The 72,089-nt window shown below is 39.7% G+C and overlaps 1 protein-coding gene, 1 long non-coding RNA gene and 1 pseudogene across 4 annotated transcripts; 2 read left to right on the forward strand and 1 right to left on the reverse strand.

Moving 5' to 3' along the window:
• Window positions 1-6,568: 6,568 nt before the first annotated feature.
• LOC110803728 (uncharacterized) lies at window positions 6,569-42,462 on the reverse strand. 2 transcript variants are annotated; one of them, XM_056826986.1, is made up of 8 exons: window positions 42,324-42,462; window positions 20,998-21,055; window positions 8,343-9,001; window positions 8,108-8,257; window positions 7,710-8,037; window positions 7,489-7,638; window positions 7,318-7,416; window positions 6,569-7,237 (listed from the first exon to the last, which is right to left on the reverse strand). In XM_056826986.1, the coding sequence occupies exons 5-8, from the start codon at window positions 7,854-7,856 to the stop codon at window positions 6,818-6,820; spliced, it is 816 nt and encodes a 271-aa protein (XP_056682964.1). In that variant the 5' UTR covers window positions 7,857-8,037; window positions 8,108-8,257; window positions 8,343-9,001; window positions 20,998-21,055; window positions 42,324-42,462; the 3' UTR covers window positions 6,569-6,817. The 2 variants fall into 2 exon arrangements, with proteins under 2 accessions (XP_056682964.1, XP_056682965.1); XM_056826987.1 differs by lacking the exons at window positions 20,998-21,055; window positions 42,324-42,462 and having other exon boundaries at window positions 8,343-15,896.
• LOC130471642 (peptidyl-prolyl cis-trans isomerase FKBP62-like) lies at window positions 34,006-34,776 on the forward strand (annotated as a pseudogene).
• On the forward strand, window positions 35,549-38,997 carry LOC130459540 (uncharacterized). 2 transcript variants are annotated; one of them, XR_008918999.1, is made up of 3 exons: window positions 35,549-35,930; window positions 36,443-38,051; window positions 38,501-38,997. It is a non-coding gene; the product is annotated as an uncharacterized lncRNA (long non-coding RNA). The 2 variants fall into 2 exon arrangements; XR_008918998.1 differs by having other exon boundaries at window positions 35,558-35,930; window positions 36,443-36,497.
• Window positions 42,463-72,089: the final 29,627 nt, after the last annotated feature.

The raw sequence follows: 72,089 nt of genomic DNA on the forward strand, positions 1-72,089 counted from the left end.
GAACAATCAACAAGAGAATTAAGGATCAAAGTAACTAAAGTAAAATCAAGAAGAATTCAAGAATTGAAGGAATTATAGAACAATCAACAATCACAACAAAAGCAAGAATTAAGAAATTGAATTGAATTGCACAATATTAGAAGAAGAGTTTAGAGAATTACAAATTGATGCTTCAATGGAGGAGAGTTTCTCTCTCTAAAAATGCTGAAAAACTAACTTTGAGAATCTAAAATTGTCAACTAAAATTATTCCCTTACAAAATAAACGTAAAATCTATTTATAAGTTACCCCAAATAGAAGCCAAAATTCGAATAAGAGCATCCCGCGCAGCCATTTGGTTGCACAGACCCTCTGTGCGACCAAACGTAAACTAATCATTCGAGCAAACACTGGGACCTGTGCGAGCGAAGGCAGCGAAGAACACTTCCTTCGTCATGTGCGACCGAACGAGGAACCCTGTTCGGTCGAATGGGGTTTCTTTGGCTCATATCTCCTCTGCAGTATGATTCGCTCGAACAAAAGGGCTTGTGTGGGCGCACAACTCTTGTGCGATCGAGTAGAGAACCTTGTGCGGTCGCATCCCAAATTAGAGACATTCTTCCTCCAAAAATCAATCTTGTGCGACCGACCAACAGAGCACGTTCGATCGCACAAAACCTGTGCTGTCGAGTAGAAGACCTGTGCGGTCGCTTTCCAAATTTGAGACATTCTGCCTCCAAAAATCAATCCTGTGCGACCGAACAACAGAGCACGTTCGACCGCACAGAACTGGATATTCCTTGATGCCCATTTACACTCCTCTGTTTGGGCGCACAAACCATCACTCGATCGCACAAGCCCTGTTTTGGCTTGATTCTACTTGTTTTCCATCACTTTTCATCATAATCACCTATAAAGCACAAGATGGAACGAAACTTATAAAATTCACACAAAAATCTATAAAAACTATTAAAAAGCGTAAAAACTAACATAAAATCCTAAGCTAAGAGCTACATAAATGTCGCTCATCAATATGCTAGGGGTTGATCCAAGCATCGGTCAGCATACAATTCCCCTCACGCCAGGTTCAAAGCCCATCAAGCAGAAACTCCGTCGCATGAAACCGGACGTTTTCCTCAAAATTCAAGAAGAGATCTCCGAGAAGCTAGAGGTCGGGTTTATTCGAGAAGCAAAATATCCAGAATGGATCGGAAATGTCGTCCCAGTTCCAAAGAAAAACGGCAAAGTACGAATATGTGTGGACTATAGAGATCTTAACAGGGCCAACGCTAAAGACGGTTTTCCATTGCCTCACATCGACATCTTGGTCGACAACACCGCAAATCATGCCTTACTCTCTTTTATGGACAGGTATGCAGGCTACAATCAGATTCCCATGGCAGAGGAGGATATGGAGAAAACAACCTTCATCACTCAGTGGGGTACATATTGTTACACAGTCATGCCGTTCGGACTAAAGAACGCAGGGGCTACCTATCAAAGAATAGCCACATCCATCATGAGCGATATGATTCATAGGGAAATTGAGGTATATGTCGATGACATGATTGTCAAATCCAAAGAGCAACACGAGCATACCTCAGTACTTCGAAAGTTTTTCAACAGGCTCAGGCAATACAACATGAGACTCAATCCTCAAAAGTGTGCATTCGGGGTAACCTCAGGCAAGTTGCTCGGATATGTTATCAGCTCTCGGGGCATCGAGGCTGACCCTTCGAAAATCAAAGCAATTCTAGAGATGCAACCACCAACTAATGAAAAGGAAATTCGGGGTTTTCTCGGCATACTACAATATATCAGTAGGTTCATTTCAAGACTGACAATGATCAGTGAATCGATATTTCGAAAGCTCCGGAAAAGCGAGCCTAAAGTGTAGGATGACGACTGTCAGCATGCGTTCGACACTATCAAAGACTATCTCTCCAATCCACTAGTGCTAAAGCCAGCCATGCCAGGGGTTCCCCTCAAGCTTTACCTTACAACAATAGAATTAGCAGTTGGGGCCATGCTCGCCCAAGAAATTGAAGGTAAGAAGAATGCCGTATATTACATAAGCAAAAAGCTGATCGAGTACGAGACCAAATACACTCAGCTCGAGAAACTCAGCATCGCCTTGGTTTGGGCCACAAAGAAACTACGACACTACATGCTCTCCCATACAGTACATATAATTAGCAAAGCAGATCCTCTCAAATATCTATTCGAAAAACCAGCTCTCAACGGACGGTTGTCCAGATGGTTGGTTATGCTAGCAGAATTCGATCTCAAATACATCCCACAAAAGTCTATCAAGGGTTTAGCAGTCTCAGACTTCCTAGCCGACTGTCCCATCGAGGCAGAAGAGGAGGATTACGACTTACCCGACGAGCAAATCTTAATGACGAGTGATGACAGTTAATGCATTTTGACTATGCTTCAAATCAGAACGGATGTGGTGTTGGAGTAATTCTAGTAGCCCCAGACGACACTCACATTCCTATATCAGCAAAACTACAATGCAACGTCTCAAACAATGCGGCAGAATATGAAGCATGCATCATGGGCCTGGAAGCCGCCTTAGAATTAGGTGTCCGGAAACTTCGAGTATACGGGGATTCTTCCCTAATCATCAATCAAATTTCCGGAAAATGGAAAGTAAGCAGCGAGAGCTTGGCTCCATACCAGTCCTATCTTAAGCAGCTGTCTGAGTAAATAGAAGAGCTTCGCTATACATACCTCCCAAGAGAGGAGAATCAATTCGTCGATGCACTGGCAAAGCTGGCCTTTATGATCAACATTCCAAACGGCTTGGCCGAAATGCCACTTACAATTGAAACGCTTCAAGAAGCAGCATATGTCCATGCTATTGACGACGTCGAGCAAGACAGAGATGAACCTTGGTTTACAGACATTCAAAGGTATCTGCAAAATTCAGAGTATCCCCCACACTTCTCAAGCAAGAATCAAAGGGCTCTGCGACTACAATCAACCAATTTCGTCATAGAAGGCGGCGTTCTATACAAGAGGTCCCTTGGCAGCCCTAACCTCCGATGTGTTGACAAGCACGAAGCTCAAAGAGTCATGGACAACATACATGCTAGAGTCTGTGGCACCCACATGAACGGGAAGATGTTGGCCCTCAAGATCATCGGGGCTCGGTACTACTGGACTACCCTCGAACGGGGTTGCTACTTCTTTGTCAAGAAATGTCCTACCTGTCAAAAGTGTGTGAATCTAAAGCACATTCCTCCATCATTGCTATATTATCAATCATCACCGTGGCCATTCTCAGCCTGGGATATCGACGTCATTGGCAAAGTCACTCCAACGGGCACCGGGGGTCATGAGTTCATAATGGTTGCTATCGACTACTTCACCAAATGGGTCGAGGCCAGGTCATTCAAAGTGTTGGGTTCCAAGCAAGTGGCCCAGTTCATACAAGAAAACATCATATGCAGATATGGAGTTCCTCACGAGTTCATTAGTGACCAGGGAACCCATTTTCAAGGAGAGTATAAAGACCTATTCACCGAGTACAAAATCCAACATCATCGCTCTTCGCCTTATCGCCCACAAACCAATGGGGCAGTCGAAGCAGCCAACAAGAATGTCAAATCCATCATCATGAAAATGACAAACAATTACAAAGACTGGCCCCAAAAGCTGCACTTCGCATTGTGGGGATATCGAACTTCAATTCACACTTCAACTGGTGCAACCCCATTCTCATTGGTCTATGGAATGGAGGCAGTACAACCTATCGAGCTGGAGATACCTTCTCTAAGGATAGTCCTCGAAAGCCAAATCCCAGAAGCTGCATGGGTAGAAGCAAGGTATGATGAGCTAATCATGCTTGATGAGCATCGGCTTCAAGCCGCTCACCACGTACAAGTCTATCAGCGCCGAGTGGCCAGACATTTCAACAAAAGGGTCAGAACCCGAAACATCAAGGAAGGCGAGCTTGTCCTGAAAGCCCTTCGCAAAAGCATCATGGACCCAAGGGGAAAATTCAAACCCAACTGGGCAGGCCCATACATTGTCAAGAAAATCCTCTCCGGGGGATCATTCGAACTAACAGACATCGATGGAACAGAATTCAGATCTCTGAAAAACCTCGATCAACTCAAGAAGTTCTATGTCTAAGTTCCATGTTCAAATTCAAGCATTCAATTCAAAATCCTGTAAGGTCGTTAGAACTGCGTCCGGCCTGATTCCTTAACGGGACACGTAGGCAACCTCATTTCGAGGCCCGGCCACTTTAATACAAAAAAAATTCAAAATTTCCTCAATTAAGGGCATCCTAAAAATCAAATCAAATTCAAAATTTAATTGTTGTTGTCTTTATTCCAAACGTGCCAATTCAAAGCAAAGCATGTTCAAGCGGAATTTAACACAATAACCATTTATTTGGCTCTAAAGCCTTCAAATCTAATACAAGGTCAGGATCAAGTGAAGCAAAGTTCAAAAGCCTTTTCACTTCCTAAACACATTTTCTAAACACATTTTCCAAACACATTCTAAAACACAACTCCTTCCAATACAGCTTCAAACACATTTGCCTACAAAGATCTAGGGTCGGGCGACTATACTCCTGAGTCTTGGCACCTTGAGTACTATCCCCTGGCTCTTCCCGCAATCAATCATCAATCTTCCCCTTGTCCAAGCGGCGGGAGAAGGAACTTGCTAATCTTCAAGACGGGAGGATGACGAACCTCCTTTGGACTCCGAACGGTCAAGCACCGGATGGGCCACACTCCCGTCACCTTCCTTATAGTCAGTTGATGCAGGACGTCTAGCTCTAGAACCTCGGACTCTAGCTGGTCCAGTGAGAGAAATGTCCCTTTGGCTTAGGCCTCTCATCCAAACAATGTATCCCGCAGACAGAGTATCAGGCTCGGGCGGGTATTGAACACTCAAGAATGGTTTAGCGACCCAATACCGCCTCCAAATTTCAAGACGATTTGCATTCAGCGCACAAGGTTTTGGGTTCTCTTCAGTACAGTCCGGGATCTCCTGTCTCAAGCCATATTGTCTCATCACTCAAGCAGGCGAGTAGAAGACCAGCATTGTGAGGCTTGGCACCCTCAAAGCAGTAGAACCAGAGGCATGCCTAATGGTAGCAATTCCCCACCAAGGAACTACCCACCTTATACAAGATCCAATTCCAGAAAGTGCGCTTCGCCACTCGTCCAAAGAAAGCTGGCCATACACCATGGGCCGCACAGTGAACCCCTTTCTATTATAGCTTTCCATGTTCTCCGGTGGTGCCACCAGCATGAGCCTCTCCATAAGCCAGACCTTGGGGATCATACAAGAAAAATAATTCAATATTCAACCTTCAAAATACAAGTACAAATTCAACATACAAGAAAGCTCCAGATCCTTACTTGGAGTAAGATCGGACTTCCCGACGGCAAGGAAGAGGGGTCCGACTTCAGCATGCCAAGGCCCATCAATGTTTCGCCAATTACGGGCGGCATTGGGTCCCGGCCACTAGCAAACTTCTCTACAATCTCTATTAGGGAGGCATCACCACTGCCAAACCCCTGTTTCGAAAAGAGGAAGCGAGCAAAGATACAAAAACTTAAGGCCCTCAAGCTGAAAACCTTGGGAACATCAAGCCCAACAAAGTAGGTGACAAGGAGGGACAAATCCACCCCTCTACCATATACAACAGCACTCAAAAGTGGGGGCTTCAAGCCCAAATATCTTTCAAAGCCCAAGAAAAAGTGTTCTTCAGCACTAGGCATGCATCGCTCCGGCATAATGGGCCACCCCAATATGGCGTTGAATTCCTCAGGGAGGGGACATACCTCATTATTTCCAAAGCGGAAGACATGATGATTTGTATCCCAAGCCTCCAGAGCAGCAAGAAAGAAGTTCACATCAAGCTTTACAAACCGGAAAGAATCGAGCACCCCAAGATGCAGGCCATCGAGCTCCCTCTTCTCCAATTTGCCTAACGAACCAAGCCACGAGTTCAAGGCATTTTCAAAAGACATAGCCATATTCTCTCTTCTTTTTCGTGAGGAAGTAGTATGCAAAGAACAGCAAGGAAGGATTGTTGCACATGAATGAACCGACAAGATCCCTATTTATACAAGAGTCGGCTTGTACGACAGCACGCTGGCGCTAGGCGCCGAGCCCTGCGCCAAACGCAGGGGCCTGCAGCGAAGGACGAGGCTACCGTCCTATTTTATGACTCCGAGTGCACACCCTTTAGTGTTTCGGACAGCAGAGTACAACCTCCATTATTCAAGATTCCAAAGCCGCAAGCCGCGCAATTTCAAGCAGTCCGAGTCAGCGCTTCGGGGAGATTTCGGGTCAATTTATTCAAATTTCAAGCATTCTAGTCCTAAGTCGAGTCTTCATATGCATAGCAAAAGTTAAATATACTTTGACTTGCGCTTTTCCTAACCAAAAAACCTCAGTCAAAGTGGGGGCTTATGGTGTGTATATACATCCGAAAAAATGGGTAAATTTTTTCAAAATTTTTGGAAATTCCTCATGCATGCATATAGCTACAAATTTCAAAGGCACACACAACGCATACAAGGTCAAAATTTCAAGCATACAAAAAACCGAACGTCAAAATTTCAAACCAACTCAAGTTCAAAACCATACAACCATACAAAATTCAAATCACAAACCGTACAAATCAATACAAATACAAACCAATCCATACAAAATCAAACCAAGGCAAGCTGGAACTCGCTACCATGCAGGGTCAGTCCGAGTCATCATCAGCCGTGATGTCAACCACAGGCTCCTTGTCCCTGTTTCGGCTCCAAAAGCGCTCCAGATCCCGATCGAGCTCCGTCCCAGGGATACCAGGATCCTACTCCGAGATACGAAGAGTGCCAGGGGAGGGATAAACTCCCTGCTGAGAGGAAGGGTACTGATAAGGCGGCGACATCGCCATGAACTGGTACGGCGCCCCAAACATCTGAGCCTGACGCATCCTCTCCATCTCCGACCAGTAAGACCAAGCATCCGCACCCCAAGGCTGAGGACCGCTCCCTCCAAAGTAGCAACGAGGAGGAGGAACAAAAGGCCTCGAACTGCTCGCACCCCCAAAAGGATGCCTGGTAGGATCAGCATGTACAAAAGGGGCAGCTCCCCTCTCGGCATCAGAATGCCTCTCGAAAGTACCAGCACTGGACCCCTGTCCCAGATCCAAGCTCGGTCCTTCCTGCCTCAACGAAGTCTCCGCCTGGGGCTCCCTGTCAACGAAACCTCTGCGACCTCGACGACGCTCCTATACGAAGTACAAATTTCAAGAGTCAACATCCAAGTTTCGAGTTTCCAGAATACAAATTTCAAAATCTAGGAGAGCACCTCTCTTTCCCGGCCAGAAAGCTTCTGGGTCAGCTTAGCACAATGCCTCTTCAAGGAATCAATCAAAAGCATCCAGCGACACACTCTCACCCGAGGCGCCTTCATACAAAATTCAAGATAAATTTCTAGATGCAAGATCACAATCAATTTCAAGCAAATACAAGTACATACAGCGGCATAATGCTCAGGTGCAGCATCATACGATCTCCGGTGCGGAGGAGGAGCTACAGGAATGGTCACCTCCACCTGTTCCCCGTCCGAGTTATCATAGCGGATGACCCTATCAGCATGGGGAATGTCCTCAGGATCAACCTCCTCCTCCTACATACAAACATACAATCATACAATCATACAAGAATACGAGATACAAGATTCAAAATTCGAAAGCTCACCGGCAGTATGAAGCGTACTGGTGGAGCAAGCCTCTTCAAGAAATCCTCATAGCGACCCCTCCTATCTACAAAGCTCTCCCAATGGCGACAAACAGCATCACCAGCATTCAAATAGAGCTGGGCGAGTTCATCGTCTGGCGCCAACATGGACTCAGGTGGGTCCTTAGGGACAAGCCTGTCCCCCGTATTGTGCTGAAGGGTCACGCGCTCCCCCAAGTACTACATATGGCGATACACGCCCGGGAGCAAGACCCGCCTCAAAGACAAGAAATGGGACCTGAGCGGCCGAAACAGGTATGGGCGCGTCAGCAAAAGGACGCCAAAACACCTACAGAGCAAACAATTCAGGCAACTATACAAATACAAATACAAGAGAACAAAACAGTACAAGAGTTTACCTCACTGACGGTTAGAATCCGCCAAGCTCTGCGGGAGGCCGGCAGAGGCACCCTCCTGCGCACCGCTCCTATCGAAGAGGCAGCATACGGGTAAGCCGCATTTCCAGTACGATCCGGCGCCAAAGTCGGGAAATGCTCGTACATCCAAATCTTTCAAAAAGAAGACAATGCATCAGTCAAATTCAAGATACAAGCATACAAGTACAAAATACAAAGTACAAGGAGTCCCATATACCTCAAGCACACTCCACAAAGCAGCGATGCTCGGCTCGCTCCCCGGCGCAGTCCGAGAAGCCCACTTCATCTCATACAAGAGATGGCCATAGGTCATGCCACCCCAGTTAAGGGTCGAGACAGCCCTCAAATCCTGCAAAGCTGACAGGAAGCCGATGTGCACCCGGCTGTTCTTGCTCGGGGCCATCACTCTACTCACTAGAGCCAAGAGGAAGAGCCAAACCCTCTGCTCCGCAGATATTCCCACACTACGGATAGCATCCATGATCACCGAGAAGCATGAGTATCATCATCCGCCAAATCAGCAACAGGGCCGAGCAAGTCCCTGGCGGTGTTCGAGAACCACTTCATCCCAGAATCAAGAATCGCGTTCCTCTTAGAAAAGGGAAGGCCCATAATCATGGCAAACTCGAAAGGGGTAATGGTGATCTCCCCCCATGCCATATGAAAAGTGTTGGTGGTATCCCACCACCGCTCCAGCAAAGCCTGTAGCCGGGGTTTGATCCCCGTCCTCCTCAGAGTATCTCCCATGGCACGCCAGAAATCAACCAGGCCCGTCTGCAACCAGATTTCCATAGCCTCCTCGTCAGCACGAATGGCTCGGAAAGCCTTATGAAGCTCCGCCAAGGACCAAAAGGTGCGAAACGGCTCCCCATCGGCCTACAGATGAAAAAATCAGCTCAAAACCTATACAAGTACAAGATACAAATTCAAAGCACAGTACAAGACTCATCAAGCCAGCGCGACGCCGCTGAGACAAATGAAAGTCCGGTCGGAATGCTAGATCGGAAGGACTCCAACCAGTGCCAACGAAAGCGGGTAGACTCCGAGGAATCATGCCCCCCTCCGGCACATTTGTGGCAGCCGCTTCATCATCCGAAACGTCCTCCATAGCATCTCGAACCACCGAGCGTTCGGCGAGCTTTCTTCGAGTGTGACGAGGCATACTAAGTCATGCAAAATACAAAACATCAAGATTCTAAACTGGGGGCTATCCTATACTAGCCTGTACGAAGTCAAAATTCAAAAAATCCCCAATGGCCGTACAAGTTTAAGCCAGGGTCCTCTACTTCAAAAGAGAATTCTACACCAACGCCTAGGTTATCCATGCCGAAGCAGGTATACAAGTTCTACATCAACGCCTAGGCTACCCATGCCGAAGCAAATACAAGTTCAAGGAAAATTTCAAATTTCAAAATTCAAGACTACAGGTTCCAACAGTTCAAGTTTGAATGACTATCAAACAATTTTCTGCAAGATTTAAGAAGCCTAGCATCATATCAACAAGCATTTCAAGTACAAGAAATTCAAAACTACATGCAATCCGAGAGTTATTTCATAAGCAAAACGTGAAATACTTACATGGACAACGCAAGAACAAGACCAAGGGGAGACAATTCGACCTTTGAGAGAGAAAAGAAAGCAAGAGATGGCTCTTCAAATGGCACGGCAAGGGGCGCTTATATAGCGCAGCCCCGCGTCGAACGCCGAGCTCAGCGCCCAGCGCTGCCTGCTGCATGCGCAGGAAAGTTCAGCGCGCGCGGTCTCCCGTGCTGATTGCACGTCCTTTGCTGCTACGGTTTTCTGAACCAGGCATCAAACATCAAATCGTGCTATTTTTCCGAAAATACAGGTATATACCTGTGTCTCCAAGTATAAACAGATGAATATTTAAAGGATACAAAGTCCAAAAAATACAACGATTTAGGCGTTTCACTCCCAACAGACCCAAGCTCCAGGAAAGTCAGCCGAAATTTCAAAATCTCAAGGGCCGGTAAAAATATCTTGTCCCCATTGAAGCACGTCCCCAACGGATTAACTCCGGGTATTCAAAAAATTCAAAGTTCAAAATTCAAGAATTCGAATTTCAAAATTTTCGATGCCAAGCCCCGTCCTAATTCAAAGACGGAAGTGCAGTACAAGTACGAACCGGAGTCGTCACAGCCGAACGGAGGTAGATTCTATCCTTTTTTCTAACGCCTGTTTTGTGCAGGTACCGGCGTACAAAGAGTGGTTTTGATTGCAGAACATCTGGATCATTCTCCGTCCCTTTCGAAGTACTTTGACTTGCGCTTTCCTAACCGAAAGCTCAGTCAAAGCGGGGGCTTCTGTAGACACCTAATTTGTGTCTCCCCATTGGGATGATGACGATACCATTATCCTTGTTAGGTAGTAGGAGTAAATCCGTGCGGAAATTCCAATTGCTAAAAGCATATCAAAAATCCAAGAGCCAAAGTCCAATCCCCGAGTCCGTTCCCATCCCGGAACTTGGTGCAAAATACAAATTCCAAAACCAATTTCAAAATCCAAGTACAATCTCACCTAATGGGATATCCCATTGGTTTTACAAGGCCTTTTCCACTCAAAATCATATAAGGCAAGTCAAATTCGGGCGCCGACCCACAAAACCGAGCAATGTCCAGAAAGAAAGTGTAGGTCGATAGGAGAATTCTTTTTTTAGCTTTACACCCTCCATAAGCTTCGCATAAGAGATTTCATACCAAAAGCATAGATTTAGCGACGTAGTACGTTTTTACTTTTGGGAGGTCCGGGCCCCGTCCCGTGAAATCGGAATTCAAAAACCCGAAACGGCTTGTTTTTAGACGAAAAATAAAGTCTTAAGCCCCAAGCAAACACTACACGCCAAACTTCGTACAAATAGTACGAAGGTACATCAATACAACACAAGGCAAGGATGGAACCCGCGTCCTTGTTTTGGCAGCATCCCTGCCACGTCACCAGAGCCCAGCGCTGCCAACTGTGTGCTGTGCTGGCAATGACTGGCATTTAGCAGGAAATCCCCTATAAATACCCCTAATTCTGAGAAGCTTTAGGGAGGCAAAATCGACACATAACGTCGTAATACAAAAATTGCGCCTCAAAATTCAATACTAAAATCAATACAAAATCCTCCAGAAACACCATACAATCTTCAAGCTTTAAGCAATTGGGAGTTCTAATCGGAAAGCTTGCCTAAACCTAACTAGGTAATTCCGAATCCCAACCCGAATCTATTCAATGTTGTCTTGATTTTCTATTTCAAAATGATTAGTAAGTTGGCATTTTTACTCTTAAAAATGTCACTTGCAACAATCATACATCTTTTCAAAATCCAAACTTTTCAAAATACAAAAATGCAAACTTTCAAGATTCAAGGATGTTCAAAGTTGTTTATAATCACTTCTTTGAACTAGAATCATTCTCAAGTATGGAGTAATCAAAGATGATGCCTTTCTAACTTTTAAAGGTTTATTCTTTGAGATTCAAGACTCCATTTTTCAATATACAAGTTCAAGTTTTCAAATTTCAAGATCCAACAATGTTTAGGGTTGTTCATGACTACTTCCCTAAACTAGGATCCTTTCAAAGCAAGAGCACATCAAAGATCTAACCTTTTCAACATTAAAAGGCCTGATCTTTGAGATTCAAGTCTCTTGATTTCAATATTTCAAGTTCAAGTTCAATATTTAAAGTTCAAGTTCAAGTATTTCAAGTTCAATATTTCAAGATTCAAACTTTCAAGTTCAAATTCTATATGAAAAATCTAGGATACTTTGGGATGAGCAACTTCTCCCAAGTTGAGATTTTTGGCTTTGAATTCCTGTCGAGCGCACTTATTTTTAAGTAGCCGTTTGGCGTTCGGATCTCATGTGCCCAAGTACAAATTTCAATATTTCAATTTTAATTATGCACCTTTTAATTACGCACTTTCAATTCCGCAATTTCAATTCCGCACTTTCAATAACGCATTTCAATTCCGCATTTTCAATTATGCAATTTTACTTGCCTAGTCCTTCTAGGCAATGTTGACCTACTCCCTAGTCCATTTCTAGGGGGTCTTGTATTTACTACTTCCGCACTTATCTACTATTGTGATGTTGCTTTATTTGCTTTATTGCTTTCATCACCGCACATGCTAAATACAACAAAATGCAAGGTTACATCACGCTTAACAAAGATAATTTTTTGGACAAACCGATCTTAGGTTCCCTTAAATTAACTTTAAAGCAAAGTGACCACCATACAAAGTAGGAATTTTTTTTGACCTAAATTCAAACCCACATAGTCTAAACTAGGGTATTTTCGAAAATGTTGTGCCACGTACTTGAATAATTTCTAAAGCTCGCGGAATAAGCATCTCGTTCACGTGCCCGGATCTCACCCATCCGTTTCGAAGATTCAAAGCCTCATCCAATCGAGTCACTCTTGGTCTCTCCAAACGGGACCCTGAAATAATGTTTGGTGGCGACTCCTTCAAGATCCAAAAATACAAAGATTTCTAAAAACCGCCCCTTGTAGGGAAAAAGCAATTTGACACAAAAAAACCCCCTACACTTAGCAATTGGGACTTTCGCATGGAGTTGTACCAACCACCTAGCAAGGGTAATGGTTTCGTCATTATCCCATTAAGGGAGAAACGAATTAGGTGTCTACAGTCAAGTCCATAAGAATTACAAATAACTCACTTTTTATGTTTAAATGGTGTTTGTTTCGTGAGAGTTTAAAGGTGGGAGTAAGAATTTTAATCTAAAACCCTTAACATCTGCATTGTTTGTGTACATACTTTTAGATAAGGTGGACTTATGTTGCTGTCATGTTTTTTCTGACGTCAATATTTTGTCTTTTTTCCAAATATATATACATATAGACGCATACATTTGACCCTCGTCCTGATTAGGAAAGTTCGATGATAAAAATATAACCCACTTGTCAACAATGCACTATGATTAGCCTATAACGGCCCTCGGCTAACGGAACAACTCATCCAAAACATAACCTACTAAAAATAGTAACTACTTAAAATAGAAAATTATCTAAAATGAACTGGAACGCATATATAGTCACAATCGCATCCCAATACGTCTTTGATACAAAGTGAAATTGTGAAGATAGGTAGAAACTCGGAAATAAAACGATAGAAGCCGTGAAAAAAACCCTTGATGCTCCTATTTTTTCTAACGCATCATTCATGCGCTAGAAATATCCCAACGTAGAAAAATATGCGCTAGAAATTTTCTAGCGTAGCTTTTGTTAGCTTCGTGCAGAAACCAACTCAAACTCTAGCGCACATCTGACGATTTCCAGTGCAAAAATCTCACGCTATAAGTTTTCTAGCGCAGGCTAGGTGATTTTAGTTGTTTTAGAGTTCTATTGTACACTCATAGCTTCCTAGTTTACACTATAAATACATCTCTTCTGAACCTCTGAAAAAGACAAATTTCATTCAGTTATACTCAATACACATGATATTATGATATTCTCTTTACTCTCTACAATTCTGTTATTAGGAACACAATCTCGAATACTTGAACTTTTATCTTATTCTTTACTTAGCCCCAAAACACGATCTCCATAACGTTACTCTGGGGAAGCTCTGGTCTAGGGCCCTTGGAATACAGTAAGGGGGTGTTTGGTTTGAAAAAGGGAAAGGAACTGACATCAACAAAGGGAAAGGAGGAGAAAGGAAAGCTAATGTCATTGATTTTATGGGTTCTTTGGTTTAGAAACATTAAAAAATTTCCACCAGCAATATCATTCTCTTTCTAAAGTCACCACCACCACTTATGCAACCTCTTTCCTTCTCCGACACTAGTTTCCTTCCTCATCCCTTCATCGACGCTCCCTTCCTTTGGTCGTTGCGCCCTTCCCCTTCCCTTCGTCACCATCTCCTTTCTCCACCATTGGAGGTAAATATTATTTTCTCTCTCCTCTTTCTCTTAGATCTGGTGGCTAATTATGGTTAGTATAGAGGTGAGTTGGGTTATTTTGAGTGGTGGGGTTGGTGTATAAGTTGGTTGGGGTGGTTTTTGGCTACTGGGGTTGTTTTTTGTGGTTGTTGGATTGGTGTTTGTGGTAGTGGGGTTGGTATTTTAGGTTGTTGGGTTGGTGTTTCAGGTGGTCTTGTTGGTACTTCGGGTGGTTGGTGTTGTTTTTATAGGGTTGGATATTGTGGGTGAGATGATTTTTCGGTTGGCGGTGGGGAGGCGGTGGAGGCACTAGTAAAGATGGTGGTGGTAGGACGGTGGTGACCAGGGTGGTGATAATGGTTGGATGGTGTTGGTGGGACATTTTTGGTGGGAGTGGTGGTGTAGACAAAGGGAATGGAAATACCATGGGGGTGTCGGGAATCAAAATAGTGGACTTTGGGGGCAAGGAATGGGTAAAGAGAATGATTAAAATGACAATACAAACAACATCAATGTAACACCCTAATAATTCCTTGCTTTTTATAAAACATTTTCCAACTTAAAACACATGAATTACCAAGATATTACCGCCACCGTGATAACGGCTAAGGCTATTTACCAGAATTACGCAGCGGAATTTAACTAACTTTCAAAACATATTAAATAGTTAATGGTCATTAAAACAAACTGGAACCATCAAGGCCCAAAACCAAAGTATTAAATATTTCAAAATCCATTGACTATAAATAGTAGTGATAGCCATGACTATAAATAGAGTTTATAGAATACGGAAGGTTAAAAAGTCTCTCAACACAGTTCCTATGATAACTTCTCCCGCAAGTTATCTCTACAAACCTGCTTTATTAAAATTCTACTCCCCAACAACGCAAATGCAATTGATGGATCATCATAGGGTCATTAAGGCAAAGGCCATGACCAGAAGACATGAAGCACGAAGTCGGCAAAAGCTGAGTACGAACAAGCTAGAATAACATTCTATCCTAACATGCTTCACTCAACGAATTAATAATCCACATGCAAAAGCCATTTAATAAACATGGAGACAAGACTCGACAATTGACACGACTCTTGACTCACAGTTTAATAAAGAAAGTAGCTTCGAATGGGTAAAATAAAGTATCCTCAAAAGGAAAGAAAAGGGTGATGGGAGCCCACCATACACCAAACAACAACAAGTCGGACTCCTACCCACAGTCGGACCATACCGACAGAATTCCAATGCACAACGGCCTAAAACAAAAGAATGAAACAACGTCTTGTATCATTCAAGGAGTACAAGTTCTCCGACCAGACTCCCCCCATTGTTCATACTCAAGGTATATACGTTTCGAGAGTTTTGAAGCTCATTCGGGTTACACTTTACGTTAATTAGTATGTTATGATCAAGGCGACTCAAGACTCTACACAAGACATAACATGCAAACAATTAAACGATTAAACAACTCAACAATGACACTTCATTTTAATCCTTTAGGACTTGTGATCAAACATAGACTCAAGTGAAATTACTCCCATTGTTCCTTCTCAAAAGCACTGTTTGAGATAACCCGACATTGCCCATTAACAAGCGGGGTGTGCCCTTAGCACGAATTGTCCTTAGTTCAATTCACATAGACTCTCTAAACATATTCTACCCCTTGGTAGAATAAACAATGCACTCCAGCAATATTTAATAGGCTCAACATATCCTAGACATCCTGTACTATAGCATAATAATAATAATAACTTGCATGTGCAATACTCATACATGTAAACCAACTTGAACAACATGCTTGACATAATTCAACGATTATAAAAGTCCATAACATGATAGTTCAACAGAATCTATAAAGCATAATTCAATTCATAACATGCTCGTTCACATAGATTCAATAATGATTCCTACACTTCTAGGTTTCCCAAAACGGCGATATGATACAACCTTTCCTAGACTAGACTTCAAGTGGATCTTCTGCTTCTCACAGTAAATCTTGGCTTTGAACATTGCCAACCAATCCATTCCCAAAATCACATCTAAATCTCCTAATTCAAACTCAATTAGGCTAGACAAGAATATGGTCTTGGCTATGGTTAAAGGTAAATTTATATGGATCTTAGTGCACTTCACAATCTCACCGGTTGGTATCACTATGGGTACTTCAATCCCTTCGGGTTCTTTCAGCTCTAACTTCTCTAAGATACCCTTTGATATAAACGAATAGGTCGCACCAGAATCAAATAGTACTTTAACTAAAATGGAGTTAATAGAAAAAGTACCAGCTATGACGTCAGACGAGTTTTCGGCTTCTTTCCTAGTGATCACATTCAGCTTCACTTGGGAAACTCCTTTGTTATAGCCACCTCCATTGGCATTTCCATTGGTATTTCGGTTCCCATTATGCTGATAGTTTCCTCCAGGCTTTCCGTTACCCTGGCCATTATTGCCATTGTTACCATTCTGGTAACCCTTTTGGTTCCCACCATTGTTTCCTCCATTCTGGTTCTGGTTATTTCGGTTGTTGTTCTGGCGGTTGCCTTGGTTGGGTTTCCCATTCTTGGCCCAACACTCAAATTCTCTATGGCCTAGTTTCTCACAGAACCTACAGACAACTTGGTTTCCATTACAGTCCCGTTCTGGGTGATTATTATGGCAACGTCTACACTCATAGACTCTCGTTCCATTCCTTGCAACTGATTCTTATCTCCATTGTTATTGTGGAAGTTGTTTCTGTTCCCACCATGATTTCCCCTGAACTGGAAATGATTATTTCCCTTGTTTCTCTTAAAGTTCCCTTGATTATGTTGGCCACCACCTTGGTTTTGGTTACCAACATCCTTCCTCTTTTCACCAATTCCATTCTTCCTTTGCTGCAGACCATACAAATGGGTAGCTTTTCCGTACAGGGTGTCAAGAGATGTAAAGGTCTCTCCATTAAGCATCAGTTGCAAATCCATAGTCAATCCACTCTCAAATATTTGAGCCCTAAGCTCCTCCGTTGCCACCACTTCAGGTGCAAATCTAGATAGCTCCATGAACTTGGAATAGTATTCAGTTACAGACATCCCTTCCATTCTCAACTCGATGAACTCTTGGGCTTTCTGCTTCTTCGGATATGGTGGATAAAACTTGTTTCTCAAGGCTACCTTGAATAATTCCCATCCAAATCCAGGTGTAGCTCTCAAAGAATTATCACACCTTTTCCACCACAAATCAGCTTCTCCCCTAAGGTAATACACAACACTATTAACCCTAAGTTTCTCTGGGCAATTCACAGCTAGGATAAGCTTATCGAACTCCCTTAGCCAGTTCTCATTTACAGTTGGGTCTACTTCCCCTTGATACAAAGGAGGCTTACTCTGGGCCACCTTCTTAAACATCTCACCAGCTGGATCAAGTCCCTGGTTATTCCTATTCTGTGCTAAGTTCTGCACTACTTCAGCTAGTTTCCTAACCACATCGGCAATTCCTTGGGTAGTCATTTCCCTTCTCCTGGATAAAGCAAAAGACTAACTTTAACAACTGGGTTTGGACACTGTCTTGCTAAAGCATTGCACTAACAATTCACACAATTAGCACAACATGCATGAAAATTTCGGACCCTTAGAGCATGATAGGCGCCTATTATTGGGCCACTTTCTCTCTTTAATCCGCATCACAACGTTTAAGTGTTGAAGAATTGAACCACCTTGCAAGTACAATTTCATTGAAGAAATACATGAAATTCTTTTTCGATAATCGCTCAAAGAAGACGTAGACTTAGAATTAGAGGTAAAAGAAAGAACTCTAAACTTTTATTACTTCAATGAGAAAATAATATATCCTTTGGATCGTACTTTATTCGAGAAACCACAAAATGAACTACTAAACCATAAACAGTAGCTTGCTACTTTCATAGTTCACTAAAATTAAGCACTAGCTATTACATTAGAAAAGTCTTTAAAATGCTACTCTACTATCCATCCTCCTCTACAAACTGGTGGAGAGTGCTCATGGCCTTCGAAGTCATCAAAGTCTTCCTCTAGATCAGATTCATACTCCATATCCTCATTATTCTGTTGTAGCTCACTGTTCACTTCATCATTGTTAGTCTCAGGCTCAATTTCTGTGTCACTAGAGATCTCAATAGTAGGTTCAGGAATGATAGGATTAGGGTTTTCAATCTCAACAACATCATCATCACTATCCTTATCCATCTAAGTTTCCTTCTCATTATCTAGTCCTGTAAGATTGATGTTTTCCACTGTTTTACCATCCTCAAACCATTCCTCCGCAAGCTCTATAATAGTGGTCATAATCTCCAAGTCATATCTCCATCTACCATCTGGAGTACCATACTTGTAATAGTTAGGAATATCATTGTCCAAATGCATATCACGAAACCGATTCTTAAGCTCTATGTATGGGTTCCTAGACGGCAAGCAATGAATAACCATCTCGGCCATAACATCCTTTTTCCTTAGTCCGGGCAGATTGTGCACTGTAGCAAAATAGTTGCAAGCAAACTCGATCTTCTTCACATAGATGTGCGGGGTTTCACACTCTAGCTTCTCTAGGTGTCCTAGGTTTGCGTACTTTGAAAGCATCTTAAATCCTGAAAATTAGCTACTACAAAGTCTTACTAAGGTGTTCCGAAAAAAAGGTAAGTTCGTGGAGCCATACAATCTCAATGCACAAGTACATGCTTAATCATGAATCGTGATGCAATTAATCACATAAAGCAACATAAAACATGATCAAACTTTAAATAAAAGATCACATAATCAATACGTAATCACACAAACAGTTGATTAAAATGCATACTTAGATTAAATGCATACTTAGTCTACATATGCCCTTCTTAATATACCCTTTCCTCACTTAGAGTAAATAAAAAACTTCGAAATTAAGTTAAATAAATAACTTCAAATATACACAAAATTATTTAAATTAAAATCTAAAATTCAAATAATTAATCGAATAATTTAATTTATTTATTCGATTATTTTCCGAAAATAAATAAAAAAATAATTAATTAATTCGATTTTTAAAAAAAAAAAAATCGGAAATACCGAAAGAAGAGGAATTTTTTTTTTTCAGAATTTCGAAAAAAAAGTAATTCGAATTCATTCGAATTTAATAAATTCGAACAATTTAAAATAAAATCAATAAATTTTCAAATACTTAAAATTATTGGTATTTGGCTTTTCAAAAAATTGAGTACTTCAAAAATAACATTTTGACTTTAGGAAAAAAAAATTCGAAAATCCTAAAGTTCCGCAAATTCTACTCAAATAGTATGAATTACTATCGAGTAGTTTTCAAAATCGTAGTTTAAGGATTTACCACTTTGCACTATTAATTAATGCAAAGCAGCTCTCAAACTAGAGCTCTGCAAATACCACTTTGTAACACCCTAATAATTCCTTGCTTTTTATAAAACATTTTCCAACTTAAAACACAAGAATTACTTAGATATTACCGCCACCGTGATAACGGCTAAGGCTATTTACCAGAATTACGCAGCGGAATTTAACTAACTTTCAAAACATATTAAATAGTTAATGGTCATTAAAACAAACTGGAACCATCAAGGCCCAAAACCAAAGTATTAAATATTTCAAAATCCATTGACTATAAATAGTAGTGATAGCCATGACTATAAATAGAGTTTATAGAATACGGAAGGTTAAAAAGTCTCTCAACACAGTTCCTATGATAACTTCTCCCGCAAGTTATCTCTACAAACCTGCTTTATTAAAATTCTACTCCCCAACAACGCAAATGCAATTGATGGATCATCATAGGGTCATTAAGGCAAAGGCCAAGACCAGAAGACATGAAGCACGAAGTCGGCAAAAGCTGAGTACGAACAAGCTAGAAAAACATTCTATCCTAACATGCTTCACTCAACGAATTAATAATCCACATGCAAAAGCCATTTAATAAACATGGAGACAAGACTCGACAATTGACACGACTCTTGACTCACAGTTTAATAAAGAAAGTAGCTTCGAATGGGTAAAATAAAGTATCCTCAAAAGGAAAGAAAAGGGTGATGGGAGCCCACCATACACCAAACAACAACAAGTCGGACTCCTACCCACAGTCGGACCATACCGACAGAATTCCAATGCACAACGGCCTAAAACAAAAGAATGAAACAACGTCTTGTATCATTCAAGGAGTACAAGTTCTCCGACCAGACTCCCCCATTGTTCATACTCAAGGTATATACGTTTCGAGAGTTTTGAAGCTCATTCGGGTTACACTTTACGTTAATTAGTATGTTATGATCAAGGTGACTCAAGACTCTACACAAGACATAACATGCAAACAATTAAACGATTAAACAACTCAACAATGACACTTCATTTTAATCCTTTAGGACTTGTGATCAATCATAGACTCAAGTGAAATTACTTCCATAGCTCCTTCTCAAAAACACTGTTTGAGATAACCCGACATTGCCCATTAACAAGCGGGGTGTGCCCTTAGCACGAATTGTCCTTAGTTCAATTCACATAGACTCTCTAAACATATTATAAACAATGCACTCCGGCAATATTCAATAGGCTCAACATATGCTAGACATCCCGTAATATAGCATAATAATAATGATAACTTGCATGTGCAATACTCATACATGGAAACCAACTTGAACAACATGCTTGACATAATTCAACGATTATAAAAGTCCATAACATGATAGTTCAACAGAATCTATAAAGCATAATTCAATTCATAACATGCTTGTTCACATAGATTCAATAATGATTCCCAACATGCATGCTTATTCACACATCAAACATGTTTCCATAATAATAATAATAACATGTTCGTTCCCAATATCAAACATGAATCCAGAATAATAAAAATTTCATTCCCAATCATCAAACATGAATTCTTAACACATAAGTTCACATGATTCGCATTCAATTCACTTCGTAAGGTCCTCAAGGGATGGGTGGTCACCCTAGTCTTGTACGTACCTGGAATACCTAAGTACGGGGGCCATTGTGCGAATCACGACTCACTAGAAATCAACTCCTATAAACACAAAGGAGAAACTTAATTATTAATTGTGTTTACTAAATTTCCAGCAACTATTTAAGAAACTAAAACCCTTAGTTTAATTAGAAATTAATCGTTATTCATTTAATTAATAGTCTCAAATAGTCAACTCAAGTCCTAGTATAAAAACATTGGGTTTTTAGCTTTAAAACCATTAAAAATCAACTTTTTAAAGCTTATAAACAATCTGAAAATTTAAGTTGATTCCCATAATCTAAATCGTCATTAAATTATGTGAATCAATCGCCTAATCAATTGGAATTAAAACCCGAATAATAGGTCATCATAAAAACCATGTTTTGACCTTAAAAATTGACACTTTATTATTTCATTAAATCTGAAAATAATAATTTCAAACATTAAAATCAATCTCATCAATTTAAATGCGACAATAATAAAATACGGTGTTCATAACCGTTCCAATCAATTTAAATAACCCAAAAAATTAAATAATCATAATAATTAAAACAATTTAAAAAAAACTGAAAATTAAAGTTTAAAAGTATACAATTGATTATCACCAAGCAACAACGCACACACACACAACAATTTATGTGTTGTGTGTGTGGGGCGTCGAAGCAACAACAACAACAGCACGCGGCACAACAGCGCACGCAAGCAGCGCGGGCGGCAGCGCAGCGAGGGGCGAGGTCGAGAGAGGGAGTGAGGGCGATGGGCGCTTGGGCATGCGACACAGCAGCAGCAGCGATCATGAGGGCTCTGCGGGCTGCGAGGGTGAGAGAGTGGTGAAGGAAATAATTCCCTTGGTCCAAGTATGCATTCTATGTTAAGTCTAATAAGTGTGGTTCAGTATTAATTAACAAGTTAATAATTCAGTGAGATCAAGTGAGCTGAATGCCTAGCTAGAGGCCGCTTCAGTTCAAGTGGAATTAATGATATTAATCCACAGCTTACTCTTGACTGAACCCGTAGGGTCACACAAATAGTACGTAAACGGATCAAGTATTTAATGGCATTAAATACTCTATCTATGGATATTCGGAATCGACGGATCTTGGTTTCAGTGGGAGCTGAGATCGTCACAAGCAAGAAATGAATACTCCGGAAACGATGATATTGCCGGAAACGGAAATATGGATCGTATCGGAAATATAAATATTATCCAAGTCGTAGATGTTGCCGGAAACGGAAACATGGTACGTATCGGAAAATATTATCGGAAATGGAAATATTGCCGGAATCGGAAATATTGCCGGAAACGGAAATATTGTCAGAATCGGAAATATTATCGGAATCGGAAAATAATTCCGGAAACGGAAATATTAAATATTTGTTCGAAACGGAAATTAATTCCGGAATCGGAAATATTAAATATTGTTCGTATCGGAAATGAATTCCGGAACCGGGAATTTAATCGGAAGCGTATCGTACGAATAAGCATCGGACGAGGCCTGCCGGACGAGGGTCCAGCACGAAGCCAGGCCATCGCCCAGCAAGCCAAGCGCGCCACACGAACAGCCAAGGCCACGCCAGGCCCAGCGCAAGGCCAGGCCCAACAGGCCATGGCAGCGCGCGCAGCGCGCGCAGCAATGGGCTGCGAGCTGTGCTGCTGCTCGCGTGGGCTTGCGGCTCGCGTGGGCCGAGCGGCCGTGTGGGCTGTGCGCGGGCATGGCCTGCACGCTCGTGGGTCATGCTCGTGTAGAGTTTGTGTTCACATACGAAACCTAAATTGTATAGGATTTGTTTGATGATTAAATTCCTAATCCTAAAAGGATAAAATTAATTAGTTAGAGTCCTACTAGGATTCTAGTTTAACTAATTAGTATCCTAATAGGATTCCAGTTCCTTTTCCATACCTCTATAAATAAGGGCCTAGGGTCATTATTTGAAGGCACGATTGAAGTATTCAAAGGGTAAGTTTTTGAAAGAAAAATCAGCCATACACTTGCAAACACATAGCCGAAATTCCTAGTAACCTTAAGGGCGATTCTAGTTGGTCTAACTTGAGGCGGATCCGGACGTACTGTGGACTATCTACGGAGGGACGACATTTGGAGTCCTAAAGACTTGTTCTTGTTCGGTTCGGGCGCAGCTAGGGAAGGCACGCTACAACATGTATGCATCAATTCTATGCTAAATGATTATGTGAATATAATATGCTTTCCTGGCTTTATGGTTTTTCCGCATGATTTATGAATTGTCATATGTATCATAACCTAACAGTGGTATCACGAGCCTCTTATTATTTTCATAATCTAAATTGCATGAACATGGTTAAATATTACAAATTTGCAAGAATTAAAAGGGGTGATTAATTTTTGTAATTGTTAATTAATTGCAAATTGCGTTTATTTAATTATACGTACGCAGTTTTTCGGCAGTTTCTTCGTTACTCATCCAAATCGAGTGATTTTTGTGTCAATTCCGCATGTAAAAGGCATTCTAAAATTTTGACAAAAATAATATTTTTTCGGCCGAACCTAGAATTCTCAAATTCGAAGCCTAACTATGACTTTTCGGAGGTTTTAGTTTTTCGAATGCAAAATTTCGTAAATTTAAGATGTTAAATTAAATATTTGCGATTCTTGTTGATAAATCTTGAATTTTTTATTGACCTACTGTATATGTTTAACAAGTTTGAATGCCTAGCCTTGTTAATTATGCAATCTAATTTGTAATTATGATTAATTTGTTGAAAATTGGAATAATTTAGAATTAATTTGATTTTCATAATTAGTTATAATTTAATTAGATACCTATGATTAAAAACCACCATAAAAATTGTAAATTTATGTTAAATTTTAAATTTTTATGACCTAGACTTGAATCCATGTTAATCGGAAATCAATTAAATAATATATTTTCCATTTTTCACCCTAAAATTATGAAATCAATATTATTTATTAATTTGTCATTAATTTTGAATATAAATTTTTAATTTTTATGCGATTCGCTCATATAACTTGCACGCACAAAGCAATGGACGCTACGTGTTACCCTTAAGAGGTGTTGTATAGTGCGGGCATGCGACGACGAGCAAGGGAGCTCGTCGCCCATGCGGTACGAATGCAGCGAGCAAGGGCATGGTGCAGGAGCACAAGGCAGCAGCCCTGCCATGTGTCGTAGGCTGTGAGCAATGGGCGCATGGGCAAGGGCGAGAGCAAGGCACGAGCAGTCGCGTGTGGGCAGCAAGCGTGCTGCGCCACAGCGCGCACTGCCTCGCGCAAGCGTGCAGAGCCTCGCGCGCAGCGAGTGCAAGCGACGTGCGACGAGCGCTGCGCCCAGCGATTGCGTGCAGCGTGCTTGTTGCGACGTGCGACGAGCGCTGCGCCCAGCGATGGCGAGCAGCGTGCTCGTTGCGACGTGCGACGAGCGCTGCGCCCAGCGATGGTCAGCAGCATGCTTGTTGCGACGAGGGCTGGCGCGCGCCTTGCGATGGGGAGCAGCAGCGATGCTACGCAGCGCATGGGCTGCGCGCACATGGCCAGCGATGGTTGTGTGCGTGTGGCCCATGGGCGTGCGTTGCGTGGGGTTGTTGCGTTGCGATTAGATCGTTTTGAAATTTTAATTTGAAATTTTCAGTTTACGTAATTTTAATTAATTTTAAAATTAATAATTTAAATTATTTTCTTGGATTTTAATTTTGAATATTGTAATTATAATAAATTTTATTTATTCTAATTATTTTACTAAAATTAAAATCATGAATTAATTTAAATACGACTGAAATTAAATTAAATTTATGGATTCAATTATAAATTTATATGAGCTTTAAATTTTAATTAAATTTGTATGTTTTCGGTTAGAATAGAAATACATTTTTATGTTTAAAATTAGTAAAGCATATGAATTTATTGGTTTAAGTGGGAGCCCTTTTTAGTCATATACTCTTGATTAGGTCTACAAATCCTTAAGGTTAAAACAACTTGATTGGAATTAATAAGGACTGAATAATTTGTAGATTATTGGTGCCCTTGATTAATTGCTGCAAATGTTTATGTGATGCATAATGTGTTTTACTAACCAGCTATGTGGGCCATTCATGATAATGAATGGGTGAATGGTATATATTGTATATGTACTGTTTTGCAGGTTATGAAGTGACTAGTATGGCCCAAATAGGATAGAAAATATGGTCTGCGTACCATTAATTTGAATGTAATTGGTCTAAAGTACCAAAGTTGTTTTTCAATTCAAATATGGTCTGCGTACCATCAAATAGTTGTAATTAGTTTTAATTATAGCTTATTCTATTTGAAGAAAATGGTGCCTCCCACGGAGATTTTCAAGACGGACTTTGAAGTTAAAGTTTCAAGATGAAGTCGGGCCATACTAGATCACATTTATCTTATGCATGTTTTAAGTTATTTATTGCTTTTAAATATGTCTTAAAATGCATGAGATCAAAGCTTGATTATGTTGCATGATTAAGGATTTTAGTTCACTTAAAATCTAACCAACATAGTAAGAGCCTTAAGTTCCAAACTTAAAAATTGAGTTTAAAGGTGCCATGCCAAAATATGCACTTGCTTGGATATCCTTTACATCAATCTAGTAATAGTTTTCGCTCAGCGAGGTGTTACTTATTGGTCCTAAAGGGGCAAGGTACACAAATAATTGTGAGTACATGTTAGTTTTGGTGAAACTCAACGATATAAGTAAGGAGTCCTTTTATGTCGTGGCAAAATCGATAGGTTTACCTAATAAGTTCTTAGACGTACCTATCAACCAAGAATAGTTTCTAGACTATTAGCAAAAGGCTTTTGCTTACCTAAGATGTTTTAGGATTAAGTCGACAAACTGAGCTTAGTTCTTCAATGATTTTAGGATCTTGGAATCATTTTATTCACACCTGCCGGAACACATAACTTGAATAAAATGCTTAATGAACATTGAATTATGCATGTATGCTAGAATTTAAGTTTATTAAGAGAAACTGTGAATGGTTATTTATTTGTTTATTCTTTTCAATTGTAGTTTTAACTATGGCAAACAACAATCAAAACATCATCATGGGTTCTGAGCTTATGGTCAAGCTGAACCTGGCAAATTTTCTTGAATGGGAAGCTAAGCTAGTTGAAATAGTCAGACTCAATGGACTTGAGTATGTACTATCACATCCCATGCCAAGCTACTATGCCAGAGACATGACCCCTGAGAGATTTTTCCCCTGGGATGCGGATCTCAAAAAGGTTATGAGTCTCATGCTGAACAATATCCCTGATGATTGGGCTAGAAGGTTTGTAGCCTATGAACCTTTTACGCTCATCAAGAATCTGAGGGATATCTGTCGTGGAAGCACGGAGGACAGGGACCTGAACGTCCATGAGTTGATTGAATCAATGTCTGGTCTAAAGGTTAGTTCTCCCAACAGGTGTTATAGGATGGAAGTCCAAGAAACACATGTTCAGCTCCTTCGCACTAAACAGAGGGTAGGCGTCCCACTGAGGTTCCATGTGGATCTTATGCGTTCATACTTTGATCGCCTAAGTCTACTAGGAACACCAATAAGCGAAAGGATGGCAGTCTCTATCTTGCTCAATTCACTACACAGTGGGTTTGGTCGCTTCAAGCAACTATACCTAAGTGAACCAAGAGAAGAAACAGTTGCAGAATTTGTTCACCTTGTCAGAAAGGCTGAAATAATACTGGACTGTGAAGCCAAAGATTTACTCAAGGCTAGAAGGAGACCGTTCAAGAAAAGTGGAAAGTCCAAGGGCAATGCTAAATCAAAGCAGGACAAGTCCACATCAAGCTGTCTTTATTGTGATGGAATAGGCCATTACAAAAGAGAATGTCCAAAGCTAAAGGAAGATCAGAAGAACGGAACAGTCGTTCCATCTTCAGGTATTTTCGTTATAGACTGTATACTTGCTAATTCAACTTCTTGGGTATTAGATACAGGTTGTGGCTCACACTTATGTTCCAATCCACAGGGACTAAGAAGAAGTAGAAAGTTAAGCAAGGGTGAAGTCGACCTACGAGTGGGAAATGGAGCACGGATTGCTGCATTAGCTGTAGGAACTTATTATTTGTCGTTTCCCTCCGGGCTAGTTTTGGAACTGGAAGAATGTTTCCATGTTCCAAGTCTTACTAAAAACATCATTTCAGTTTCTTGCTTAGATGCTAAGGGATTTTCCTTTTTAATAAAAGACAATAGTTGTTCGTTTTATTTTAAAGAGATGTTTTATGGATCTGCTAGATTAGTCAATGGACTTTATTTATTAGATCACGACAAACAAGTTTATAACATAAATACCAAAAAGACCAAAAAGGATGATTCAGATCTCACCTATCTGTGGAATTGTCGATTAGGCCATATAAACTTGAAACGCTTAGAAAGACTTCAAAAGGAAGGAATTCTAAAACCATTTGACTTAGAGGATTATGGTAAATGCGAATCATGTTACTTGGCAAAATGACAAAGCAACCTTTCTCTAAAGTTGGAGAAAGAGCAAATGAACTATTGAGTTTAATCCATACAGATGTATGTGGACCAATGAGTACAAATGCTAGAGGTGGTTTCAGCTACTTTATCACTTTCACTGATGACTTCAGTAGATATGGTTATGTCTACCTAATAAAGCATAAGTCTGAATCCTTTAACAAATTCAAGGAATTTCAGAGTGAAGTAAAGAATCAATTAGGCAAGAAGATTAAGGCACTGCGGTCTGATAGAGGCGGTGAATATCTGAGCTATGAATTTGATGACCAACTGAAAGAATGTGGAATTCTATCATAATTGACTCCTCCTGGAACACCACAATGGAACGGTGTGTCGGAACGGAGGAACAGAACCTTGCTAGACATGGTCAGGTCAATGATGGGTCAGGCCGAACTTCCATTAGAGTTTTGGGGACATGCACTAAATACAGCTGCACTCACTATAAATAGAGCTCCGTCTAAAGCTGTCGAAAAGACTCCATATGAGTTATGGTTTGGAAAGCCTCCAAAAGTGTCTTTTCTTAAGATTTGGGGATGTGAAGTATACGTGAAACGATTAATTTCAGACAAACTTCATCCAAAATCTGACAAATGTATCCTTGTGGGCTATCCAAAGGAAACAAAGGGGTATTACTTCTACAATACATCTGAGAACAAGGTGTTTGTTGCTCGAGATGGTGTCTTTTTGGAGAAAGATCACATTTCCAAAATGACAAGTGGGAGAAAAGTAGACCTCGAAGAAATTCGAGTCGAACAACAAACTCTAGAGAATGCTCAAGATGACATTCAGGATGAAACTCAGAGATCTTTAGAAGAATCTGGTGAGAATCATGGTCAATCTAGAAATGTTACCCCGCGTAGATCGCAAAGATATAGATCTCAACCGAAAAGGTACTTAGGTATTTTGACGAACGAGAGCTATGACGTTCTATTACTTGAAAGTGATGAACCTGCGACTTACAAACAAGCTATGACGAGCCCTAGCTCCAAGCAATGGCAAGAAGCCATGCAATCTAAATTAGACTCCATGTCTGAAAACCAAGTATGGGATTTGGTCGATTTGCCAGATGGCTACCAAGCCATTGGAAGCAAATGGGTTTTCAAACTGAAAAAGGACAAGGATGGGAAACTTGAAGTTTTCAAAGCTAGATTGGTTGCAAAAGGTTACAGGCAAGTCCACGGCGTGGATTACGATGAAACCTTTTCACCAGTTGCAATGCTAAAGTCTATTCGGATAATGTTAGCAATCGCTGCATATTACGATTACGAAATATGGCAGATGGATGTCAAAACTGCTTTCTTAAACGGCGTTTTAACAGAGACTGTGTTTATGACACATCCTGAAGGTTTTGAGGATCCAAAGAATGTTAAAAAGGTATGCAAGCTAAAGAAATCAATCTGCGGATTGAAGCAGGCATCCAGGAGCTGGAATATACATTTTGATGAAGCAGTCAGTGACTTTGGTTTCATCAAGAACGCAGACGAATCTTGTGTATACAAAAAGGTCAGTGGGAGCAAAATTGCTTTCCTAGTATTATATGTCGACGACATATTACTTATCGGAAATGACATTCCTATGTTGAACTCTGTCAAGATTTGGCTTGGGAAATGTTTTTCGATGAAAGATCTAGGAGAAGCACAGTACATATTGGGCATCAAGATTTACAGAGATAGATCTAAAAAGATGATTGGACTTAGTCAAAGCACTTATATCAATAAGGTGCTTGATAGGTTCAAGATGGCAGACTCCAAGCGAGGCTACCTACCCATGTCTCATGGAATAACTCTAAGCAAGACTCAGTGCCCAAAAACACTTGATGAGCGTAGACGAATGAATGGGATTCCATATGCATCATTGATTGGTTCAATAATGTATGCTATGATATGTACATGCCCGGATGTTGCGTACGCACTCAGTGCTACGAGCAGATACCAGTCAGACCCAGGAGAGGCGCATTGGACTGCTGCCAAGAATATTCTGAAGTACCTGAAAAGGCACAAAGATGACTTCCTGGTCTATGGTGGAGATGATGAATTCATTGTTAAAGGCTATACGGACGCAAGTTTCCAAACCGACAAAGATGATTTCAGATCACAGTCTGGGTTTGTCTTCTGCCTCAACGGAGGTGCGGTAAGCTGGAAAAATGCTAAGCAAAGCACCATTGCGGATTCTACAACTGAAGCGGAGTACATTGCTGCACATGAAGCAGCAAAGGAAGCTATATGGCTAAGGAAGTTCATAGGTGAACTTGGTGTAGTCCCCTCCATTAAAGGACCAATAGCCCTGTATTGTGATAATAACGGAGCTATTGCACAGGCAAAGGAGCCTAGACACCACCAGAGAGTCAAGCATGTACTTCGTAGATTTCACCTTCTACGAGAGTTCGTTGAAAGAAAAGAAGTCGAGATAAGCAAGATTGGAACTGATGACAACATATCAGATCCATTGACTAAACCTCTGCCGCAGGCGAAGCACAACTCGCACACTGCAGCTATGGGAATCAAGCATATTGGAGAATGGCTTTGATATCCTTGTTTAATGTTTTAAAGTTTTAGAGTTTAAATCTTTGTAAAACATTATTGGTTAATCATTCACAATAAATGAAGAGAATTCATTTTTCCATTTAATTTGTGATTTATTAAATGATGAGTCCCTTCAATTTGACGATATATTCAAGATAGACTGTCAGGACCAGTCCTGTGACTAACAAATGTCTATCAAGTGAACTTGAATGTCAAAGGTTGAAAATGGTCCCTAGTCGGAGTTTTCTATAAAATTGGACGCATAGAAAACGTTAGACGATTAGAATGCAAGATGACTAGTAGTTCTGTTTCTTGAACTATGTGGACATGGCAATGTCATAATCATTTGCATAGATACTTACTTTGGGAAGACTAGTATCGGACAAGACCTATGAAACTTTACTGTAAGAGATGAAAATCTGTCATAAGTAAATTTCATTAAAATTATTAGACACTAAATCCTCAATACCTGAGTGATTTGAGATTACTTGTTTGAGAACTGGTTGCTTTGACGTTGACCAACCGTCGCACCGTAAAAGGAGGCTATAAAGGCAACGCTCAGGTAATCACCTATCCAACGAAGTCTAATCTCAAGATCGCAAGATTGGGATTGTCCTCCCATAAATCGGGATGAGATGCTTAAAAGTTGTACAAGGCCCACTCGGAGAGCTAGAAACTGTGAAATGCATGGCCATGCTCGGATGAATCATAGGCTATGATTATCTGTTTATTTGATCAGTTGAACTCTGAAACCGAGAAACACCTCTGGACATAATAAGGATGACAACTCTTACCTTATGTTCAAGAGCAAGCATCGAGCGACAAAGGAATTAGGAAATGCACACTTGTCCCTAAGGACAAGTGGGAGACTGAAGGAAATAATGCCCTTGGTCCAAGTATGCATTCTATGTTAAGTCTAATAAGTGCGGTTCAATATTAATTAACAAGTTAATAATTCAGTGAGATCAAGTGAGCTGAATGCCTAGCTAGAGGCCGCTTCAGTTCAGTGGAATTAATGATATTTATCCACAGCTTACTCTTGACTGAACCCGTAGGGTCACACAAATAGTACGTAAACGGATCAAGTATTTAATGGCATTAAATACTCTATCTATGGATATTCGGAATCGACGGATCTTGGTTTCAGTGGGAGCTGAGATCGTCACAAGCAAGAAATGAATACTCCGGAAACGATGATATTGCCGGAAACGGAAATATGGATCGTATCGGAAATATAAATATTATCCAAGTCGTAGATGTTGCCGGAAACGGAAACATGGTACGTATCGGAAAATATTATCGGAAATGGAAATATTGCCGGAATCGGAAATATTGCCGGAAACGGAAATATTGTCAGAATCGGAAATATTATCGGAATCGGAAAATAATTCCCGAAACGGAAATATTAAATATTTGTTCGAAACGGAAATTAATTCCGGAATCGGAAATATTAAATATTGTTCGTATCGGAAATGAATTCCGGAACCGGGAATTTAATCGGAAGCGTATCGTACGAATAAGCATCGGACGAGGCCTGCCGGACGAGGGCCCAGCACGAAGCCAGGCCATCGCCCAGCAAGCCAAGCGCGCCACACGAACAGCCAAGGCCACGCCAGGCCCAGCGCAAGGCCAGGCCCAGCAGGCCATGGCAGCGCGCGCAGCGCGCGCAGCAATGGGCTGCGAGCTGTGCTGCTGCTCGCGTGGGCTTGCGGCTCGCGTGGGCCGAGCGGCCGTGTGGGCTGTGCGCGGGCATGGCCTGCACGCTTGTGGGTCATGCTCGTGTAGAGTTTGTGTTCACATACGAAACCTAAATTGTATAGGATTTGTTTGATGATTAAATTCCTAATCCTAAAAGGATAAAATTAATTAGTTAGAGTCCTACTAGGATTCTAGTTTAACTAATTAGTATCCTAATAGGATTCCAGTTCCTTTTCCATACCTCTATAAATAAGGGCCTAGGGTCATTATTTGAAGGCACGATTGAAGTATTCAAAGGGTAAGTTTTTGAAAGAAAAATCAGCCATACACTTGCAAACACATAGCCGAAATTCCTAGTAACCTTAAGGGCGATTCTAGTTGGTCTAACTTGAGGCCGATCCGGACGTACTGTGGACTATCTACGGAGGGACGACATTTGGAGTCCTAAAGACTTGTTCTTGTTCGGTTCGGGCGCAGCTAGGGAAGGCACGCTACAACATGTATGCATCAATTCTATGCTAAATGATTATGTGAATATAATATGCTTTCCTGGCTTTATGGTTTTTCCGCATGATTTATGAATTGTCATATGTATCATAACCTAACAAGTGGGTGACGAGGAGTGCGGGTGCGCGCACGGGGCTGGGCACACGAGCACACTCGTGCCTTGGACTGCAAGAAAAGGGCGGACGAAAGGGGTTTAATGAGGGGGTGTATTTATAGTTTTTCTCTCCCACATGGGCTAGGTTTTGGTAGTTTGAGTTGGGCTTACTTCTGGGCTTAACTAGAATTAATCCTTGCAAGCCTTGTTGGGTTAATTTGATCATGGAATTTTAACTTGGCTTTGATTAAATTAAATTCGTTTTCAAAACACGACCCAACAAATCCCGATTAAATAAATTCGTTGAATTTATTTAATAAAAATACGGTTTTCTTAATTAATTAATAATTAACTTAATTAAAAATAAAATACTTTTAATTCTCATTAAATGGAATTAAATTCATAAAAATACTTTATAAATATAACAAAATACTTTATAAATATAATAAAATATATTTATAAATACAGAAAAATACGAGGTATTACAATCAAAGGGAATCATTACAGTTCATTCCCTTACCCTTAGATGAATACCCCCTAAGGTTACTTTGGAGGAATCGAATCAAGATCATGATCTATCAGTCATGAACAAGGGTCTTCGAAGGCCAAAAGAAGATCTAGCAAAGTCAAGTGCTAAGATTATGAAAACACAATATATTTCTAACATTATATTGCAATGTGAAATTTATTGCTTTTATCACCCTTTATAAATTGTTCACATAATTAATTTGTTCGATCACACCTAATAAGATATTCCTGGACAATTTGGTATATTATGTTAAGAACCTTGAATCAATCTAAAGCTCCATTTCGACATGCTGTGTAGGCTATAATTATCTGTACATTAAAATCAAATAAGTAGTAACATAGATACGCATGTCCGTGTAATTAATCGTTACACAAAGTTCCAGGCTAGTAAAGACCACCAAGGGCTGATACTAGGCATTCCTTGTAATAATAATTTACCCCCCTTCCCTTTCAAACCCAATATCTATTTTGCGGATGTATGTTGGGAGATCTTCATTCAAGATCACAAGGGAACCAATTGTTATTGTGATCAAATATTTAAGCCTCTGCAAATATTGCATTTGTCGTACTCTTATTTTGAAAATACTCTTATAATGAAAGGAAGGTCATAATTTTTTTATTGTTATTTTCGGATAACTAATTCGAATATTATTTTCAGAAATAGAGAATAAAATTCAATTAAGGAAATTGTTAAATTTTTTTAAATAAAAATAGTTAGAGAAAGTCAAATTCAATTCAATTAGAAATTCTATTAATTTTTGATAAATTATTGTGAAAGTCAAGTTATTCTTAAAAGTAAAATCACAAATTTTGAAAGATACTTCTTCTCATTTCTCTCTCCTCTAGGGTTTCCCCATCAAAGTTCTGATTCGGCGCGGCTTGCCGGCGACGAGTGTTGCCTCCTCTCTAAACACTGGTTGTCGGCGAGATCTTGTTTATCTTCTTTCTATATTGGAGTTAGTGGTTGGGGTAGATCTACCGATTTTGAGGTTGGGTCATACCGATTTTGAGGTTGAGTCATTCTGAACTTTCATCTCCACCATTCTTGAAACTCTAATTTTGTCTCGTTTCTAATCGAGATCTCATGGTTACGAGCACTCATCTCCTAATTGTGAAGCATCGTTTTTGGTAGTATCCTTTATTTTTGTTGGTTTATTATGCTTGTATTGCTTTATCGGTGTCTTTCTTTTTAGTTAAAGACATGAGTATAATGGAGGATTAGTGGTCTATTGTTTTTAGGTTTAGGCTTTACCTTGTGGATGTGGTGCATGTTTGTTTCGTGTTGGTTTAAGTATATTTAAGGTTTAGTTATTTTATTTTGTGTTTTCCTGTTAGTGTTGCTTCCTGCAATGGACCCTGCTCTTTGTTCAGAGTACTGGAGATTGGGACGTGATGTGTTCGGAGATGAGTTTAGGTTGCACTTGTTGAAGATATGGGATCCTGATGAAGCCTCTATCGAGGAATTAGTTAGTTGGGTTTCTAAGTTGAAGGAGATAGGAAATTTCTTATTTAAGAAAGGGGAGTTCAAATCTGCAGTCATGGCTTATGAAACAGTTCTGGACATTATTGTCTCTGAAATCTCTGAGGAGGAAGCAATGGAAAAGGGTATCTCCACCCTTATCCATTCATGTTTTTCGAACTTATCAGCTTGTGAATTAAAGCTTGAAACTATGAGAAAGTTATTTCTCTTTGTTCTGTCGTCTTGGCCAGGGATCAAAACAACACCAAAAACCTCTACAGAAGAGGTCAAGCGTATGCTCGATCTGGTGATGTTCAATCAGCTATGTCAGACATGGAAAAAACATTAGCATTAGAACCTCTTGATAAATCTATCAAATTGGAAATTCAAGCCTTCATGAAAAACTTCAAGGAAACCATGTTGAGCAAGTGGTCTCCAACAACGGCGTTCCGAATGAACCTGCCAAACCAAATAGCTCTTTGACTAACAAGAGTCATCTAGATGGGACATTTGATCCCTTTCATTTACTGGGAAAGAATTCCCCCTTGAAGGGGAAGCGGCCATATGATGCAGATGCATGTGAGATAGCTTAGGGTAAGAAAGGTAAGAAGGCCCTTTCGGCAGCCCATTTTATGTCTACCTATAATGAAAAGGGGAAGGATGACAACGTTAATTGCTTCACGAGCAACATAGGGGAAATATCTAATGCTAATGAGTGTATGTCTGACAAAACACCTGTGAAAATCTCCGAAAGGTTTCTAAAAAGGCAAGAACAAGCTTTGTTTCTATTGGTAACAAAAAGAAAAAATTTACATTCACCAACAGGAAGAAGGGAAACTCGTAGCTACAAATTTCTCCGTCGACTTACGATAAACTACTCCAAGGCAAGCAAATCAAGGTTTACAAGTCTAGGGACTACGCTTGGATGTCAGTTAGAATTACTTCAAGGACAAATTCTAAACAGGTGAAGCATGTTACAAGTATAACGAGTTGTGAGGGAGAGGATCAAACTCTTGATATTCCCACAACAATAGAGGAAATGATCAGCACCGAGAACATCAGTGATCAACAACTGCGGATGGATATGGACCTCGACAGGACCCTTGGTTTGAAGCCTTGTTTAAGGACCAACTCTTCAACAACCAGGCTTTTCGGTCTCTCTCCATTGGCACCAAAGTGGAAAATCCCCATAAGACCAAGGTCGACCTCGTCACATATCTCCTCATCTAGGGTTTTACAGAAACCCCAAGCACTTGATTGATCCTAAAATAATTTTGAGTTAAAATATCACAAGTGCTTGGGGTTTTCTATTAACCCAAGCACTTAATGGTATATTTTGCAAGTGCTTGGGGTTTATTATTCACCCCAAGCCCTTGAACCTCCCTTCTCAATGTTTTCATTAGTTCAATTAGGTTAATTTGCAAAGTCTCCTACCTCTGTTTGACCCCGCCTCTTCTCCCTGTTGTTTCCCCACCATCAATACGCCAAACTCACCACCGTTGTCCGTGTTTCCATCTCCTCTCCTCTCCTCTCCTGGACTGCTACTCCTTTCCTGCGGCGTCGTCTTCTCTCCTCTCTTGTGCTACCATCTCATCTACTGTCGATGCTCCTCCTCTCATCGCCGTCACACGGTCGAGGTAAGCTCCAATCAACTTCGCTGCGACTTTAAATTGAAGCTTTGCTCTTAGGTCTGATTTGTATCATTATGGTCAATTACTTAATTTCTCAATGCTTCTTTGCTTAATTTCTTGTTTAATTCAACCACCTAAAATTGGATTGTTTTTAATTGATTCGAATTACCTAAAAATTTGGTTGCTTAATTTCTTGTTAAATTCGACGCCAATTACTCAATTAACTAGTTAGATAATTTGAGACTTGTGTGTATGATGCTTGATACTCCAAATGGGTAAGAGTAATAAAATGTTAGCTAGTTTGATGACTACTTTAGGATGTTTGGCCTTCTGCAAACCACACTCTTGGTTCATTAAAACCCCAATTATGTAAAGGGCATAATACAGCTCAGTGAAATAATCTACAAGGTTGCCTGCAGATGAAATAATTCCTTTTTGGCATTTGTTTTTTTTCTTCTTTGCATTGTTGCTCTTGTTTTAGTGGTTATTCTTTTGATTCTTTGTTCTTTGAGTTGTAGGAAGACCTGTGTTGGTTCTGCAGTTGCTGTTAGTTTATCTGAATTTATGAGAAAGGTAAGAATTTCTTCGTTGAGTATGTGGTGATAGGTATTTTGCGTTTTCGGTTTTTGTTGAGGTTCAGTGTTTGTCCAATGCGCTTGATTGCTTGTAATATGTGATTTTTTTCTGTAAATTAGTCCTTAATGCATATGCTTATGACTTGCTGGTTATATTTGCGTGTTTTCGAGCTTGTTATGAGGTTCCAACAAGCAATATAATCAATCCACCATTGTTGTGCCAAGATAATTAAAGGGATGTTGGTAATATTGTAGTATAGGTGATATGGAAAGACACATATAGGCCGTTATATAAAAACAAGGAACTAAGACCTACCAAAAACAATTAAGTAGAAGTGGTTGGAAGTAACGAGATGGGTAAGAGCATAGCAGATGCCAATATACCGAAAATGACCCGTGTAAGTAATAACTGAAAATTTTAGCTATTTTTGTGTTTGGTTTCAATTAGTTTGTTTTTGTAGTGTAGAAGATAACTACTATCAATTACTGAAAATTGGACCGAAGTGATTATGATTTCTTATGGTCTTGAGGAATTATGATTCGAGTATTATCCTTTAAGTAAGGTTCCTCGTAAATTTAGCTCCTATATCTATTTTTATTTGTTATACTAGTGATCCAATGGCCTTAAGTCTAAACACACCTCCGGTGGTGTCGGAGATGAAGATATCTTCGGATGACAAGTGATCAATGGACTTAAAACATTGGGGTTGTTCTAGGAAAAATAGTAGGTATTGTCGTGTTGATCTTTAATGTCTTGCATGTTCCTGGTGTTCGGACTTCAATGCTGATCTGCAAAGTTTGCTTGCATGTTCCATCTTGTTTTAATATGTGAAGATTGTTGCATATTAGATAGGTCTATAAAAGAATGGAATATAAAAAGTTACATCTTATCTGTTGATCTGGTATATTCTGGTCCTGTGGATTGCTTTCATGTATTCGTACATGATTGCCATATTATGTTGCTGTTAAATTTTTGACTTTTTGAGATCTGAATTATTCTATTTAATTCTTTATCTATCTCCCATGTTCTTAGCTAATAGCTTACCCAGTATATGGTCCTCGCACTTATGGTTTTCTAACAAGAGATTCCCCTTTCTTAACCCCTTACTAACTGAAGAAAAAAAGAGTTAGGTATGAAACAGATGACCAAGGTTTCTACTTGCTAGTAGTAGCACTAGTTGTGAAAGTCACTAGATAAGCTAATGTTTTCTGTGGTCTCTTCTTGAAGCAGAATGAACTTTGCTCTAAGCAGAACACTGAAGGTTCCTTTTTACATCTAAATCTGTTGCTCTACGCTTTCTGAATGGTCATCAAGATGCAAAAAGAACTTTTAGAGACAAAATCTTTAGGACAAAAATGGGTAACCAATGAAGGAAGCTTCAAGATGCCAAGGCATATGGATAATCTGTATATTTTCTTGAGTTATATGTTCTTTGTTAACCTAACCTTATTGTTTCTTTTGTTATATATTCACAGATTTAATATAACAATAGACTACAGGTGATAGGGTCATTGGTTGCCTTCTTTTAAGGGTTTATGCTCAACACTTACTGTAAGTTCCTGGACTAGATAAAGAAACAAGAAATAAAATGTCTTTGTGACATTGATGGCATTTGATAAAATGTTGCTTAGTGTATATTTTTCTTGATATGTTGGTTTTTAATTTATACCCAATTTTTGGTTGAAAGTCATAAGAAGAACTATTGTTGGCAGTAGCTTCTCATAATACAATTGTTGGATATTAACTCCAACCATTTAATTTCTTGCGTTGAAATGTTTTAGGAAAGATTATACTCACACCATGCAATTTTCTATCGGCCTATTTCTTGTTGTACCTGTAAATCTATTGATTGCTAAGGTTTTAACTCCTTTACTGTCAAAAAGACTTTTAAACACTCTAAGATTATTTACTAAATCTTTTTGATCCCTTGCTGGTGTGGTTACTTGATTCGATGACATACCTCTTATATTTGTTTTGGATTATTGGTCTGCTTGTTTCAGCAGCTGAAGGTCTGGATTATCACACTTAATTACCACGGGTGATGGTATGTTATTAGGTTGCATATATTTCAACATCTGATGATGGGCGAGGTCAGCGTTAAAGCAATTTTGATGATTAGAATTTGCAGTCTATGCTTTCTCCAGTTGTGAATTTACTCATTCTCAATCTGGTACCTTGATGCTGTCACTTCAGTTTTTATACAGTTTTTTTTGTTTGGACTCTGACTGCAGTATGTTGTGTTCGGATTCTTCTCCTGTTTAATCAACATCAACAGGGTGTTGTTTTTCGGAACTCCAATTGATCCTTGTGATTACGTACTTAATTAAATGCCTGTGAAAGTTGTCGGGCTCTGCCAGTTTTCTCTCTGTATATAGTTTGTAAAAATGCTCGTGTTAGTTCTCTATGTTAACTTATATTGTTATACAATATTAAATGTTGAATTCCTTACTTGTAAATTTTGTGAATTACAATTAAATAAAGTTTACTTTATAGTCAAGATCGATATTCTAGTCTTTATTATTATATTGTAATCTTAAGTTTTATTTGAATCTGGATTTATTTTTATGCGTCGATTTAGTTTTGAAAAATGGGAGGAAATAATATTTTTTTTATATAAAAACTTGGATGCAAGTGCTTGGGGTTTTTATCAGAACCCAAGCACTTGACAAATCAAGTGCTTGGGGTTTTTTTTACAACCCAATCAAGTGCTTGGGGTTTTTCTTATAACCCAAGCACTTGAAATGTCAAGTGCTTGAGGTTTTTCTTATAACCCAAGAACTTGACATGTCAAGTGCTTGGGGTTTCTTAAAACCCAGGCACTTAATTTGTCAAGTGCTTGGGGTTAACCCCAAGCACTTGAAATATTATCAAGTGCTTCACCTCCAAGTGATGGGGGCATAATCACCAGCACTTGAGGGCATTTTCCCCCAAGCACTTGAGGTTTTTTCTACTAGTGCGGCCATATGATGCAGATGCATGTGAGATAGCTTAGGGAAAGAAAGGTAAGAAGGCCCTTTCGGCAGCCCATTTTATGTCTACCTATAATGAAAAGGGGAAGGATGACAACGTTAATTGCTTCACGAGCAACATAGGGGAAATATCTAATGCTAATGAGTGTATGTCTGACAAAACACCTGTGAAAATCTCCGGAAGGTTTCTAAAAAGGCAAGAACAAGCTTTGTTTCTATTGGTAACAAAAAGAAAAAATTTACATTCACCAACAGGAAGAAGGGAAACTCGTAGCTACAAATTTCTCCGTCGACTTACGATAAACTACTCAAGGCAAGCAAATCAAGGTTTACAAGTCTAGGGACTACGCTGGGATTTCAGTTAGTATTACTTCAAGGACAAATTCTAAATAGGTGAAGCATGTTACAAGTATAACGAGTTGTGAGGGAGAGGATCAAACTCTTGATATTCCCGCAACAATAGAGGAAATGATCAGCACCGAGAACACCAGTGATCAACAACTGCATATGGATATGGACCTCGACAGGACCCTTGGTTTGAAGCCTTGTTTAAGGACCAACTCTTCAACAACCAGGCTTTTCGGTCTCTCTCCTTTGGCACCAAAGTGGAAAATCCCCATAAGACCAAGGTCGACCTCGTCACATATCTCCTCATCTAGGGTAAGGAAGTATCGAAGTTATCAGAAGCGTCTCTCCGTAGTCAAAGTAGGTATTGGTGACAAACGAAAGTTGTCTCTACCTATTTTTAATTATGTCGAAAGTAATTTAAGAGCTAAAAAATCTCGTAGTAGTGTTGTATTTTCTACTTGTTTGTTTTAATTGCACGATTAGCTTTTGTCAAAAAAAACCACTAATTTCAATTTTATTTTGTGAGAAAATTGTATAATAGAAAGGGCATATAAGATAGAATTTGATTCCTTTATGTGCATTTAACGTAGCTAATTAATTCTTTTATGTGTTATCTATTTGATCAATTATGTGCACGTGTTTAAATGCTTATATGTTGCATTTATTTGTGCATTCGTGATTGTTTGAATTCACCAAACTTATTTTCTTATTTGAACCTTTATGTTGGTTGTAGTTTAGAAAGGGATAAAATAGTAAGCCTTTAAGTGGTTCTTCCAGGATCATGTCGTTCGATATTCCTCCAAAATTCACCATTATTAGGAATCTTGAGAAGTTGGATATTATTAAGAAAACCAGTGACTATTTACGAGTACGGTTTTCAGGTGTTTTTTGAGACTTAGTGGTTGTATCCATAGAATGTGATGGCCTTATATATGTTTGTTAGGTATTCCATAGAAAGAGCCTTATATAGAAATATTGGAGAATTTAGTGATATTCTTAAGGATGCGTCACCCGGCCAATATGGTCAAGTATGGGAAGGTTAGGGGAAGAGGGGCTTATGGATTAGATATCTTGAGAAGACTTATGGAACACAAAGAGATGGATTATGGAATTTAGACTCAAGGACCCCTCCCTAACCCCTTTCATTTTCTTTATGAAGATGAAGAAGAAGATCTTATTGAAGATGTTTCTATGCCTCAGGATCATGATAGTGAGGTTATGTAGAAATCCTATACCCTAATCCAATTTTCGAGATTCCATTGAATCGAGTTGTCTAGTATCTCAGAGATAAGTGACATAAATGATGAGAATGAGGTTAATTCGAGCCAAGAGCAAGTGGAGCCAATAGCTCAAGAGCTTGAAGAAGATTTTCAAGATGAGTCCGAAGAAGAGCAAGAAGACCCCAAGGATGTTGAATTCCACCCAAAGGCATACAAGGAAAATAAAGACTAGATGGATGACATACGTCCTTATGAGTCATAGTAGCTATGCAAGTTAAGTTGCTATTTATTTTATTTAAGCACTAGTAGAAATACGCTACAGTAACCCCCTATTAGTAGCTTGATGAAATAAGGCTAGATACAAAAACACTATTAGTAACATGTACGTAGTATTAAAGTACGTCGTCATTAATACTATTCTAAAAACACTTCAGCAACATTAGTAATAACGGCTTTCTACAAGTTTCCAAGCAATATTGGTTTTGAGTTATTTTATTTCAAGGATGTAATAAATTTCTGAGGATTTTTTGATAAAATTAAAGTTATTTCTTTTAACTTGTGAGTTCTATAATAATCCAGGTTTTCAAGTAGCACCCAAGGGTTATTTGTAATACCCCGATTTTTTTTTTAAAAACTCGGTTTATTATGCTTAATAATTTTTTTTTAATTTTTATTATTTGCTGAAAATCGTTTTAATTCTTAATTCCTGACGTTAATTTTAATTAACGATAATTTCATTTAACTCCGAAATTCTAAATATTTTAGTCGTAAAATACTTCAAGTTTTACAACTCAAATTAGTAATGTATTTACGGAGTATGAGTTAAATTATAGTTATTTTTGAATTTTATGTTAAGCTTAATTAGAGAATAAAATTCTGAAAATTTTCTTAACAATTCACAATTACCAAGATAGCCTTATTCACCCAAACAAGACAAAATCAATTTGTTTAATTTTCTTCCCTTCTTCTTCTTCCTCACGCATCCTTTGTACATGGAACTCAAAATTTCCTTTTCACATGTCTCACACATTCTTCAATTGAATCCACATATCTTTGCCTAGCTCCCTTAGTCATCAGAATTACAGGTTTCTCTTCACATTTGTCATCCCAAACAATCTCAATTGTGATCATGCCTTACGTCAATGAACACCAATTCACACTATAAATATCTCTCCCAACTAGACAGAAAATGAGAAAATCAAACCCAAATCATCAATAACCATTAGTTTCAATTTCAATTTCATTTTCATACTCACCATTAAAAAAAATACATGAAATTAGCTCACCTCCCTGTGTTTTGTTCAAACTGCCACCAGCAATAACCACCGCAAGCACCACCGTCTTTTACCACCACACTGCACCACCACCTCTTGAAGCCGCCACCCCTCCATCATCTGCGAGATTCCCCTTCTCCTTCGCTTAGAACCGACCTGCACCCACCATCGCACCCCGTCGTCCCCACCTCTCGCCCTCCCTGCCATGCTCTCCTCCGCGCCCAGTAGCCAGTAGCGCCACCTTTCGGCGTTTGCCTGGTCGGCTTGCCGCCGCACTACCTAGGCCCGAGCTGCGGCCCTGTTCTTCCTTCCTCCCTTTAGTCCTCCCTCTTTCGTGCCTCCGCTGTTCTCTTTCTCATACCCGAGAAATCAGTTTCCTTTGGAAACTTTGGTAAGCCCAATCAACTCCCACCTTTTTATTCTACTTTATTTTACTTATTTTAGATAAGCTTTAAATTACTCATTTTCTAATATTTTGAATCTTGGACTTATTTTGATGAGATAGACTATCATAGTTTGGTATTACTACATAGTTATCTACGTAAATGTTTTATAAATACGGAGTATATGCTAAAGTATAGTATTTAAAGATTTCTAAATTATTTTATCATAGATATTTTAGTCTTATTACTAACATGTTAAGTTAAAAAGATAAGTATTTCAATATTGTTTATAATTTGACTATTATTAATTATTTTCAAGAAAGATAGTATATTTTATGTTGAATTCTTACTAAAATAAATTACTAGCTTGACTTGAAATGGGAATTAATCATATTTCAAGTAAATTGATTTTATGGAATCTGTAAACCAAAATACTTAGAAAATGTTGGTCTTAAAGTATTTAATGTTTCAATACTAATTCAATAAATTAATCTTTTGAAAGAAATCGGACTCGGAGCTCAGAAAGAACGAACCAAGGAAAAAGCTTAGCAAATCGCGGAATTAAGGTAACGACTATTGCTAGTACCCGCAATTCCTTTTCTAAATGTGATTATGAAATTATGACGTTATGATTGAATTTATAAACTAAATGCTTTTACTTGTTTTATGAATTGCTGGAATGAAATATGATTTGATTGAATTATTCCTTATAACATGATGTTTAAGAAATTAGGAAAGAAATGGTGTTTTATTAGATCTTATGATCTAAATGAATTATGCTACTTTAACTGAAGTACAAAGACAAAGAAAAGTAAAATTAAATACAACATGATAAATGAAAGGGAACGACCTAGTTTGTCTGACAGTATATAAACTTTCATGTAACGATTTCTCGGTCATGCATGTACCTATGGGGCACCTGCCCACCCATGTTGAGCCCAGGCTCCCATGGTTTATGAGCCCAGGCTCGGACCGAGGCCCATTCTACCAGTTTAATTTGAAGGAAATATGTCCTTCACCTAAGGTGCATTAAGTCTAATACCAAGGTTCAGATTAATTGCGAACAATTAATTCAGTAAGATCAAGTGATCGGAACAGCTAGCTGGAGCAATGCTTCTGATCAGTGAGTTCTAATCTATATTAGGCTCACAACTTACTCTTGACTGAACCTATAAGGTCACACCAATGACATGTAACAGATCACCGGATTAAATGAATCAAAAATTCATTTAATAGCTTTTCGGGAATTAGTTTGGAAAAACGTATTATACGATACGGCCTTGTATCGGAATTGTATATCGTATCGCGAATATTCGTAAGCTGGGCGAAACGAATAATCGTATCGTACGACGGTGATTCGTCGTGTACGATACGATAAATAATATCCGTAAGGCGTTCGTCGCGAATACGAGCCGCATCGGAGCTGCCGGCCCGTCGAGCCAAGCGCGCATGCACTCAAGGCCCAACGAGCTAGCGAGCTCGCAAGGCAGCGAGCAAGCCAGCACGCATGGGCGTGGCTGCGTGCACAAACGTGCAACAGCACAACAACGAGCAAAGCAAGGCCCACAGCCTATGTTTCTCGGCTGTGCTATGGGCTTCGGCCTGCAGTGTGTGTGCTGTGCGCGGGCTGTGCACTAGTGTGTGGAGTGTGGCCGGTCAAAGCCCCTTGGTCTTGGCCGGTTACACTTAATATAATAATTAGGTTATATTTTTCCACACACCAACACAATTAGCTTTTCCCAATAACCTAAACCTAATTCCCAAATTACGTAGTTTAGTTTTTCTCTCTGCTCGAAAACTATTCATCCCGAAAAGCAAAATGTCTTGTGCGTTGTCTAAGCTACAATAATAAAGACGGATTTGAACGTGTCGGTGAACCAAATAGAGGAACGAGTTCGTGTTCGTTGATACTATACTCGGGAATGCACGCTTCAAATGTAAGTATGCTTAATCTGTGCTTTATACATGTTTCCTGGCTTTGGGGATGTTCCGCACATGTTATGTATGTTTAACTGTATTCCCCTACAGTGGTATCATGAGCCTTACGTATTCAAAGCATTTTTTAGCATGATTTATTGTTTTTACTGTTGTCGAATTTTTTGGAATTTTTATTTAATTTGTTCGAATTATTATGAATTATTGTATGAATCGCGTAATAGGTTCTTAATTCAAAAAGTTTCGTATTTTCGACTTTTCTGACCCTAATCTGATTGAAAACGATTTTCTAAGATCAATTCATGAGAACGGAATTGCAAAAACAGGCCTCGAAGTATGTGTTTTTGGGCGTTTTTGTTAATTTTCATATTAAAATTAACAAATTCGGAAAGTTTTTCAATTATTTGGTCGACCTAAACTACTTGGAATTGATTGAAATTTTAACACAATGCTGTTGTGTATAATTTAGAATTATGGTAAAAGTTTCGGCCATTTTTGTTAAGTATAAACCCTAATTATGCTTTCCCCAAATTCGTAAATTTTAGATCGCTAATTGATTTTTTAAAATAATTTAGATCTGGAAATTTGGGTAATTGAGAAAGGGAATATAATTTCATGGAAAGTGGCAGATTGTAAAAATTATTTGATTAAAATTTTGATTAGATTCGTTAATTTTAATCAACACTTAAACCAAATTCGTAAAAATCTGAAATTTAAATGTTTAGAACGATTTAAAGTTTTAGATTCGATTATTTAAAAGTTAAAATTTTTGGTTGAAATTGTTCGTTCTTAAAATTTGAATTAAGTTAGCCTAGATTTAATAAATTCAACAAAATCGGATTGTTGTTAAAAATTAATTAAATCGTAAAGTCGTTATTTTTCGAAAATAAAAATCGTTAATTTTGTGGAAAATAACTCAATGCAAATTTGTTCGTTAAATTCATTATTTTTTAATTAGTTGGTCCGTAGGCACGAACCAAAGGCACGAACACGAGGGTGTGTGTGGACGTGTGGCTCGTCGTAGCCATGCGGGCTACCTCACCACTGCCGAGCCACAGCAACGCGAGCAGCAACAAGCGTGTTGCGTGCTGCGCGCTCTGGGCGAGGAGAGCGAGCAAGGCAGGAATGAGTTTTAGCATACAAATGGGTGAATGCATAGAATGTATATTTTATGTAATGCAGGTAATCCAAGTGACTAGTATGGCCAATCTAGGATAGTTAAATACGGTATGCGAACCGTTTTATCTTTGAATGTAAGGTTTTAAATATGGTCTGCGAACCATTGAAATTTTGATGTAATTTTATTATTTCTAGTTTAGAACTTTAAGTTAGCATTGAATGAAGATTCAAGACGATGCCAAGCTAACAAAATGGTGAAGAATATTGGATTCTTCAAGACAAGAGTTTTGGGCCATACTCGCTTTTATATATTGAATGAATGTATATTATGCATGAATATGTTGTTTGTATGACTCGATTAGATTTAGTTCAATAAATAATCGAACCAACATAGAAACAACTAGGTCCAAAGTAATATTGAGTTCAAAAGTTGCCTTCCAAATCAAGCAATTACAAAAATCTAAGGATCTAATGTAGTAGGTTTACGCCAAAGCGAGGTGCTATATTAGTTGACTTAGATGGTAAGGCGTCTCAAAGGAGCACGTTGATTGTGGTTTCAACTCAAACAACAATGGCATCATGTTGTGGCAATGGGATAAATTATGGTATTAATTTATTAACCAAGAGTAATTTGGAGATTACTAGCAATAGGTTTTGCTTACCTAGAATCTTAAAATACTTAAGACATGTCAAAGCTGCTTAAGGATTTAAGACTTTTAGGGTCTTGGAATCGTTTCATTCATTTTTGGACCATGTTTTGCTTTTGCATGAATGAAATGTTTAATAGCTTTAATGATTTCATGCTAGCATTTATTTTAAAGTTATTAAGTTATTAATGGTTTTTTATTGCGAATTCTTTTCAAATGTAGTAATCAATGGCCGCAAACAATAACAACACGTTCAACCTGCGTTCAATTCTCGACAAAGAGAAGTTGAACGGCAACAATTTCCTCGACTGGAAAAGGAACTTGCAAATAGTTCTAATGCATGAGGAAAAAGAATATGTCCTAGAGGAAGAGTTACTAGAGGCTGCCGGGCCGGAGGTGACTCAAGCTGCCCTTAACCGTTGGATCCAAGCCAACAGGGATGTCAAATGTGTGATACTTGCATCCATGAATCCTGAACTTCAGAAAACGTTCTTCAACTCGGATGCTTACCAAATCATCTCGGAGTTGAAGAACATGTTTCAGGACCAAGCCAGAATCGAAAGATTCGAGACTTAGAGGTTGATCCTTGAGACTAAGCTCAAGAAAAGAGAACCAGTGAGCCCACATGTTCTTAAAATGATTGGACTCTTTGAGAACATGAGAGCTCTAGATTCTGACATCTCAAATGAGATGGCTATTAACATCATTCTCCATTCGCTTCATAGTGGATATGATCAGTTCAAGTTGAATTACAACATGAACAACATGGAGAAAACTCTTACTGAGCTTCACGGTATGCTGAAGACCGCTGAAAAGACGCTCAAGAAAGAGAATAAGCACGACGTGCTTATGGTGCGTAAGGGCAAGAACTTCAAGAAATCTGGCAAGGGAAAGGGAAAGGGCAAGAAGGGTAAGGGCAAGGCTACGCACTCACCTAAGTCCAACGGCACCAGTTCTGGTAAACAGAAGAGGGTGACTCGTGCTCCTGCCGACTCTGAATGCTTCTACTGCAAGAAGAAGGGGCATTGGAAGAAGGATTGCTTGAAGAGAAAGGAAGATGAGAAGAACGGGAACGTTGCTTCTACTTCAGGTATGTATGTTATACATTGGAATCTTGCTAATTCTACTTCTTGGGTATTAGATACTGGTTGTGGCTCACACTTATGTTCCAATTCACAGGGACTAAGGAGAAGTAGAAGGATTGATAAAGGCGAGATGGATCTACGCGTGGGAAATGGAGCACGGATTGCTGCATTAGCCGTAGGATCTTATTTTATTTCTTTGCCTAGTGGTTTTTTTTTGGAACTAGAAAACTGTTACTATGTTCCTAGTTGTTAAGTTATGATACATATGACAATTCATAAATCATGCGGAAAAACCATAAACCCAGGAAAACATATTATTTACACATAATCATTTAGCATAGATTAGATGCATACTCTTTGTTGCGTGCCTTCCCTAGCTGCGCCCGAACCGAACAAGAACAAGTCTTTAGGACTCCAAGTGTCGTCCCTCCGTAGATAGTCCACAGCACGTCCGGATCCGCCTTAAGATTGACCAACTAGAATCGCCCTTAAGGTACTATTATTTTCGGCACTTTATAGGCAAATGTGTGACTGAATTTTTTCTCTCAAAAACTCACTTTGAATACTTTGAAACTTGTGTTATAAATTGTGAGCCCTAGCCTCATATTTATAGCGGTATGGAAAGGGAATCGAAATCCTATTCAGATACAAATTAATTAAACCTAGAATCCTACAAGAACTCTAATTTAATTAATTTATCAAATAGAATTAGGAATTTAATCATTAACCGAACTCTGCATGTTTTAGGAAACGTGCACGAACACAAACACTTGCACACACACGCACGGCAGCCACGATGGGCCCCATGCGTGCGCGCGAGCAGCAGCCCACTCAGCGCCCGCGCGTGCTGCGCGCTGCGCGTGCTGTGCGCGCTGTGCGCGCTGCGCGCTGCGCGCAGCCTGCTGGGCCTGGCCTTGCGCTGGGCCTGGCGTTGCTGTTTGTGCGGCGCGCTTGGCTTGCTGGGCGATGGTCTGGCTTCGTGCTGGGCCTCGTCCGGCAGGCCTCGTCCGATGCTTATTCGTACGATGCGCTTCCGATTAAATTTTCCGATTCCGGAATTTATTTCCGATACGAACAATATTTAATATTTCCGATTCCGGAATTAATTTCCGTTTCGAACAAATATTTAATATTTCCGTTTCCGGAATTATTTTCCGATTCCGGTAATATTTCCGATTCTGACAATATTTCCGTTTCCGGCAATATTTCCGATTCTGGCAATATTTCCATTTCCGATAATATTTTCCGACACGTACCATGTTTCCGTTTCCGGCAACATCTACGACTTGGATAATATTTATATTTCCGATACGATCCATATTTCCGTTTCCGGCAATATCATCGTTTCCGGAGTATTCATTCCTTGCCTGTGACGATCTTAGCTCCCACTGAAACCAAGATCCGTCGGTTCCGAATATTCATAGATGGAGTATTTAATGCTATTAAATACTTGATCCGTTTACGTACTATTTGTGTGACCCTACGGGTTCAGTCAAGAGTAAGCTGTGGATTAATATCATTAATTCCACTTGAACTGAAGCGGCCTCTAGCTAGGCATTCAGCTCACTTGATCTCACTGAATTATTAACTTGTTAATTAATACTGAACCGCATTTATTAGACTTATCATAGAATGCATACTTGGACCAAGGGCATTATTTCCTTCAGTCTCCCACTTGTCCTTAGGGACAAGTGTGCATTTCCTAATTCCTTTGTCGCTCGATGCTTGCTCTTGAACATAAGGTAAGAGTTGTCATCCTTATTATGTCCAGAGGTGTTCCTCGGTTTCAGAGTTCAACTGATCAAATAAACAGATAATCATAGCCTATGATTCATCCGAGCACGGCCATGCATTTCACAGTTTCTAGCTCTCCGAGTGGCCTTGTACAACTTTTAAGCATCTCATCCCGATTTATGGGAGGACAATCCCAATCTTGCGATCTTGAGATTAGACTTCGTTTGATAGGTGATTACCTGAGCGTTGCCTTTATAGCCTCCTTTTACGGTGCGACGGTTGGTCAACGTCAAAGCAACCAGTTCTCAAACAAGTAATCTTCAAATCACTCAGGTATTGAGGATTTAGTGTCTAATAATTTAATGAAATTTACTTATGACAGACCTTCATCTCTTACAGTAAAGTTTCATAGGTCTCGTCCGATACTAGTCTTCCCAAAGTAAGTATCTATGCAAATGATTATGACATTGCCATGTCCACATAGTTCAAGAAACAGAACTACTAGTCATCTTGCATTCTAATCGTCTAACGTTTTCTATGCGTCCAATTTTATAGAAAACTCCGATTAGGGACCATTTTCAACCTTTGACATTCAAGTTCACTTGATAGACATTTCTTAGTCACAGGACTGGTCCTGACAGTCTATCTTGAATATATCGTCAAATTGAAGGGACTCATCATTTAATAAACCACAAATTAAATGGAAAAATGAATTCTTTTCATTTATTGTGAATGATTAACCAATAATGTTTTACAAAGACTTAAACTCTAAAACTTTAAAACATTAAACAGAGACATCAAAGCCATTCTCCAATATGCTTGATTCCCATAGCTGCAGTGTGCGAGTTGTGCTTCGCCTGCGGCAGAGGTTTAGTTAATGGATCTGATATGTTGTCATCAGTTCCAATTTTGCTTATCTCTACTTCTTTTCTTTCAACGAACTCTCGTAGAAGGTGAAATCTACGAAGTACATGCTTGACTTTCTGGTGGTGTCTAGGCTCTTTTGCCTGTGCAATAGCTCCGTTATTATCACAATACAGGGCTATTGGTCCTTTAATGGAGGGGACTACACCAAGTTCTCCTATGAACTTCCTTAGCCATATAGCTTCCTTTGCTGCTTCATGTGCAGCAATGTACTCCGCTTCAGTTGTAGAATCCGCAATGGTGCTTTGCTTAGCACTTTTCCAGCTTACTGCTCCTCCGTTGAGGCAGAAGACAAACCCAGACTGTGATCTGAAATCATCTTTGTCGGTTTGGAAACTTGCGTCCGTATAGCCTTTAACAATTAATTCATCATCTCCACCATAGACCAGGAAGTCATCTTTGTGCCTTTTCAGGTACTTCAGAATGTTCTTGGCAGCAGTCCAATGCGCCTCTCCTGGGTCTGACTGGTATCTGCTCGTAGCACTGAGTGCGTACGCAACATGCGGGCGTGTACATATCATAGCATACATTATTGAACCAATCAATGATGCATATGGAATCCCATTCATTCGTCTACGCTCATCAAGTGTTTTTGGGCACTGAGTCTTGCTTAGAGTCATTCCATGAGACATGGGTAGGTAGCCTCGCTTGGAGTCCGCCATCTTGAACCTATCAAGCACCTTATTGATATAAGTGCTTTGACTAAGTCCAATCATCTTTTTAGATCTATCTCTGTAAATCTTGATGCCCAATATGTACTGTGCTTCTCCTAGATCCTTCATCGAAAAACATTTCCCAAGCCAAATCTTGACAGAGTTCAACATAGGAATGTCATTTCCGATAAGCAATATGTCGTCGACATATAATACTAGGAAAGCAATTTTGCTCCCACTGACCTTCTTGTATACACAAGATTCGTCCGCGTTCTTGATGAAACCAAAGTCACTGACTGCTTCATCAAAACGTATATTCCAGCTCCTGGATGCCTGCTTCAATCCGTAGATTGACTTCTTTAGCTTGCATACCTTTTTAGCATTCTTTGGATCCTCAAAACCTTCAGGCTGTGTCATAAACACAGTTTCTGTTAAAACGCCGTTTAAGAAAGCAGTTTTGACATCCATCTGCCATATTTCGTAATCGTAATATGCAGCGATTGCTAACATTATTCGAATAGACTTTAGCATTGCAACTGGTGAAAAGGTTTCATCGTAATCCACACCGTGGACTTGCCTGTAACCTTTTGCAACCAATCTAGCTTTGAAAACTTCAAGTTTCCCATCCTTGTCCTTTTTCAGTTTGAAAACCCATTTGCTTCCAATGGCTTGGTAGCCATCTGGCAAATCGACCAAATCCCATACTTGGTTTTCAGACATGGAGTCTAATTCAGATTGCATGGCTTCTTGCCATTGCTTGGAGCTAGGGCTCGTCATAGCTTGCTTGTAAGTCGCAGGTTCATCACTTTCAAGTAATAGAACGTCATAGCTCTCGTTCGTCAAAATACCTAAGTACCTTTCCGGTTGAGATCTATATCTTTGCGATCTACGCGGGGTAACATTTCTAGATTGACCATGATTCTCACCAGATTCTTCTAAAGATCTCTGAGTTTCATCCTGAATGTCATCTTGAGCATTCTCTAGAGTTTGTTGTTCGACTCGAATTTCTTCGAGGTCTACTTTTCTCCCACTTGTCATTTTGGAAATGTGATCCTTCTCCAAAAAGACACCATCTCGAGCAACAAACACTTTGTTCTCAGATGTATTGTAGAAGTAATACCCCTTTGTTTCCTTTGGATAGCCCACAAGGATACATTTGTCAGATTTTGGATGAAGTTTGTCTGAAATTAATCGTTTGACGTATACTTCACATCCTCAAATCTTAAGAAAAGACACATTTGGAGGCTTTCCAAACCATAATTCGTATGGAGTCTTTTCGACAGCTTTAGACGGAGCTCTATTTATAGTGAGTGCAGCTGTATTTAGTGCATGTCCCCAAAATTCTAATGGAAGTTCAGCCTGACCCATCATTGACCTGACCATGTCTAGCAAGGTTCTGTTCCTCCGTTCTGACACACCGTTCCATTGTGGTGTTCCAGGAGGAGTCAATTCTGATAGAATTCCACATTCTTTCAGATGGTCATCAAATTCATAGCTCAGATATTCACCGCCTCTATCAGACCGCAGTGCCTTAATCTTCTTGCCTAATTGATTCTCTACTTCACTCTGAAATTCCTTGAATTTGTCAAAGGATTCAGACTTATGCTTCATTAGGTAGACATAACCATACCTACTGAAGTCATCAGTGAAAGTGATAAAGTAGCTGAAACCACCTCTAGCATTTGTACTCATTGGTCCACATACATCTGTATGGATTAAACCCAATAGTTCATTTGCACTTTCTCCAACTTTAGAGAAAGGTTGCTTCGTCATTTTGCCAAGTAAACATGATTCGCATTTACCATAATCCTCTAAGTCAAATGGTTCTAGAATTCCTTCCCTTTGAAGTCTTTCTAAGCGTTTCAAGTTTATATGGCCTAATCGACAATGCCACAGATAGGTGAGATCTGAATCATCCTTTTTGGCCTTTTTGGTATTTATGTTATATACTTGTTTGTCGTGATCTAATAAATAAAGTCCATTGACTAATCTAGCAGATCCATAAAACATCTCTTTAAAATAAAACGAACAACTATTGTCTTTTATTATAAAGGAAAATCCCTTAGCATCTAAGCAAGAAACTGAAATGATGTTTTTAGTAAGACTTGGAACATGGAAACATTCTTCCAGTTCCAAAACTAGCCCGGAGGGCAACGACAAATAGTAAGTTCCTACAGCTAATGCAGCAATCCGTGCTCCATTTCCCACTCGTAGGTCGACTTCACCCTTGCTTAACTTTCTACTTCTTCTTAGTCCCTGTGGATTGGAACATAAGTGTGAGCCACAACCTGTATCTAATACCCAAGAAGTTGAATTAGCAAGTATACAGTCTATAACGAAAATACCTGAAGATGGAACGACTGTTCCGTTCTTCTGATCTTCCTTTAGCTTCAAGCAATCTCTCTTCCAATGCCCCTTCTTCTTGCAGTAGAAGCATTCGGATTCAGAAGTGGGTTGACTGACCTTTCTCTTTGCAGATTTGGCGCCAGTTTGCTTAGTTGGGCTGGCTTTGTTGCCACCTTTCTTAGCATTCCTCTTCTTTCCAGATTTCTTGAACTTGCCCCCACGCACCATAAGCACATCCTGCTTATCACTTTTGAGCGTCTTTTCAGCGGTCTTCAGCATACCGTGAAGTTCAGTGAGCGTTTTGTCCAGACTATTCATACTGTAGTTCAGTTTGAACTGATCATACCCGCTATGAAGAGAATGGAGGATGGTGTCTATAGCCATTTCCTGAGAAAATTGCTGATCCAGCCGACTCATATTCTCAATGAGTCCAATCATTTTGAGAACATGTGGACTTACGGGCTCGCCTTTCTTAAGCTTGGTCTCAAGAATTTGCCTATGAGTCTCGAATCTTTCGACTCGAGCCAGATCTTGGAACATGTTCTTCAACTCACTGATGATTGTGAAAGCATCTGAGTTGATGAACGTTTTCTGCAGATCCGCACTCATGGTGGCGAGCATTAGACATTTCACATCCTTGTTGGCATCAATCCAACGATTGAGGGCTGCCTGAGTGACCCCGTCGCCTGCAGCTTCGGGCATCGCCTCATCTAGGACATACTCCTTTTCTTCCTGCATAAGAACTATTTGCAAGTTCCTTTGCCAGTCAAGGAAGTTTTTCCCGTTCAACTTCTCCTTTTCGAGAATTGATCGAATGTTGAATGAATTGTTGTTTGCCATATTAAAAACTACAATTGAAAAGAATAAACAAATAAATAACCATTCACAGTTTCTCTTAATAAACTTAAATTCTAGCATACATGCATAATTCAATGTTTATTAAGCATTTTATTCAATTTATGTGTTCCGGCAGGTGTGAATAAAATGATTCCAAGATCCTAAAATCATTGAAGAACTAAGCACAGTTTGTCGACTTAATCCTAGAACATCTTAGGTAAGCAAAAGCCTTTTGCTAATAGTCTAGAAACTATTCTTGGTTGATAGGTACGTCTAAGAACTTATTAGGTAAACCTATCGAATTTGCCACGACATAAAAGGACTCCTTACTTATATCGTTGAGTTTCACCAAAACTAACATGTACTCACAATTATTTGTGTACCTTGCCCCTTTAGGACCAATAAGTAACACCTCGCTGAGCGAAAACTATTACTAGATTGATGTAAAGGATATCCAAGCAAGTGTATATTTTGGCATGGCACCTTTTAACTCAATTTTTAAGTTTGGAACTTAAGGCTCTTACTATGTTGGTTAGATTTTAAGTGAACTAAAATCCTTAATCATGCAACATAATCAAGCTTTTGATCTCATGCATTTTAAGACATATTTAAAACAATAAATAACTTAAAACATGCATAAGATATTTGTGATCTAGTATGGCCCGACTTCATCTTGAAGCTTTGACTTCAAAGTCCGTCTTGAAAATCTCCGTGGGAGGCACCATTTTCTTCAAATAGGATAAGCTATAACTAATTACAACTATTTGATGGTTCGCAGACCATATTTGAATTGAAAAATAACTTTGGTACTTTAGACCAATTACATTCAAATTAATGGTACGCAGACCATATTTTCTATCCTATTTGGGCCATACTAGTCACTTCATAACCTGCAAAACAGTACATATACAATATATACCATTCACCCATTCATTATCATGAATGGCCCACATAGCTGGTTAGTAAAACACATTATGCATCACGTAAACATTTGCAGCAATTAATCAAGGGCACCAATAATCTACCAATTATTCAGTCCTTATTAATTCTAATCAAGTTGTTTTAACCTTAAGGATTTGTAGACCTAATCAAGAGTTTATGACTAAAAAGCGCTCCCACTTAAACCAATAAATTCATATGCTTTACCAATTTTAAACATAAAAATGTATTTCTAGTCTAACCGGAAACATACAAATTTAATTAAAATTTAAAGCTCATATAAATTTATAATTGAATCCAAAAAGGTTAATTTAATTTCAGTCGCATTTAAATTAATTCATGATTTTAATTTTAGTAAAATAATTAGAATAAATAACATTTATTATAATTATAATATTCAAAATTAAAATCCAAGAAAATAATTTAAATTATTAATTTTAAAATTAATTAAAATTACGTGAACTGAAATTTTCAAATTAAACATTCAAAACGATCTAATCGTAACGCAAACACCCTACGCGTTGCACGCCCATGGGCCGCACGCACACAGCCATTGCTGGCCATGTGCGCGCAGCCCATGCGCTCGTCGCATAGCTGCTGCATCCCTATCGCAAGCCTCCGCACGCATTGGTGCTCGCTGCGCGCGCCAGCGCTCATCGCACGCGGGCTATCGCTCGCAGTGCGCGCGCGACATCGCTCGCTGGGCGCGCGACATCGCTCGCTGGGCGCGCGACATCGCTCGCTGGGCGCGCGAGCCATCGCTCGCTGGGCGCGCGACATCGCTCGCTGGGCGGGCGACATCGCTCGCTGTGCGCGCGAGCAATGCTAGGCGCAGCGCTCGTGGCACGCGAGCTTGCGCTCGCTGCGCGCGAGGCTGCGCGCTCTTGTGCGAGGCAGCGCGCGTTATGGCGCAGCTCGCTTGCTGCCCACACGCAACTGCCTTAGCTTGCCCTACGCCCATGCCCATTCGTCCATTGGTCGTGGCACACGACACAAGGCAGGGCTGCTGCCTTGTGCTCGTGCACTACGCCCTTGCTCATTGCATACGTGCCGCATGGGCGACGAGCTCCCTTGCTCGTCGTCGCATGCCCGCATTATACAACACCCCTTAAGGGTAACACGAAGCGTCCATTGCTTCGTGCGTGCAAGTTATATGAACGAATCGCATAAAAATTTAAAATTTATATTTAAAATTAATGACAAATTAATAAATAATATTAATTTCATAATTTTAGGGCGAAAAAATCGAAAATTTATTATCCAATTGATTTCCGATTGTTATGGATTCAAGTCTAGGTCATAAAAATTTAAAATTTATCGTAAATTTACAATTTTTATGGTGGTTTTTAATCATAGGTTTCTAATTAAATTACAATTAATTATGAAAATCAAATTAATTCTAAATTATTCTAATTTTCAACAAATTAATCATAATTACAAATTAGATTGCATAATTAACAAGACTAGGCATTCAAACTTGTTAAACATATGCAGTAGTTCAATCAAAAATTCAAGATTTATCAACAAGAATCGCAAATATTTAATTTAACATCTTAAATTTACGAAATTTTGCATTCGAAAAACTAAAACCTTCGAAAAGTCATAGTTAGGCTTCGAATTTGAGAATTCTGGGTTCGGCAGAAAAATTTTAGAATGCCTTTTACATGCGGAATTGACACAAAAATCACTCAATTCGGATGAGTAACGAAGAAACTGCCGAAAAACTGCGTACGTATAATTAAATAAACGCAATTTGCAATTAATTAACAATTACGAAAATTAATCACCCCTTTTAATTCTTGCAAATTTGTAATATTTAACCATGTTCATGCAATTTAGATTATGAAAATAATAAGGGGCTCGTGATACCACTGTTAAGTTATGATACATATGACAATTCATAAATCATGCGGAAAAACCATAAACCCAGGAAAACATATTATTTACACATAATCATTTAGCATAGATTAGATGCATACTCTTTGTTGCGTGCCTTCCCTAGCTGCGCCCGAACCGAACAAGAACAAGTCTTTAGGACTCCAAGTGTCGTCCCTCCGTAGATAGTCCACAGCACGTCCGGATCCGCCTTAAGATTGACCAACTAGAATCGCCCTTAAGGTACTATTATTTTCGGCACTTTATAGGCAAATGTGTGACTGAATTTTTTCTCTCAAAAACTCACTTTGAATACTTTGAAACTTGTGTTATAAATTGTGAGCCCTAGCCTCATATTTATAGCAGTATGGAAAGGGAATCGAAATCCTATTCAGATACAAATTAATTAAACCTAGAATCCTACAAGAACTCTAATTTAATTAATTTATCAAATAGAATTAGGAATTTAATCATTAACCGAACTCTGCATGTTTTAGGAAACGTGCACGAACACAAACACTTGCACACACACGCACGGCAGCCACGATGGGCCCCATGCGTGCGCGCGAGCAGCAGCCCACTCAGCGCCCGCGCGTGCTGCGCGTTGCGCGTGCTGTGCGCGCTGTGCGCGCTGCGCGCTGCGCGCAGCCTGCTGGGCCTGGCCTTGCGCTGGGCCTGGCGTTGCTGTTTGTGCGGCGCGCTTGGCTTGCTGGGCGATGGTCTGGCTTCGTGCTGGGCCTCGTCCGGCAGGCCTCGTCCGATGCTTATTCGTACGATGCGCTTCCGATTAAATTTTCCGATTCCGGAATTTATTTCCGATACGAACAATATTTAATATTTCCGATTCCGGAATTAATTTCCGTTTCGAACAAATATTTAATATTTCCGTTTCCGGAATTATTTTCCGATTCCGGTTATATTTCCGATTCTGACAATATTTCCGTTTCCGGCAATATTTCCGATTCTGGCAATATTTCCATTTCCGATAATATTTTCCGACACGTACCATGTTTCCGTTTCCGGCAACATCTACGACTTGGATAATATTTATATTTCCGATACGATCCATATTTCCGTTTCCGGCAATATCATCGTTTCCGGAGTATTCATTCCTTGCCTGTGACGATCTTAGCTCCCACTGAAACCAAGATCCGTCGGTTCCGAATATTCATAGATGGAGTATTTAATGCTATTAAATACTTGATCCGTTTACGTACTATTTGTGTGACCCTACGGGTTCAGTCAAGAGTAAGCTGTGGATTAATATCATTAATTCCACTTGAACTGAAGCGGCCTCTAGCTAGGCATTCAGCTCACTTGATCTCACTGAATTATTAACTTGTTAATTAATACTGAACCGCATTTATTAGACTTATCATAGAATGCATACTTGGACCAAGGGCATTATTTCCTTCACTAGTATCACCAGAAACATTATTTCCATTTCAAGTTTGGATTCTAAAGGTTTTAGTTTTCAATTTAAAGACAATAGTTGTTCTTTTGCTTTGAATGGAATGTTTTATGGTTCGGCACAACAAGAAAATGGTCTATATGTGCTAGATACGAGCAAACACATTTATAACATAAATACTAAAAAGGCTAAAACTGGTGATTTCGATCTCACATTTCTGTGGCATTGTCGATTAGGACATATAAACACAAAGCGCATTGAATTACTTCAACGGGAGGGAATTCTAGAATCATTCGACTTAGAGAAGATTGATCAATGAGAATCTTGTTTACTTGGAAAAATGACAAAGAAACCGTTCTCAAAGGTGGGAGAAAGAGCAAGCGAACTATACTATGGCTAATACATACAGACGTATGTGGGCCTATGAGTACGAAAGCTGGAGGTGATTTCAGCTATTTCATAACGTTTACGGGCGATTTCAGTAGATAGGGCTATATTTACTTAATGAAACACAAGTCTGAATCGTTTGACAAATTCCGAGAATTTCAAAATGAAGTAGATAATCAACATGGCAAGAAAATCAAAGCTCTAAGATCAGATCGAGGAGGTGAATATCTTAGCCACGAGTTTGATGACCATCTAAAAGAATGCGGTATTCTTTCTGTATTGACTGCTCCGGGGACACCTCAAAGGAATGGAGTGTCGGAACGGAGAAACAGGACCTTACTCGATATGGTCAGGTCAATGATGGGTTAAGCCGAACTTCCTTTACAATTTTGGGGACATGCGTTGCAAACATCAGCACTCACACTGAATCGTGCTCCGTCAAAAGTTGTTGAAAAGACTCCATACGAATTATGGAGTGGGAAACTTCCAAAGTTGTCTTTTCTAAAGATTTGGGGTTGCGAAGCATATGTCAAGCGATTAATTTCGGACAAGCTTGAACCAAAATCTGACAAATGTTTCTTCGTTGGGTATCCAAAAGAAACAAAGGGGTATTACTTCTACAACAAGTCAGACAACAAAGTATTCGTTGCTCGTGACGGTGTCTTTTTGGAAAGAAATCATATTTCCAATTGACAAGTGGGAGAATAATAGACCTCGAAGAGATTCGAGACGAACAACGAACCAAGAACTCTTTAGAAGCATTTCAAGGAGAAGAACCTCCAAGGCCTTTAGAAGAGCCAGTGGGAGTAGTTCCTCAAAACGTTGTTGCCCCTCGTAAGTCAAATAGAACTAAGTTCAGTCGGACAGATGGACAGGCGTCCTCTTGACTGAAAACTTAGACGTTCTTATATTAGATAGTGATGAACCTATGACTTACAAGCAAGCTATGACGAGCCCAAGCTCCACTAAATGGTTAGAGGCCATGAAATCCGAGATAGACTCCATGTCTGAAAATCAAGTCTGGGATTTGGTAGATTTGCCGGATGGGTTTACACCTATCGGATGCAAATGGGACTTCAGATTGAAGAAAGACAAGAAAGTTCAAAGCTAGATTGGTAGCAAAAGGTTACAGGCAAGTTCATGGCGTTGACTACAATGAAACCTTTTCTCCAGTCGCAATGCTTAAGTCTATTCGGATAATCCTTGCGATTGCCGCATTTCAATACTATGAAATATGGCAAATGGATGTCAAAACTGCCTTCTTGAATGGTGTTCTTGAAGAGACTGTGTTTATGACACAGCCGAAGGGTTTTGTCGATAAAAAGAACCAAGGAAAGGTGTGCAAGCTTAAGAAATCCATTTATGGATTAAAGCAGGCATCAAGGAGTTGGAATAAATGATTTGATGAAGCAGTCAATAAGTTTGGCTTCATCAAGAATTAGGACGAATCTTGTGTATACAAGAAGGTCAGTGGGAGTAACATTGCATTCCTAGTCTTGTATGTAGATGACATACTACTTATTGGAAACGACATTCCTATGTTGGAGTCTGTAAAGACTTGGCTTGGAAAGTGTTTCTCAATGAAGGACTTAGGAGAGGCACAGTACATATTGGGCATCAAGATCTATAGGGATAGATCTAAGAGGATGATTGGACTAAGCCATAGCACTTACATTGACAAAGTGCTAGCAAGGTTCAATATGATGGAAGCCAAGAGAGGCCATCTACCCATGTCACATGGCACATATCTAAGCAAGACTCAGTGTCCCAAGACATCTGATGAGCGTAGAAAGATGAGTGGAATTCCATACGCTTCGGCTATTGGATCCATCATGTATGCTATGATTTGTACAAGGCCGGATGTTTCGTTCGCACTCAGTGCAACGAGCAGGTACGAGTCAGAACCAGGTGAGGCACATTGGACTGCTGCCAAGAATATCCTAAAGTACCTGAAAAGGACTAAGGATCAGTTTCTGGTCTATAGTGGTAAAGATGAGTTGATTGTTAAGGGCTATACAGACGCAAGCTTTCAAACCGACATAGATGATTTTAGATCACAGTCTGGGTTTGTTTTCTGCCTTAATGGAGGAGCAGTAAGCTGGAAAAGTGCTAAGCAAAGCACTGTTGCGGATTCTACAACTGAAGCCGAGTACATTGCTGTTAGGTTATGATACATATGACAATTCATAAATCATGCGGAAAAACCATAAACCCAGGAAAACATATTATTTACACATAATCATTTAGCATAGATTAGATGCATACTCTTTGTTGCGTGCCTTCCCTAGCTGCGCCCGAACCGAACAAGAACAAGTCTTTAGGACTCCAAGTGTCGTCCCTCCGTAGATAGTCCACAGCACGTCCGGATCCGCCTTAAGATTGACCAACTAGAATCGCCCTTAAGGTACTATTATTTTCGGCACTTTATAGGCAAATGTGTGACTGAATTTTTTCTCAAAAACTCACTTTGAATACTTTGAAACTTGTGTTATAAATTGTGAGCCCTAGCCTCATATTTATAGCGGTATGGAAAGGGAATCGAAATCCTATTCAGATACAAATTAATCAAACCTAGAATCCTACAAGAACTCTAATTTAATTAATTTATCAAATAGAATTAGGAATTTAATCATTAACCGAACTCTGCATGTTTTAGGAAACGTGCACGAACACAAACTCTTGCTCACACACGCACGGCAGCCACGATGGGCCCCATGCGTGCGCGCGAGCAGCAGCCCACTCAGCGCCCGCGCGCGCTGCGCGCTGCGCGTGCTGTGCGCGCTGTGCGCGCTGCGCGTGCTGCGCGTGCTGTGCGCGCTGCGCGCGCTGCGCGCTGCGCGCAGCCTGCTGGGCCTGGCCTTGCGCTGGGCCTGGCGTTGCTGTTTGTGCGGCGCGCTTGGCTTGCTGGGCGATGGCCTGGCTTCGTGCTGGGCCTCGTCCGGCAGGCCTCGTCCGATGCTTATTCGTACGATGCGCTTCCGATTAAATTTTCCGATTCCGGAATTTATTTCCGATACGAACAATATTTAATATTTCCGATTCCGGAATTAATTTCCGTTTCGAACAAATATTTAATATTTCCGTTTCCGGAATTATTTTCCGATTCCGGTAATATTTCCGATTCTGAAAATATTTCCGTTTCCGGCAATATTTCCGATTCTGGCAATATTTCCATTTCCGATAATATTTTCCGACACGTACCATGTTTCCGTTTCCGGCAACATCTACGACTTGGATAATATTTATATTTCCGATACGATCCATATTTCCGTTTCCGGCAATATCATCGTTTCCGGAGTATTCATTCCTTGCCTGTGACGATCTTAGCTCCCACTGAAACCAAGATCCGTCGGTTCCGAATATTCATAGATGGAGTATTTAATGCTATTAAATACTTGATCCGTTTACGTACTATTTGTGTGACCCTACGGGTTCAGTCAAGAGTAAGCTGTGGATTAATATCATTAATTCCACTTGAACTGAAGCGGCCTCTAGCTAGGCATTCAGCTCACTTGATCTCACTGAATTATTAACTTGTTAATTAATACTGAACCGCATTTATTAGACTTAACATAGAATGCATACTTGGACCAAGGGCATTATTTCCTTCAGTCTCCCACTTGTCCTTAGGGACAAGTGTGCATTTCCTAATTCCTTTGTTGCTCGATGCTTGCTCTTGAACATAAGGTAAGAGTTGTCATCCTTATTATGTCCAGAGGTGTTCCTCGGTTTCAGAGTTCAACTGATCAAATAAACAGATAATCATAGCCTATGATTCATCCGAGCACGGCCATGCATTTCACAGTTTCTAGCTCTCCGAGTGGCCTTGTACAACTTTTAAGCATCTCATCCCGATTTATGGGAGGACAATCCCAATCTTGCGATCTTGAGATTAGACTTCGTTTGATAGGTGATTACCTGAGCGTTGCCTTTATAGCCTCCTTTTACGGTGCGACGGTTGGTCAACGTCAAAGCAACCAGTTCTCAAACAAGTAATCTTCAAATCACTCAGGTATTGAGGATTTAGTGTCTAATAATTTAATGAAATTTACTTATGACAGACTTTCATCTCTTATAGTAAAGTTTCATAGGTCTCGTCCGATACTAGTCTTCCCAAAGTAAGTATCTATGCAAATGATTATGACATTGCCATGTCCACATAGTTCAAGAAACAGAACTACTAGTCATCTTGCATTCTAATCGTCTAACGTTTTCTATGCGTCCAATTTTATAGAAAACTCCGATTAGGGACCATTTTCAACCTTTGACATTCAAGTTCACTTGATAGACATTTCTTAGTCACAGGACTGGTCCTGACAGTCTATCTTGAATATATCGTCAAATTGAAGGGACTCATCATTTAATAAACCACAAATTAAATGGAAAAATGAATTCTTTTCATTTATTGTGAATGATTAACCAATAATGTTTTACAAAGATTTAAACTCTAAAACTTTAAAACATTAAACAGAGACATCAAAGCCATTCTCCAATATGCTTGATTCCCATAGCTGCAGTGTGCGAGTTGTGCTTCGCCTGCGGCAGAGGTTTAGTTAATGGATCTGATATGTTGTCATCAGTTCCAATTTTGCTTATCTCGACTTCTTTTCTTTCAACGAACTCTCGTAGAAGGTGAAATCTACGAAGTACATGCTTGACTCTCTGGTGGTGTCTAGGCTCTTTTGCCTGTGCAATAGCTCCGTTATTATCACAATACAGGGCTATTGGTCCTTTAATGGAGGGGACTACACCAAGTTCTCCTATGAACTTCCTTAGCCATATAGCTTCCTTTGCTGCTTCATGTGCAGCAATGTACTCCGCTTCAGTTGTAGAATCCGCAATGGTGCTTTGCTTAGCACTTTTCCAGCTTACTGCTCCTCCGTTGAGGCAGAAGACAAACCCAGACTGTGATCTGAAATCATCTTTGTCGGTTTGGAAACTTGCGTCCGTATAGCCTTTAACAATTAATTCATCATCTCCACCATAGACCAGGAAGTCATCTTTGTGCCTTTTCAGGTACTTCAGAATGTTCTTGGCAGCAGTCCAATGCGCCTCTCCTGGGTCTGACTGGTATCTGCTCGTAGCACTGAGTGCGTACGCAACATGCGGGCGTGTACATATCATAGCATACATTATTGAACCAATCAATGATGCATATGGAATCCCATTCATTCGTCTACGCTCATCAAGTGTTTTTGGGCACTGAGTCTTGCTTAGAGTCATTCCATGAGACATGGGTAGGTAGCCTCGCTTGGAGTCCGCCATCTTGAACCTATCAAGCACCTTATTGATATAAGTGCTTTGACTAAGTCCAATCATCTTTTTAGATCTATCTCTGTAAATCTTGATGCCCAATATGTACTGTGCTTCTCCTAGATCCTTCATCGAAAAACATTTCCCAAGCCAAATCTTGACAGAGTTCAACATAGGAATGTCATTTCCGATAAGCAATATGTCGTCGACATATAATACTAGGAAAGCAATTTTGCTCCCACTGACCTTCTTGTATACACAAGATTCGTCCGCGTTCTTGATGAAACCAAAGTCACTGACTGCTTCATCAAAACGTATATTCCAGCTCCTGGATGCCTGCTTCAATCCGTAGATTGACTTCTTTAGCTTGCATACCTTTTTAGCATTCTTTGGATCCTTAAAACCTTCAGGCTGTGTCATAAACACAGTTTCTGTTAAAACGCCGTTTAAGAAAGCAGTTTTGACATCCATCTGCCATATTTCGTAATCGTAATATGCAGCGAATGCTAACATTATTCGAATAGACTTTAGCATTGTAACTGGTGAAAAGGTTTCATCGTAATCCACACCGTGGACTTGCCTGTAACCTTTTGCAACCAATCTAGCTTTGAAAACTTCAAGTTTCCCATCCTTGTCCTTTTTCAGTTTGAAAACCCATTTGCTTCCAATGGCTTGGTAGCCATCTGGCAAATCGACCAAATCCCATACTTGGTTTTCAGACATGGAGTCTAATTCAGATTGCATGGCTTCTTGCCATTGCTTGGAGCTAGGGCTCGTCATAGCTTGCTTGTAAGTCGCAGGTTCATCACTTTCAAGTAATAGAACGTCATAGCTCTCGTTCGTCAAAATACCTAAGTACCTTTCCGGTTGAGATCTATATCTTTGCGATCTACGCGGGGTAACATTTCTAGATTGACCATGATTCTCACCAGATTCTTCTAAAGATCTCTGAGTTTCATCCTGAATGTCATCTTGAGCATTCTCTAGAGTTTGTTGTTCGACTCGAATTTCTTCGAGGTCTACTTTTCTCCCACTTGTCATTTTGGAAATGTGATCCTTCTCCAAAAAGACACCATCTCGAGCAACAAACACTTTGTTCTCAGATGTATTGTAGAAGTAATACCCCTTTGTTTCCTTTGGATAGCCCACAAGGATACATTTGTCAGATTTTGGATGAAGTTTGTCTGAAATTAATCGTTTGACGTATACTTCACATCCCCAAATCTTAAGAAAAGACACATTTGGAGGCTTTCCAAACCATAATTCGTATGGAGTCTTTTCGACAGCTTTAGACGGAGCTCTATTTATAGTGAGTGCAGCTGTATTTAGTGCATGTCCCCAAAATTCTAATGGAAGTTCGGCCTGACCCATCATTGACCTGACCATGTCTAGCAAGGTTCTGTTCCTCCGTTCTGACACACCGTTCCATTGTGGTGTTCCAGGAGGAGTCAATTCTGATAGAATTCCACATTCTTTCAGATGGTCATCAAATTCATAGCTCAGATATTCACCGCCTCTATCAGACCGCAGTGCCTTAATCTTCTTGCCTAATTGATTCTCTACTTCACTCTGAAATTCCTTGAATTTGTCAAAGGATTCAGACTTATGCTTCATTAGGTAGACATAACCATACCTACTGAAGTCATCAGTGAAAGTGATAAAGTAGCTGAAACCACCTCTAGCATTTGTACTCATTGGTCCACATGCATCTGTATGGATTAAACCCAATAGTTCATTTGCTCTTTCTCCAACTTTAGAGAAAGGTTGCTTCGTCATTTTGCCAAGTAAACATGATTCGCATTTACCATAATCCTCTAAGTCAAATGGTTCTAGAATTCCTTCCCTTTGAAGTCTTTCTAAGCGTTTCAAGTTTATATGGCCTAATCGACAATGCCACAGATAGGTGAGATCTGAATCATCCTTTTTGGCCTTTTTGGTATTTATGTTATATACTTGTTTGTCGTGATCTAATAAATAAAGTCCATTGACTAATCTAGCAGATCCATAAAACATCTCTTTAAAATAAAACGAACAACTATTGTCTTTTATTATAAAGGAAAATCCCTTAGCATCTAAGCAAGAAACTGAAATGATGTTTTTAGTAAGACTTGGAACATGGAAACATTCTTCCAGTTCCAAAACTAGCCCGGAGGGCAACGACAAATAGTAAGTTCCTACAGCTAATGCAGCAATCCGTGCTCCATTTCCCACTCGTAGGTCGACTTCACCCTTGCTTAACTTTCTACTTCTTCTTAGTCCCTGTGGATTGGAACATAAGTGTGAGCCACAACCTGTATCTAATACCCAAGAAGTTGAATTAGCAAGTATACAGTCTATAACGAAAATACCTGAAGATGGAACGACTGTTCCGTTCTTCTGATCTTCCTTTAGCTTCAAGCAATCTCTCTTCCAATGCCCCTTCTTCTTGCAGTAGAAGCATTCGGATTCAGAAGTGGGTTGACTGACCTTTCTCTTTGCAGATTTGGCGCCAGTTTGCTTAGTTGGGTTGGCTTTGTTGCCACCTTTCTTAGCATTCCTCTTCTTTCCAGATTTCTTGAACTTGCCCCCACGCACCATAAGCACATCCTGCTTATCACTTTTGAGCGTCTTTTCAGCGGTCTTCAGCATACCGTGAAGTTCAGTGAGCGTTTTGTCCAGACTATTCATACTGTAGTTCAGTTTGAACTGATCATACCCGCTATGAAGAGAATGGAGGATGGTGTCTATAGCCATTTCCTGAGAAAATTGCTGATCCAGCCGACTCATATTCTCAATGAGTCCAATCATTTTGAGAACATGTGGACTTACGGGCTCGCCTTTCTTAAGCTTGGTCTCAAGAATTTGCCTATGAGTCTCGAATCTTTCGACTCGAGCCAGATCTTGGAACATGTTCTTCAACTCACTGATGATTGTGAAAGCATCTGAGTTGATGAACGTTTTCTGCAGATCCGCACTCATGGTGGCGAGCATTAGACATTTCACATCCTTGTTGGCATCAATCCAACGATTGAGGGCTGCCTGAGTGACCCCGTCGCCTGCAGCTTCGGGCATCGCCTCATCTAGGACATACTCCTTTTCTTCCTGCATAAGAACTACTTGCAAGTTCCTTTGCCAGTCAAGGAAGTTTTTCCCGTTCAACTTCTCCTTTTCGAGAATTGATCGAATGTTGAATGAATTGTTGTTTGCCATATTAAAAACTACAATTGAAAAGAATAAACAAATAAATAACCATTCACAGTTTCTCTTAATAAACTTAAATTCTAGCATACATGCATAATTCAATGTTTATTAAGCATTTTATTCAATTTATGTGTTCCGGCAGGTGTGAATAAAATGATTCCAAGATCCTAAAATCATTGAAGAACTAAGCACAGTTTGTCGACTTAATCCTAGAACATCTTAGGTAAGCAAAAGCCTTTTGCTAATAGTCTAGAAACTATTCTTGGTTGATAGGTACGTCTAAGAACTTATTAGGTAAACCTATCGAATTTGCCACGACATAAAAGGACTCCTTACTTATATCGTTGAGTTTCACCAAAACTAACATGTACTCACAATTATTTGTGTACCTTGCCCCTTTAGGACCAATAAGTAACACCTCGCTGAGCGAAAACTATTACTAGATTGATGTAAAGGATATCCAAGCAAGTGTATATTTTGGCATGGCACCTTTTAACTCAATTTTTAAGTTTGGAACTTAAGGCTCTTAATATGTTGGTTAGATTTTAAGTGAACTAAAATCCTTAATCATGCAACATAATCAAGCTTTTGATCTCATGCATTTTAAGACATATTTAAAACAATAAATAACTTAAAACATGCATAAGATATTTGTGATCTAGTATGGCCCGACTTCATCTTGAAGCTTTGACTTCAAAGTCCGTCTTGAAAATCTCCGTGGGAGGCACCATTTTCTTCAAATAGGATAAGCTATAACTAATTACAACTATTTGATGGTTCGCAGACCATATTTGAATTGAAAAATAACTTTGGTACTTTAGACCAATTACATTCAAATTAATGGTACGCAGACCATATTTTCTATCCTATTTGGGCCATACTAGTCACTTCATAACCTGCAAAACAGTACATATACAATATATACCATTCACCCATTCATTATCATGAATGGCCCACATAGCTGGTTAGTAAAACACATTATGCATCACGTAAACATTTGCAGCAATTAATCAAGGGCACCAATAATCTACCAATTATTCAGTCCTTATTAATTCTAATCAAGTTGTTTTAACCTTAAGGATTTGTAGACCTAATCAAGAGTTTATGACTAAAAAACGCTCCCACTTAAACCAATAAATTCATATGCTTTACCAATTTTAAACATAAAAATGTATTTCTAGTCTAACCGGAAACATACAAATTTAATTAAAATTTAAAGCTCATATAAATTTATAATTGAATCCAAAAAGTTTAATTTAATTTCAGTCGCATTTAAATTAATTCATGATTTTAATTTTAGTAAAATAATTAGAATAAATAACATTTATTATAATTATAATATTCAAAATTAAAATCCAAGAAAATAATTTAAATTATTAATTTTAAAATTAATTAAAATTACGTGAACTGAAATTTTCAAATTAAACATTCAAAACGATCTAATCGTAACGCAAACACCCTACGCGTTGCACGCCCATGGGCCGCACGCACACAGCCATTGCTGGCCATGTGCGCGCAGCCCATGAGCTCGTCGCATAGCTGCTGCATCCCTATCGCAAGCCTCCGCACGCATTGGTGCTCGCTGCGCGCGCCAGCGCTCATCGCACGCGGGCTATCGCTCGCAGTGCGCGCGCGACATCGCTCGCTAGGCGCGCGACATCGCTCGCTGGGCGCGCGAGCCATCGCTCGCTGGGCGCGCGACATCGCTCGCTGGGCGGGCGACATCGCTCGCTGTGCGCGCGAGCAATGCTAGGCGCAGCGCTCGTGGCACGCGAGCTTGCGCTCGCTGCGCGCGAGGCTGCGCGCTCTTGTGCGAGGCAGCGCGCGTTGTGGCGCAGCTCGCTTGCTGCCCACACGCGACTGCCTTGGCTCGCCCTACGCCCATGCCCATTCGTCCATTGGTCGTGGCACACGACACAAGGCAGGGCTGCTGCCTTGTGCTTGTGCACTACGCCCTTGCTCATTGCATTCGTGCCGCACGGGCGACGAGCTCCCTTGCTCGTCGTCGCATGCCCGCATTATACAACACCCCTTAAGGGTAACACGAAGCGTCCATTGCTTCGTGCGTGCAAGTTATATGAACGAATCGCATAAAAATTTAAAATTTATATTTAAAATTAATGACAAATTAATAAATAATATTAATTTCATAATTTTAGGGCGAAAAATCGAAAATTTATTATCCAATTGATTTCCGATTGTTATGGATTCAAGTCTAGGTCATAAAAATTTAAAATTTATCATAAATTTACAATTTTTATGGTGGTTTTTAATCATAGGTTTCTAATTAAATTACAATTAATTATGAAAATCAAATTAATTCTAAATTATTCTAATTTTCAACAAATTAATCATAATTACAAATTAGATTGCATAATTAACAAGACTAGGCATTCAAACTTGTTAAACATATGCAGTAGGTCAATCAAAAATTCAAGATTTATCAACAAGAATCGCAAATATTTAATTTAACATCTTAAATTTACGAAATTTTGCATTCGAAAAAACTAAAACCTTCGAAAAGTCATAGTTAGGCTTCGAATTTGAGAATTCTGGGTTCGGCAGAAAAATATTATTTTTGTCAAAATTTTAGAATGCCTTTTACATGCGGAATTGACACAAAAATCACTCAATTCGGATGAGTAACGAAGAAACTGCCGAAAAACTGCGTACGTATAATTAAATAAACGCAATTTGCAATTAATTAACAATTACGAAAATTAATCACCCCTTTTAATTCTTGCAAATTTGTAATATTTAACCATGTTCATGCAATTTAGATTATGAAAATAATAAGGGGCTCGTGATACCACTGTTAGGTTATGATACATATGACAATTCATAAATCATGCGGAAAAACCATAAACCCAGGAAAACATATTATTTACATATAATCATTTAGCATAGATTAGATGCATACTCTTTGTTGCGTGCCTTCCCTAGCTGCGCCCGAACCGAACAAGAACAAGTCTTTAGGACTCCAAGTGTCGTCCCTCCGTAGATAGTCCACAGCACGTCCGGATCCGCCTTAAGATTGACCAACTAGAATCGCCCTTAAGGTACTATTATTTTCGGCACTTTATAGGCAAATGTGTGACTGAATTTTTCTCTCAAAAACTCACTTTGAATACTTTGAAACTTGTGTTATAAATTGTGAGCCCTAGCCTCATATTTATAGCGGTATGGAAAGGGAATCGAAATCCTATTCAGATACAAATTAATCAAACCTAGAATCCTACAAGAACTCTAATTTAATTAATTTATCAAATAGAATTAGGAATTTAATCATTAACCGAACTCTGCATGTTTTAGGAAACGTGCACGAACACAAACTCTTGCTCACACACGCACGGCAGCCACGATGGGCCCCATGCGTGCGCGCGAGCAGCAGCCCACTCAGCGCCCTCGCGCGCTGCGCGCTGCGCGTGCTGTGCGCGCTGTGCGCGCTGTGCGCGCTGCGCGCTGCGCGCAGCCTGCTGGGCCTGGCCTTGCGCTGGGCCTGGCGTTGCTGTTTGTGCGGCGCGCTTGGCTTGCTGGGCGATGGCCTGGCTTCGTGCTGGGCCTCGTCCGGCAGGCCTCGTCCGATGCTTATTCGTACGATGCGCTTCCGATTAAATTTTCCGATTCCGGAATTTATTTCCGATACGAACAATATTTAATATTTCCGATTCCGGAATTAATTTCCGTTTCGAACAAATATTTAATATTTCCGTTTCCGGAATTATTTTCCGATTCCGGTAATATTTCCGATTCTGACAATATTTCCGTTTCCGGCAATATTTCCGATTCTGGCAATATTTCCATTTCCGATAATATTTTCCGACACGTACCATGTTTCCGTTTCCGGCAACATCTACGACTTGGATAATATTTATATTTCCGATACGATCCATATTTCCGTTTCCGGCAATATCATCGTTTCCGGAGTATTCATTCCTTGCCTGTGACGATCTTAGCTCCCACTGAAACCAAGATCCGTCGGTTCCGAATATTCATAGATGGAGTATTTAATGCTATTAAATACTTGATCCGTTTACGTACTATTTGTGTGACCCTACGGGTTCAGTCAAGAGTAAGCTGTGGATTAATATCATTAATTCCACTTGAACTGAAGCGGCCTCTAGCTAGGCATTCAGCTCACTTGATCTCACTGAATTATTAACTTGTTAATTAATACTGAACCGCATTTATTAGACTTAACATAGAATGCATACTTGGACCAAGGGCATTATTTCCTTCAATTGCTGCCTCAGAAGTAGCAAAGGAAGCTGTTTGGATTCGGAAGTTCATCGAAGAACTTTGGGTTGTCCCCTCCATTAAAGGACCAATGGCTTTGTATCGCAACAATAGCAGAGCCATTGCCCAGGCAAAGGAGTCTAGGAGCCACCGGAAGTCCAAGCACGTACTGCGGCGATTTCATATACTTCGAGAAATCGTTGAAAGGAAAGAAATCGAGATTTTCAAGGTTGGAACTGACAACAACGTCGCGGATCCATTGACTAAACCGTTGCCACAAGCGAAGCACAACGCACATGTAGCAACCATGGGAATCAAGCATATTAGAGGATGGCTTTGATTTTCTAAGTTTTGTTTTAGAACATCTGTTAGATCTGTGTTTAAAACAATTGGTTTAACCATTTCATATTTATGAAATTTATTGTTTTATATTCATTTAATTTTGGTTTAGTATTAAATGATAGGTCCATGTGATTCAAAACATTCAAATGGGATGTCAAGATGGATTCTTCGGCAAAGAAACACCCATAAGTGAACTTGAATATTGAAGTCACAACGGATCCCTAATCCAGGTCATTGAAAGGTGGACGACCAATGACTAATGAAGATTAGATTGCAAGTAGATTTGTAGTTCGGTTTCTTGAACTAGATTGACTGGATGTAAGAATCTTTTACATAGATACTTATTGGATCTTGTATCGGATTGACCGTGAGAACACTTTAAGAGATTAAAGTCATGTCATAAGTAGTTCTCATTAATGGTGATTTGAACCATTCCTCAGAACATGAGTGATTATGTATGCTCGTTTGAGAATTAGTTCGCTCTAATGCTAG

This window comes from Spinacia oleracea, chromosome 4 (assembly GCF_020520425.1).
Source record: "Spinacia oleracea cultivar Varoflay chromosome 4, BTI_SOV_V1, whole genome shotgun sequence".
Lineage (NCBI taxonomy): Eukaryota > Viridiplantae > Streptophyta > Magnoliopsida > Caryophyllales > Amaranthaceae > Spinacia > Spinacia oleracea.

Coding starts and splice junctions, on each gene's coding strand:
- LOC110803728 (XM_056826986.1), bottom strand. CDS start 7,856: ATGTTGGCGCCAGACGATGAACTCGCCCAGCTCTATTTGAATGCTGGT. Junction 7,417..7,488: donor CACCTGAGCATTATGCCGCT/GTATGTACTTGT, acceptor TTTTGTATGAAG/GCGCCTCGGGTGAGAGTGTG. Junction 7,238..7,317: donor TTTCTGGCCGGGAAAGAGAG/GTGCTCTCCTAG, acceptor TACTTCGTATAG/GAGCGTCGTCGAGGTCGCAG.